This window comes from Clinocottus analis, unplaced genomic scaffold, assembly GCF_023055335.1.
Source record: "Clinocottus analis isolate CAN_PGR_092001 unplaced genomic scaffold, fCliAna1.0.p SCAF_20, whole genome shotgun sequence".
In the NCBI taxonomy this organism is placed as follows: Eukaryota; Metazoa; Chordata; class Actinopteri; order Perciformes; family Cottidae; genus Clinocottus; species Clinocottus analis.
Window position 1 is genome coordinate 4,499,048 of NW_027175932.1, and position 61,784 is coordinate 4,560,831.

At 45.1% G+C, this 61,784-nt stretch overlaps 1 protein-coding gene across 1 annotated transcript; it reads right to left on the reverse strand.

Moving 5' to 3' along the window:
• Positions 1-6,449: 6,449 nt before the first annotated feature.
• On the reverse strand, positions 6,450-58,286 carry pawr (PRKC, apoptosis, WT1, regulator). The gene is made up of 7 exons (XM_068586589.1): positions 58,161-58,286; positions 57,189-57,883; positions 20,919-21,044; positions 15,211-15,245; positions 12,130-12,247; positions 9,923-10,027; positions 6,450-7,839 (listed from the first exon to the last, which is right to left on the reverse strand). The coding sequence occupies exons 2-7, from the start codon at positions 57,759-57,761 to the stop codon at positions 7,753-7,755; spliced, it is 1,044 nt and encodes a 347-aa protein (XP_068442690.1). The 5' UTR covers positions 57,762-57,883; positions 58,161-58,286; the 3' UTR covers positions 6,450-7,752.
• Positions 58,287-61,784: the final 3,498 nt, after the last annotated feature.

The following is a 61,784-nucleotide window of genomic DNA, read 5'->3' on the forward strand; positions in this document are numbered from 1 at the left end:
GGAGATCCAGCACAGTGACCTTGAGTTCTTGCAGTCCAGCGATCTATCCGGTACAGTTGTCCACGCACGGCTGATTTTTATGGGCAAAAATACACAATCCCGGCACGCATGAACTGTTTTAAACTGTATTAAGATTCAAAATGTAAAAGATGCAACAGGTGCAGCGGCTTCACCCAATGTGAATGAACTAATTCACTACTTCATAATTCCATCCGACAACGTGGTTGACACAGAGAAATCAATAAGAACGTTGATTCACTCACTTTATTTAGAGAGCAAAAAGACGTAACTAAAGGGAGTGCGAGTTGTTAAAAGTGTGCAGGATACTTTCTTCCTCTCACGGTCACAGATTTTCATCTGCAGCGTTTGTTCATCCGACTTTCTGGTGTGCAAGAACCTTTCAGTTATTACCTGCAGGTGATGATCTAATCTTGGAATCCCGGGAGCACCAAAACATGATTTTTCAAAAACAGAAATGCCCCCCAAATAAAGTGATTTCCCATGTGAAGGTGACCACACACACACACACACACACACACACACACACACACAAAATAAAACCGAAGCAACAACCCGTTAATTGGATGGATCGTCTCCCTCGGGCAAGGTCAACGTCTCTGCCCGTTGATTTTTACGGCACAGATCATTTACATAAACCAATGACTTTTATAAAATGCAAAGCAGTGCGTAATAAAACAGAACGCCCCCAAAAACCACGAAGCCCTTCTACCTGTGAACATCCATTTGGTAACCTTTCTCTGAACAACACGTCCTGAGGGAAGGTTTCTAAACCCTGCGGCAGAGCGCACGCAGCTTTCTCTGGAGTCCGATGGAAGCCAGATAATTACCGTGTTAGGATTTCCTATGGCGTCAGCTCCCCGTGAGCTGCCATATATGGTCGCGCATACATGATGAAGCTCACGCTATATACTCCTCAGCTGGCAACCCACCTGTGAGCCGCCTGCCGAACCAACGGATTCTGCGCAATCTTTGGATTCTACAGAAGCTGTGGGCGACGGGCGGCCATGTTTTAGTGGTTGACGGACATTTTTTTGGAGTGTAGGTGACCGATGGATGATTCGTGTCTTTTCACACTTTGTTTCACACACATTCCAGGATGGCGGAGAGAGGTGAAACTCCACTTTTGGCTGCTACACAAAACCCCAAAAAGAGGATTTTATTTTGGACTTTCGAGCCGCCTGCTTGTGTGTGTTGGTGCGGCCTTCCTCGAGGGGGGAAAAGATCCCGATGGGACTCTGCTCGGGTCTGAACATGCACCTCTGCCTCCTGCCTGCTGATTCGGCAGTGCTGATGATGATTAGGAGGAAGAGGAAGAGGAGGAGGAGGGGGGGGGGGGGGATGCAGGGGATGCTCACGTTTGCCAGACAACACGAAAACCCAAACGGCAACGACTTCTTCGAGGGGAGGCCCCGGCGCTGTCATGGTAACAGCGTAGAGTGACCTTCAGAGGCTGCCGATGCTCCCCGGAGCCGCCGCCTCCTATTCTGCTTGGCACGGACTTTGTGAGTCATCAACAACGTTCAGATGCACATGCCCCCGTCTCTGGAGGGTTGGGCTTATTAAAATGGATGAGCAAAGGGGAAAAAAAAATAACAAACACGCACAAAAAAACGGTGGAAATAGCAACAACTGAAGTGGACGAACAGCATATTTCAGCTTGTGCATGCTGCCGGTGACGCATGGAGCATAAACAAGGCTGGTCATAAATGAGATTATGATAATAGCACATGCAGGTGTTGTGTTCCCACCATTCATTTGTTGCTATTTGCATGAGGACGCAGGCTGTTATGTAACAGTATATTCATGATTTTATAGAGGAAGTGCTTCCACGCTGATGGGGAAGAAGCTCCACAGGAGAAACCACAGCTGGAACATGGAGAATAACACGTTGCAGCAGGAGGATTAGGAGCTGGATGCCCATAGAAACCTCTACTTACTTATCATACTATGAGGGTGTTCCACCAGGAGAGCTTCTTACCTCTTGGTGTCACAATGACGGCTCCAGGCTGGGAACACTGCCCCCTACTGGAGGAGAGCAGGAAGTGGTGACTCCTCTGATGAGGCATGGCTGTTTGGGGGGGGGGGAAGGGGGAAAGTTCTCTGGAGCACAAATGCTTGTTTATCATGGAGCAGTTTGAATAAACGACGCCCGGCGCTTTTAAAAAGAGAAAGCATCGATAATGTTTCCAGCCGCCATTAAGAGTCCGTGGGTGGCAAATGTAGAGCGGCACTTTGTCACCACATTTATAGTAAGTCTGAGTCATCGTTCAGCCAGTCAATACCTTGACATTCTGTGCACAGTGTGACGGTTTTATATACATTCTGTGTGTGTGTGTGTGCCATCAGTGTGTGTGTGTGTGTGTGTGTTTGTGTGTGTGTGTAATGTAACAGGGGGTGGTCCTAACAAAGCATGTCTATTTAGATGGATGTGATTGGACAACGAGATGCACAGTTCTTCTTATTTTTTTAAAAGATTGATTGGGATATACACACAGACACACACACACGCATGCATGCACGCACCCACACATGTCGTATCCCGTTGCCATGGCAACCCCCAGAGAGTTGTGTGTGTGGGGGGTGGGGGGGTGGAGGAAAAAAAGATCTTCAGAACAGACGACTTTATTCCCAAAGGAGGAACAAGCCACTCAAGTCTGTCATCCTCCGCCGCTGCTGTATAAAAGTGTGTGTGTGTGTGTGTGTGTGTGTGTGTGTGTGTGTGTGTGTGTGTGAGCACACAACTAATCAAACAGGTCTCTTGTGGTTGGTTCTGCATGTGGATTTTGTCGTGGTCGTCCTTTAGAGGTGAGACATTAGAGACGATGGTGGGAAAAAATAATTACTACCTGCAGGCACTGAAGGAATCCACCTACCTCCAAAAGTACCAATAACAATAGTTTTCATGAAGGTCTAGTGGTATTCGGCTCATTCGAGGACTCAAAACCTCTCCACTTGAAGCCCAGGATAAATACATTTATGACCAAAAAAAGAGGGTGAATAGTTGGGCTATCTAAAACAATATCAACGCAGATCATTTTATACGTTTAACTAAGTTCCTAATCACATGCATGGAGGTATATTGTGTGGATTATCGATTCTACGAGGTGATTGCACTTGTTTATGCGTGAATATGAGTCTGATTATGAAGTGTTATCAGCGGTATTGATACTTCAGGCCTCAATGTGCCTACTTTTGGATAAATAACTTCTTTAACATGAACAAATAGCAAATCGAAACATGTACGATGACCAACCAGGCGACTGCTCAGAGGCCTCTGGGGCCCCGAAAGCCCCAAATTCATTGTATCAAAACTTTCAAGGTGCATTCTCCTTGATTCCTTTGTGTTAAACTAAAACTAACAGGGGTCCACAACAACATGTTTTTCCACAGGGTTCCCCGTGGTGACTATTAGCTGTGTGCTCGTGAGTAACACATACCAACCAGCATCAGTCATTCAATACAGAGCACATAGAGGGAAACAGACACGTCGCTGTGAAGCTATTCTGAAATGTTGTCATATTAAAGTGTGTTTCTGGCTAATTACGTTCAGATTACATTGAGGAAATGAAAAGCTTCTCAGTCATCGTGGGCCTGACGACCAAACGGCCAAAAGGACAGAGCAGAATATGGGTTTGTCGTGTAATCTCAAATAGATCTCTTTTTTTTTCCGGATAATGTTTGATGATGGCGGGTTGGAGGGGCAACACAGAAGCCATTTTGGCGCCAGAGTGATTTCAATGACATCTGCGGTGATGAAACGGGCCAGATGGAAAGTGTTCGGATGTGCTTTACAGCAGCTGATAACGTAATAGCTGCTGGATAAAGCAATAATCACTTGTCAAAAATGAAATAAAAAAACCTCTTTTAAATGGGTTGAAAATCAAATAAAGCCTTTTAATCTATTAATTCATAGTATGATCATTATAGCATTACCATTTTACATCCGTTGACATCATTTTTTTGTCACTTTAAAGGCGTACCTTACCACATTTTGACGAGCTGTTGCATCATCCAGCGCTGAGGCCTCCCGCGTCTCGTGTGGCGACTCCTCTGATGAGCTAAACTACGCCATTTGGTAAATGTCATGCATTCGGACTGGCATTGGTAGGATTCCTGTCCCTTTGTGAGCCGGGTGAGCGTCCCGTTGCCTTTCACAGAGCACTTTCAACAAAGGGCAGACTCCACATGTGGTCCAGGTGTTGCGGGAAGTGCAAGCGAGGCGTCTGAAGTCTTGTTATTGCGGCTCCGGCTCCGGCGGCGGCCGCTGTTTGTCTTCAGAGGACGGAGAAATCTCCCCGACTTGAAAGACGGCGAGGGATCGGGCCTGCTGCTGGAAGTACAGTGCGTGACATTACGAGTCTGAACGCAGTCATTTCCCCATCAGCGAGGACACTTCAAATTTGAATACCGGCTTTAAAATGTCACCTCAGATGTCACCGAGTTTTGAGATAATGACGCATAAAAAAAGAGCACGAGTGGGCACGGAGTCATTTTCAGGCTAGTGGTTTGCGAAAATGAGCCGCTGTGATAAAGTAGACCAGAAGGAGTAGGCAGAGGAAATTGCACAAATATGTCAAGTATCTTTTCCACCCATCCGCTCTCACTCTCTCTGGCATCCTGACCCCTGCCTTCCTCTGTGTGGATGAGTGCTTCCCTGCACCAGGGACCCGGCAGATTGAGGAGATTGGCCGGAGAACCAGCAGCACGAAAAAGCGCCCGATAATGAAATATGGCTGGGTTTTCTACAAGAACAAGATAAGGCTTGCCTCTCATCTCTGTCCCGGCTATCGGCCTCTCAGGATCTAACGCACTTTGTGGAGAAAGACGGACGTACAAACAAACCAGGCTGGATGTTTTTAGCAACAACGGAATTAAAATGTGGAGCATGCGGTGCAGATGATGTTCAATCTACAGCACGAATGGGTTCAGGAAGAACACAGGCACACGTTGTACAGGCTCAAAGGTAAAATAAGCAAATATTTCAATGCAGTTTGGCAGGAAAACAATGAATCCTGGTGTTAAAATGTGGATTGGTTGTTTCTTCTCAGGTATTATACGTTTGAAAGTAAAATCTTTTGACCTTTAAGCTGTTTTTTTTGTTACAAAAAGAGGTATATAAATGTGTCAGGAAATGATTCATTGTCAAATAGATGATTTTACATGTTGCAGCCAGAGGAGGCTTGTTTCGCCACGTAGTGGTGGACCAGGAGGGTTGTACCACGTCATAAACACTCATCAGGAGCCCAGATGTGCTGCTCGGACACTGGAAACACATCCAACATTCAGGGCACAAAGCCAGGATTTGTTTTAGGAATACTGAGGTCCTGAGTTAAAGGACTACTTCACCCAGAACATCACTGTTTGTGTAACAATCATTCACCAAATGGTGCCTTTCATTCTTGAAGAAAACCTGTTAAAACAGCCAACGGAGAATACAAAAACAACAAAAGCTTTATTTTTGTACACAACACAGTTCTAAAGTGATAAATTGTCTTCCAACAGCCACCCTTAAGAGAAGAATCTAATTTATTTTTTTCTATTTTTATTGAAGCTAATTCAATTTGCCTCATAATTTCTCTCCAATTAAAGTTTGTCTGATTTCAAATGAAGCAAAGAAAGTCTTCAGGAAATATAAAAAAAAAATACAGCCTAAATTAAAATAACTATTATAACTTAATTTCCCAGCATGGAGATATAACATGCTCTTTCAAAGCTACTAATTAATATATTTTGAAAGACCTCTAAGTAGTTTAATTGAACAGAACATAAACAAATATGACCTTGGTGTCCTCACTGGACCATCTCATGCTTTTCCCCGCCGACTACGAGACGACACGGACCGCCACTTATCCCGAAAGGTCGTGGACGTGATGGCATTTTCTTTCAAACCATCAAAACACAAAAGACCTGGATCCTCTCTTTACAAGGACGTGTGATGAAGACCTACGACCCCGCGCGGTGAAACCTATAATTCACAATTTGATCCGACCCTGTAAGAACTCCAGAAGTGCTCCGATGCCGCCGGTCAGAGCGACTGAGCGGCGACCTGACGAACAAGAGGCAGATATGAATCGTCGTTGTGCCACATTTCCAAATGACAGACCCCACAACTTTTCATAAAAATGCTAATGGGGATTATGGAGAGAGCCTGCAGCCCCTTGATCATCTGAAAGAGGCCATCATCTGGAGATTTAGGTGACATTAGTCCTGATACGGTGAGGGATTTAATGCGCTTCAATAGAGATTTTTTTTGTCCCAGGATGGTGGCTTTTTATGCAGTCAGGTTGCTGATTGGCATGAATCATCATCGTGTGTGTGTGTGTGTGTTGGAACTGAACCCCCCGCCACCGTCACATTGCATTACCGACTCAGTGGCATGGTATCATCACATCAAATTAGTCTTAATGAACACAAGCGAGTCGACTGAGGAGAGAGATAATCAAACTTTTATTAAATGACTTAATCTTCTGTACATGCATAATGTCATGGAAAGAGAGAGATGTGTGTGTGTGTGTGTGTGTGTGATGTCTGCCTGCGACGGGGATGCTCTTCACCCCCTGCAACGTGTGGATGTTTGTGGCAGCAGAGTCATCTATCGACCGACTACAACCTAGTGTGGAATAAAATGATCTAGATACAGAAAGTAGAGCGCCGTTACGAGCCAAGCCTGTTCCCTAGAGTCAACACAAGAGATGCATTTCAAAATAGTATGTTCCTTCAGTTCATTTGGTCATCATACAGAAAATAAAATGCACTGTAGCTCACTCCACACATCTTAGATGCCATAAACAGAGCAGCTGAACATCTATCAAATATTGCAAAGACATTAACTTGTAAACGAATTACAGGGAGATTAAAAAAAAAAAATCCACATCCAATATATATATATATATATACTAAGCAAGGATTTCACCCTAAGGACAAGTATAATACTCTGATGTTAACATTGAAATGCGCAAAGCCTATAATTCATAAAAAGTCTCATTTAAATTTGAAATATTTAAAATACAAGTTTGTAGATTTCCCACTGGAATTCAAATAAAACAAGAAATGATTAGAGGGAAGTAAATCTGGCACTAATAATTATCACCAAAGCACCAGGCTCTCACTAGTTTATTTTATTCAAAGAAGAAGAAGAATGCCTCACATGTTTTTGCGAGGCACTGAGCCCACTTTGGCTGGCGGTACTGTCGCGGTGTTCATGTTGAGTTTGGTCCAAGAGTTTGTCGACAGAAGCTTCAAGTTCTCCGATGAAACTGCACTCGGACGCGATTCAAACGTTGCGACGCTGGAGATCGCTTTTTTTGATTTTTACCTGGGTGACTGCTTTTTTTAAATTTATTTAAACCTCGAAACAAGTGTTGAAGTACTTAGTGTGCGCTTGTTTGTGCAGCACATACATTCATTTGACTTTTTAAAACCTTATCCAAAATCCCACCCAAAAAAATCGAAATGGCCTATATACAATACATTTACATTAAATATGTACGATGACGGACATGTCGGTCCCTATAGTTCGCTCGGCTTTCCCAACGAATGGAATAAATCCTCCTCGGTGGAATGTAATAAAGGCTGTGAGGCTCCGAACGACTAGTTTACAGTTTCACCTCTAACACGGAAAGAGACAGAATCAAAACGGATTAAAGGCCGAGATGCTGGACGTGAGCCGGGGCGGGATGTCGGCGGAAGCGTCGTGGGGGAGGAGGAAGAGGAGGAGGAGGCTGCGTTGTTCTACCTCGTCAGCTGACCCACCACCTTCAGCAGAGTCTTGTTCTCCTGTTTGAGTTGCTCGTTCTCATCCTCGATGTCATCCAGGTCCTGGGGCAAGAAAAAAAAAAAACCAGACCGCTGCGGGGGTTAGCACTGTCTGGACACATTAATACACGATAATACTCAAAACCCTGCTGCGATACCTTCGAGTAGCCAATCAGGTTGGAGTGTCTGAAAGACGGAGAGGTAAAGTGAACATTTCTTGCTCCCCTACCTCCTCTCGCCAGGCCGCCATGATAGCAACAAATTAAGACTTCAACGGCTCCAATTAGTTGCAAATGAGAAAGCCTCTCCGTCTCTATCTCTCAAAACACTTCTCATGTTCGCTTCCTGCCATCACCGGTCATGACCGCGTGGCAGTAGAGGACGAGCTCAACTGCACTGAGAGGTAAACTGAGGACGTCACAGGTTTCCACACAGCACATCGTCTCCCCTGCAGAACAAGAGTCCCAGACCGGCGTTTATGAGCCAGCCGGCGGGACTCCCATGCACTGACTAACCTGCATGTACAGTCAGACACACAGAGGGACAGAAACTCCATTCTTAGCTTTATTCCCTTCGTGTAAAATCCCACTGAACACGACCTCCCCAGCACCAGACAGCAGAAAAGACAGACGCAGCGTAGCATTTAGCAGCTGAAGAGCCAGGTATTGTCCTGGAAGAGAGCAGAAACACCACTTCAAATGAGTCGCAGCGTTGCTCCGTATCAGCTGGATGTGTAAACTTAGATCGTATATCTGATTAGCTTCGATGGCACGGATGCTTACATGTGCTGACAGGGCCCAGAGCTCTCAGGCAGGATTTCTCTCTTCAAAGCGTATATATATCAAGAGGGAGATAAAAGTTCAGCAGCTCAATCTTTTCGTTCTCTCCTAAATAAACTTTTACAGTCACCGAGGGTTAAATCTTGCTCTGCGCAGTCTGGTTCAGCGGTTATCTCCTGCTTTCCCATCAGGCTTTGCGGGAGCTTCTCTCTGAGGGACATTTCTGATGGCTATCACCACGTTGACCATGCTGGCATGAAGGGCCTTATGACCGGCTTCCTGTCCATGGGACGCTACCGGCCTGCTGCCTCCTGCTATATGACACCGAGGGGAGAATTCACCATGAAGCGCACATTGCTAACAACCACTATCTGCCCCGTCTCCTGGTCCGACTACCAGAAGAAATTGCTCTAAAGACTTTACAGCTCAAACATGCACAGAAAGTTTCAGTGCTGAGCACCAGCTGCAACGATTCCAGCGGCGAAGCATAAAGTGGCAAAGCTGAGATAAGATCTCTGAACATTTGAGACAGTAAAGTCTTTGAGGTCTATCCCCTCCCGCTACGCTTCCCTTCAGAGACTCCGAGATTCATTTTATCACCTGCATCTGTGACCCAGACAGCCGGCAGAAAGCCGCGAGTTGAGGAGAAATAGTTGACAGTCGAGGGAGACGAGGCTTCAGGGTGGTTTTCACTGTCAGGTGACATGATGAGGCGGGAGCTAGCAACTAGTCCTTTAGCCCCAAACCTGCACAAAGTGCGGGTTCAAGCTCATTCACAGTTAGCTGGACTACGACCAGAGGTCGTAATCTGGTGATCGTTTAGTTTGACTTGTGACTCTGCTGTGAAATGACACTTTGAAAGACTTCATTTTTTACTCGGTGCACTGTTACTTGTTGCCCGGGTGTAAATCAAAAGAAAGTAGAAAGAAACTGGCTGTTGAAAGCTGAAGACTGCGGCGTTTTCAGCAGCCCATTCACAACATGAATTGCCTATTTATCTCTTTTTGCATCATTCAACAAAATAGTCTGTTCAAACCGTGTTTGTCCAATGTGACTGGAAAAGAAAATCTGTGTTTGGTGGATAAATCAATAAGACATCAATGTCCCATGCAGGACCACCAGTTTTGAGGCTTTTTTAAAATGTTTAATCTGGCACACGACGTTTCTGAATAAAATATTTGCTGTCGTCTGTGTGTACATCAATACAATAAATAAGTAAAATCCTGAAGGACTGCAAGAAAATAGTTGGAAAAAACCCGTAGCCATGATGATTTACAACCCACACAAGCCGCCCACACACATGAAAGCACAAAGGAACGCTCAAAATATCAGACATCACAGTGGAAAATCACGTAGGCTGGACTCACTCTGTTCAGCAAGTCAATTTCCTCCCTCAGCTTCCCGAGGAGGTCGTCTTTGTCCTGGTTGGATTTCAGCAACCGATCGTTCTCCTGACGCTCTCTGGCCAGCTCCTGAAAAACACACATTTAGCCACATGATTACATGACTTAGGCATCTTCTCACCGGATGACAACAGGACGTTTAGATGTACACGTTTACACATTGCTATAGGACTAAAAACTAGAATTACTTACAGTTTTGATTGAAATCCTGAATGTCAAATCCCATACTGGATATTTTATTCTTCCTAGATGGATATTACAGTCGAGCATTGCAGAGGTCATCCTAATTAAATGACTAAAACACCGGTACCGCGTCCTCTTAATCTCACGACTGTCCACCATGAGAAGGCCGAATGTGCCGAAGCTACAACTGCAAACGGCTGTGTTCAAAATGTGAGAATATTCAGGCCTCTGTATAAATAAATCAGTTAGCAGGTTAAGCTTGCGTTAAACATTTTACGACCAAAAGCATTACGTTTTATAAGGCTTTAAAACATTTGTGGCCTGACTGTTCGAATCAAATACATAAATTTCCAATTTCAACACATTCTTCAAAAACAAGCGATCTGTCACATTCAACATCGCAGAGTGTCGGTGAACAATGCCTCGATAGTTCCTGCTTTATCGTGCTTTTGTGTTTCTTTCAAATGTTACTCGGTTAACAGGCAGCGTGTTGCTGTCCGCCTCCTGAAGCGACGGCAGTTAATAAATGGATAACGTTTCTCAGAGAGAGAGAGAGTTTGTACTCTATAAACAGAGGTTTTAAGTTGAAACTGCCGTTTGTTCTCACGACTGAAATGAAGATCACACCAGAACTTCCACTTTCCAGAAAAGCATGGAAATTGTTTCCATAGAAACTAATCAGGCAGGTACAGTAGAAGGCGCAAAAAAAAGCATTAGTGCAGCCGACATTAATATGCTCCCCGGTGAAGCTCTATCCATCCTGGCGTTCAAAAGAAACCATAGATAACCGCAGCTTTGATGTCTCGTACTCAATCTTTCACAGATATAGTAATGCAGGCCAGGTCTCTATTAGTGGAGAAACGTGTCATGTGACCTCTAGTTTAGACACAACATGCATTTCTGTGAGATATATATAGATTTATTCAGATCCAACACACTATACGGCTCTCTATGTGTGTGGCTTTTAAGTGAAATTGTTGCAGGCTGAGAGTCAGAGATTTTTATCTGCCAGGAATCTCATGTGAACAGACCTTCGACATACACACCTCCTCCGCCTTTAGAGACGGCGCACGAAAATAAGTGTGTGAAATGGGATTTTGTAAGTGCTACTAGTCACTCAACTGATAGAAGAACCTCACGTTGGAGTTCAGAGGTCGAAGCTGTACTTACTTTAAAAACCTTCCCCCCCCCCGAAAAGCTGCCCAAGTGACATTTGATTCAGAGTTTCTACAGCGGCGGCGTGGAAGGGTTGAGTGTCTGATACGGACGGAGTGGGAGGAAGAGACGGATCTGCACTGTGAAAGGTCATCGCTTCGACAACACCGAGGAGGCTTTCTGCCAGCGCCGAGCTGAAGTTTCCAGACATAATGTCAGAACTCGGGCGGCCGCTCAAAAAGGACTCACAAGTGCAAATTCATCTGACCGGAGTGCAGCTGGGAGACGCTTTCAGGTAAAGACTCGGACGCTTCCACCACTTAGGGAGCATTGAAAGTGCTGATAGGACTTGGTAATGACGGCGTGTCAATCATAAAGCTGATGTTACATTTCCAAACACACAGAAATCCACTGAAACATCCCCCAGATTTGCTCTCACTCAATAAAATTTCTTAAAAATTAGCTTGAAATTTCAAGTGAATGTCTTCTTTACCACATTTCGCTTCACTACTTTGCTGCTGATCAGTAAGATCTGTTCATGGCATGGATTTACCGGATACATTTGGTCTCTTTTCGGCATTTGAAGGTGATCTTAATTTATTATGGAGTAAGCTGTTTCTTACTGCTCCCAAGCGTCATGCTAAACTAATCCAATCTCAGCTCCATGGTGACACACGGTATCGATCTTCTCCTCCAACTCTCGGTGAGTAAATGTCAAACCTTTGTTGAACACTATTTAACCGGTTCGTGTTTCTATTGGCGGAGTATTGATTAGTATTAGTCGTGACTGTAACCCAGGCAGGAGTGTGATGACAGCGTCTGGAGACGTATACCTTTTCCAGCTCCTCCATCCTTTTCTCCAAACTCGGTGCTGCAGCGCCTCCATCTCTGCAGTGACGGTTGTGTCGTTGTCTGCTGTTCCCACCCACCTCTTCCTCAGATCCTGTAGAGCTGCAACAAACACACATAAACAGAAATATACGCAGAACACTCAGGTTTTCCTACACGTACCAAAAAAAATAAGGATTTTGTGTGACATTTCCACTGTTCAAAGTGTCCAATCCTGTCTTCACACTGGGGCTGCTTGAAGGTATGAATCACACCCACGTTATTAAACTTCAATGGGATGAAACAGCCACCATCAAAAGAACAGGTGGGAATATCTTCTGCGTTTGCCCTTTCAATTAGCCGTGCATTATTAACAACCCCTCCGCCTTTTTATTCCGTTAATGGAGAAAGAGGCCGTCAAGGTTTTGCAACTTTGGTGCAAAAAGGATTCTGATTAAGACATCATTTACATATTACAACTTCAAATAGGCTCAAGAATGGCAGTGGGAACGGGAACATGTGCGTCACTGTTCTCAAGCTGGTGAGAAAAAGAAGAAGAAAAAAAACAGGTTTTGCATGCAGCTCGAGCAGAACATTAACCTCATCTCCTCTTCACCTTCTCGCTACTTAGAAAATAAACTGCACATGAATATTCCTCCCTGAAAGCCCCAGAATCTGTCTCTAACTGACCTCGTTTCGATAATTATCGACGTGGAAACTTGGAATGAGTGGCCGGCTCTGCACCCACCCCCCCACCTCCCCCAACCCGACGACGACGACATATCCCGCTCCCCGGCAGGACCGGATTGTGCCAGGTTTTACAAAATCTCCCTGGGAATCAAATTATTCTTAGTACGACTGTAGGCTTCGCTGAATTGTCTGAAGGGGGCCGTCTGCATATTTCTGCAGCTGAAACGGACAGCAAGGCTGCTGGCAAGACAAAGGACAAATATAACTCCTTTTGTACCATCTGCACTGTTTTCAGGATCTGCCAAATATCATGTTTCCAGTACTTTACAAAAGTACTTTTAACTCAGAGTCAAATAGCTGTTGGCGGCTATGTGAACGCTCTGAATGTCCTCTGGGGAACCTTGAAAACAAAAAAACAACAACAACAAAACAACGCATGTGCTACGGGAATATTTTCAAAGAAGAAATGTTGTCTTTGCCCAGTGCAGAACACAGAGTTGTGGATTATTAGGAATGCTGCAGAGCTTTATTATTCATCTAAAGTTAATTCTTACAGAAAGCCAACCACCGCTTTTGATCAATAAGGAGTCCTTGAGAGACAAACACGAGACAATGACACGCCCTGCGTGTCCACATCCGAGCATGTCATCTTGTTTCAAGAGACATCTCCCTGGTTGCACACACAGACACACACACACACACACACACACACACACACACACACGCAATGCACACATACACGCACAAAGGTGCTCAGCGGGTGTTGAAGCTAAGCCTAAACATCCATGGCCTCGATACTAAATATCACACCTCGGCCCCATTAGCACCCTGCAGCTCGAGGTCTGGGGGAGAGAGAGGCTGAGCCAATCACGCGCTCTCGGCAGGGGGGAGGAGGCGGGAGCGCCTCAAACAGGTAGAACCACGTCTGTCACCAACTCAAGTGCCAAAGAAACAACACTGGAAACCACAACACGCAGTAATCAACCATCTGATTAAGGAGACGCCTCGCCCTGATTCATGCCTTTTATTCAAACAGCAAGAAATCATCAAGATATTCAGAGTCCTTTTGAGGTTAAAGTTTAATACAAGATAGGGAGCATGGTGATTGCCACCCAACGGCTCTCAACATGGCGATGCCTGCAGCGGCTGCTCGTAGCTAACCTCGCTCACAGCGCTAACAGTACTAAAGCTAATGTGCCGAAAGAGCCAACAGCCGTCATTTAAAACATATTTTTCAATGAAAATGAGAATAATGATGCAAAAATAATTGTTTATGACACCGCAATAGGAATATTAGTCAAAAATGATGGCAATTAAACACCTTTAACTGCCCAACATTTGTCTTTGAATATGAGAATAAATATACAGCGTGGTACATCGTGCGTCTGGGCTGCTCGAAAGCAGACTTTTGAGTAGTTGTGCAGAGCGGGAGCAAACTGTGCAGCAGATGAATGCCTTGAATCTAAAACAGAAAAGATGAAGCGACTGAGGGCGGAGAGGGGCCGACAGAAAGAGAGTAAATTAGGGGCAGACACGTATGTATGAAGTTGCTCCCCGGCCCACCTGGCGAGTCGTTCGTTGCAGAACTCCGGAGCGTCCAAGTGCGGCCGAGCCAGCTGATGAGAGCAGCAGCCGTGATTACACGGCCAGATTGAATGTCAGCTGGTGAACTTGGCTGTTGGGGTTTGGCCACAACGTCGCAATTTTGGTCGCAAATAAAGCGAAACACACCGGTGTTCCCAAAGGACTGTCGCCTGTGCGTTACAGGCCGCGCTTGTGTGGATTCATCTGGTCGATCAGAAACACCTTCCCTTCAAGAGACACGGCGTTTGACTATTATTTTATAGAAGGTAGTAAAATGGAAGCAGATGCAAGAACAGTTATTTTTAACACAATGTTATTGCTCCGCGCCAAAAAGAAACGGGGAAAATAAATCGACCGTAAATTGCATGAAACAAAAAAAAAAAAAAATCGGCCCAAACATCAATCTCTTTTTTGGAGGTTGTTTGAAAAAGAAAAAGAAAAAAGTTTGAAAGCCCCTCATCAAACGCAATCTCGCAAAAAAAGCAATCTCGAGCAAAATGAACCACGCATCTTCGAAACGTTTCAAAGCAAATTATTTACTTTCAGCGCGGCATGCCAGCAGCGGCAGCAAAGTGTCATCAACAGTCATCTTTCTTGAGCCAAAAAAAAGCAGCAAAAGAGCAGCAAGTGAAGGAGAAAAAAGAAGTTTAAAAAAAGGCCCTCGGATCATTTAGGAGGGAATCTGCTCTCGTATTTAATGACTCAAAGTGCCGTTTCTCCTCCCCGGCCGCCGTTCCTTCTCTTGACACGTCGCTAGTGATGCTGAAGCAGATAAACTCCACTCAGGACTCGGATAACAAAACCATTCTCACCTCTTGTGGCGGCCGCTCCCAGATTTCGGGGTTTCCTGAAACAAAACAAAAAAAACAGGGAAAAGATCACCTTCAGTCCACAAACAATAACGCAACAAACGCGACTGCTTTCAGAAAAGCAGTCGATATCGGAATGAGTTTTCGGGCACCATTTGTTGTGTTCAGCTTGCCCTGGGTGGTGTTGCTTCACCAAAAACAAACACAACACCATCTACAGGACTAGATAAATTCATCAGGGGGAACATTTATAAAAAGCCTTCAGGTTGTGTGTGAACGTTTGTGAATCGGCGCAGCTGAGCTGATGTATTGATGAGCTTTGTTCCATTTAATAGTTCAACAGGAGCTCTGTAGCCCCGAGACCGAGAAGGCAATCTTGTTTCGCAACATAGAGGTGCGTGCTCATCTTCTTTTCCCCCCATTATTGTATGATCTAAAAGGTTGTTTAGATCTCTACAGCAGTGATGCTCCAATAAAAACGCCTTCGGTAGAAAAAGAAAACGTTTCCACTCGAAAAATGAGGTGTGTCAGATGAATGCGCATCACCTCCCTCCTAAGGTCTTGTGCAGTGAAGGGTCCCGGGTTTGATTGAGGAGCCTCGGCTCTGCTGCAATCCATCAGGCACAACGTGGCTTTAGCGTGGCGAGGAGGTGGGGACGACGGCGTGCCCGACTCTCAGCCCCGCGCCAGCCTTCTCTCCGTCTCCGTGACATTTCATCCATTACCCGCGGATGAAACCCCCGACCCTCAATCCCTTCTCAGGCTCAAGCCGGGATAGATTTACTAAGATGGAGGACAGTGAGAGGGCAGTCTGCCGTAGCAGCGGGTCAGACACTAAATAATACATCATCTGCGCACAAGACCCGGTTCAAGAAACACCTGGATTTGAGAGCGCTTTGATGAAATTTGTTCTAGAAACTGACATTTTTTAGAGGATTTGGTGTAATCCAACAGCTGCCACAGCTGGACTTGAAAAGCCAGTTTTTAAACTTTTCTACAAAATGTTCATCAGGAATTCAGTCGGAGGCGGACAGATGGAGCTACTCTTCATGTTAGGAAAGAAGAGCCGGACAGTGCACACTCGGGTTCAGGATTAAGGATTTTTTTTAAATAAACTTTTTAAAATAAATTCTTCAAATTGCTTGTTTTGTCGGATTTGAGACGTTCAGGAGTTCACATTTTCTGTTGATCCAGTCAGACCACATCCCCCTTCCTGCTCCAGAGTAAATGATGAGATAAGGGGTACCTAATCAGTTATCTAAAAATGAGACAGAAAAGGAGGAAGAGTATATATATATATATATATATATATATGGGCCGATATGTGATGTATATAGCAGCTGTAAACCTCTAACGGACCCTCCAGTCAATACAAATCCCAGCGCAGTCACAGAAAATGCTGTCTATATGTAAATGTGTGTTTACGCTTCTGCCTCGACAGTCAAGTGTAACTTGAATATACCAACAGGATTATTTGAATATACAATTGACCTGAAAACCCGGTCTGCTGGTCAGGAACACCGTCAGCTTCCCGACTGTGTCGGAAACAATTGCTTGGTTTCACATTTCCCGAGAAATGTTAATACTTCTGTTTTTTTATAAGATTCAGCAATCGCAAGTTTTATGTGCGGAGTCCGTTTGTCTTCTGATGAGAGTCGGGAGGTGAAGAAGGGGTTGAAATAGGAGTCAAAACAACAATGTGGAGGGAGGTCAGGCGGTCTGCAGACATTGGGAGGCTTCGGCAATCCTCATCTGCACACAAAAGAGCAGGAATGATGAGTTCCTTAAGTTAGACTTTAGAGGTAAAGCAGAAGGGTTTCATCCCTCTGCATCTCTGCACGAGAACTTCTGGACCGTTGTAACTGAAATCCTCTCGTCATGTCTAACCGATACCGAGGTGGCTGCAGCATTTTAATTGCAGGCCATCATTCCTTCTATTAGTGAGGAACTACTCAAGGTTCAACACCCTCGTCGCTCTGTGCAGCAGACAAGCTGAGGATTAAATCACACCGCGTTGACAGAAAACCTCCCGGACTTCATTTGACACGTTAGCGCCGCAGCTTTTTCATGGCGTTTCCGAGTAGCCGGCGTCTCCTCCCCTCGTCCCCCGTCTAGGATACGAATCTGCGAGACAAGGTCAGCGTAATTCATGTGCTACTTCGTCGCTGCACACAACACGAGCCCGCGCAACTTTATTTATCACGCTTGAGCTGCGCTGACAGCTCCCATAAGCCCGACTGCAGAGCTACTGAGAACTGAACGAAGTACTTTATCACCTGAGCTCGGGCCGAATGCGACTTAATGTGCATTTCTTTGTGTTTGAGGGGATATAATGCACCCAGATGTCTTAAAACGGACATTTATGGCTTGACCTTAACTATGATTTAAGTCGACGACTCATTAAATGCAGAAATCTGTAAAGGAATGCGATTCAAGATGATATTTTTCCCTGACAGCGCGTGCAGCGCTCTGAGCATTGATGAAGACCCTTATTTTTACGCGAGGAATCCAGCAAAGGCGAAGGACATGCTCTTCAAATAAGCACGCATAATGATCATTTATAAAAAGCAGACCAGGAACACTCGGCTACTGGAAAGTACCTACCGTGCTGGCAAGCACCGTGTCATGTTGCTCTATTGTTATAGCGGCGATGCTTTGCAGTTCTCTCACACACACACACCTTCTTAAATTAGACGCTAACCTCACCTGGCTGTCTCCGTCTTTGATGCCGGCTAAAGGCATAGATGTCAACATCAATCGAAGGCGGGAGATGAAAACAGCACTAACCTGCGAACAGCACTGTAAACAGCTGCAGAAAGTCCTGTTTTTGACTGATACAGCTATTGCAGGTGTATTAGTCAAAAGGTATTTATCCCTATATTTCCTTGGGTCATATTACTTTTCTTGCACCCATGCAATGCCTGTAAAAAAAAACCAGGCTGGTTACTGTGCAGCAGCCTCTTCTTTTTATGTTTTAAATGGCATCAGAGTAAGTTTCATTAGATTTGGTTCGCTGTGAAAATGTTTTTCACTTCCTCACCAGCTACCTAAACTATTTTTGCAGCTCGAAGTCCCGTGGAGGATAAATATTGGTGCGGTTCAGTTGGCTTATATAACAGCAATCCTTCAAATCTTGAATCAACAGAAGTGTGAGTGTGATCAAATATTGTTTCGGGCAACGAGATGAAATTGGCTTTGCGGCGAGAGCGGCGGGTAGAGAACAGCTCCCATCCCGGTCGTGCATGACGCTCTGGTCTGAAAAGGTGCAAATTAAAAATGATAATTAGGCTCGTGGAAGAGCGCTGGATGCCGTGCGTGTTTCTCCACGTGAGAGACGGGAGGTAGAAAATCTCGCTTGTGGACCTGGCGCCACATTAAATGCAGATGATCCCGAGGAATGTTCCATATGGTTCTGACTGCTGGATCACTGGAACAGGTTTTCTTGTAGGACTTAGGACATACCAGAGGGAGGTAAAGCCCGATAACAAGGACCACATGGCTGCGGAGGGCCTCTCTCACCGGCACATATTGGAGACATGTGTGTCCTGTCACACGGCGGAGAGCCGTGTGTCCCACGCATCACACACACGCACTCAATCTCTCAAAAGCAGATCTAAATGGAGCCCCAGAAGATGGAAAAAGGAAAAATAATTAAAACAGCCAAACATCCTTGCAGGAGTTTCCATTAAGTCTTCAGCTGTTAACATCCCCCGAGACCTGCGGGAGGCCGTTAACAGCCATTCGGCTCTGAACAAAAAAAGTTTACGTTTTGTTCAGATATCTTCATAGCTGGCTCGACCTGACTGGACGCTGTATATCATAACGGGCCTGACATGGCAATTGCTTGTCTCCCGTTGATAAATGGGGCCCGAGGGGAGCGGCACTTTTTTTTCTTTTTTGGGCCGCTCCATCTTTACAGATGTCTTACTGACAAGCTGCGCAGTAAATCCACTGACCACACTGGACTCCTCCGGCTCTTCATTCCTCCCCGTCCGCCTCTTCATGAGCAGGCTGGCACGGCAGAATACGAATGTCAGATTCATGTGAGTAGCAGAGAGACATCTCATGGTTAGTTTCTGCATCGCCACATCTGGTCCGCGTTAGGCCTCGCGCCGCGAAACTTTATAGCAGGAGTAGATTCGGCAGGCATGAATGGACATGGTCGGTTCTTAAATGATGGGAATCGCTCGCTATAAATGAACTGACAGGAACCTGCAGCAAACGGATTCTCCTGAACGTCTTGTTGTTTGTTTACGTGTAGTCCACCTTAGGTAAATAGGTAAAATGCTCCTGCTTTTTCATCGCTACGGGGGCCACGTCTCAGCAGGTGCCGTCACAATCTTCCTGTTAGTGTGGTGTTTGTGTACATATTTCATACACAACTCCTCGCTCCGTGTAAACAGCCTCAGACAGGGTCCGGCCCCCAAAAAAACAAATAAGTCTGCTGATGCGTAACAGCCGATCCATCTGGAACGCGGCTCTTAGCTACATCCACAGGAGTTGTCACTCAGTGGTGGAGCCATTTGAAGGGTTTTTTTGTATTATTATTTCTTTCAAATAGCAATTTTCATGTAAATCAGATGATGTTTTACAGAAAGACAAACAGAGCTTGTATTTCCGTTGTTACACAGCTGGATGCTTTTCATATCCTGCATGTGCTCCGCTTCTCATCGAAAATCCCTCCGTGTATTCGAAGTAAACATTGCTGCACTACCTCACGTGAACTACCACTCTAGGCATAATAAAAGACTCAAATTACGAGCGTGTCATTTCTGATTTGGTTTTTCCGTTTTCTAACTGATTTATGTCGGCTACGCCTCCTGCAAGAGCAGACCGTCTGTGCACGGATTACCTTTTTTTTTTTTTATCAAATAAGCACAATGTTGCTCGCTGAGATTAAAAGACTGGTTTTTGAAGATGACAACAGTACCTGACTGGCATTGTTAAGAACCAGACACCTTGCACACAAAGCAGACGCAAACCCCCCGGCCCTCAGAGGAAGTTTGATGAACGTGGCTTTGAACCTCGTGCACTTGAGCTGCACAGAGACTGTGAGGTAAATGATGATGCGGCGTCTCTGCATCTAGACTTTAAACGATATTCTGCTTAATTCCTCCAAACGCTCATCTTGATATATGCAAAACACATCGCTCTATAAAGTCAAATGGACATTAGCTGCTTTGTATGTTCAACCAGCTTCATGTAAAAGAAAATGACACCTCCAAAAAAGCTAAAACCAAGGTCCCAGACTTGTGAGAAACTGTCTCTTCAAGTAGCTTCCACAGGATTTCAGGGCGATTCTTACTCCTTCTAACGGAGTTTGCCGTGATGATGAAATGCCGAAACACCTTTGGGTTTTTTCAGCAAACTCGGCTCTTGAGCTCTCTGGGTGTCTCCCTGAGCAACAGTGCCTCTGTTTGGCAGCTCCGCTGTATCAATCTGAACAATATTCTGCTCGAATAGAGCGTGGTGGAACAGCAGAACATCGGACGGGTCCATGAGAGACGACACAGATCGCTGCAGAGACATCAAGTCTTTTCTTGGACGTCGGTTTCTTTATGGGGCTATGAATGACCTCTATTTTAACACTTATGTGCACATTTAACCTTCACTGAATTGAAGTGGAGGCTAAAATATCAAGAGTTAGAGGCAGTAAATAAGGAAATGAGCCCGTCTGTCCTCCTTCCTCCTCCTGTCACGTTGCTTCTTACCATCAAGTGGCCGATGTCGGGGTCAGCTGTCATGGCCTCGTTCTGGAAAGTGTTGGCCTGCACCAGCTCCTCCTCCTCCTTCCTGTCCTTCTCCCCTGTGTCGTCATCTTCCAGCTCATCCAGGCTCTGCGAGAAAGAGGAAGACAATGATAGATCAGATCAGCCTCGGGGTAGAGCCACAGTGACCGCGATGACGCGCGCACTAGAAATCAGGTTACGGGACTGAGCGGTGTGAGGCGAAGCTTTTTGACACATTTCAATATTCAAAACAAATGCAATTGTTTGAGAAACGGGATGAAGGCAAGATCTGCTGGGCAAGAAAATGCCTCATATGACACACACATGGCTAAAGTAATCAAAACTCCCAACTAACTAGCGTATACTGGATTTAAGATCGCTTTTTGTCCTCACCTCGTATGTATTGCAAACTGTTTTTTTTTTATTCAAGGGTCTTTCTCAGTCTTAAAAAATGATGCCGCTGATAGCATTGCGTATCCCTTCTGATCAACAAATGCTAATAAAGATATTACAGATGAAAAGGTTCCATTAGCAGGGATCTTTGTGAATCCCCGCTCATTTGCAAAGAAAATTTGAAACAAAATATGCATATTGGGTCATTTCAATACACGCAAATAGCGCAGATGCACTGAGACGCTATCAGCTCCTCTTATTTGTGCAGGTTTTGGGGTCCCAAATGCTGTAAAATCCTTTTCAATATTTGCCCCTTCAGTTTTGGATTTTATCATTTTGGATACAAAGACGAACAGCTGTGTGTGTTGAAGGCCCCTTTAATCCCACGACAAAGCCTGCCTCGGCTATATGCTTTCAGTCTGAAGCACATGGGCTCTTTGTAGGAAGGCCGACACGAGTTCGTAACGCGCTCGTACAACATGGCGTAGAAATCCGCTTTCTGCAACCCGTAATCAGGTTTCTCTAATCCCCAACTCTGGTTTTGAGAAACCTCGGCGTTCATGAAGTTCAGGTCCCTGCAGAGTCCGCGGTAACTCGGTCGCTTCAGTGCACGTGGACACGCTGACAGGCGAGGTCATTCCCACCATAACAGCGATGTTGACCTCTGGATCAACACAGCCGGGGACTCTCCTCTTAATCCTCTTAAGACACAATCACAGTCACGTCCAGGAATTCCCAGAGGAGCCGCAGCTCAAACACTACCGAACGCTAGATGGACCAGTCAGGCAACAGGAAGGCCGGGTTGTCAGAAGGCCTTTCACCTCCCGGGGACAGTCAGAGGGGGATTTTTGACTGTTGGAATGTCCGTCGAAAGCCCAATAAGAGCCATGTACAAACACACAGAGCGCAAACATCCCTTCAACAGACGAGTGGGGAGTCGGCTTTCATTATCTCGGCAGATATTTTCTGCACATTGCCTGGCAGAACCTCCAACTCTCGCTCATTGTAATCCGAGCTTCATCATGAAATATGTGCACAGCCTCGGCTTCCTATTTGCGTTACTTTGCGGTCGACTGTGCGGCGGAGTTACGGGGGGGAGGTGGAGGGAGAGGGAGTTCCACCTCGTCGTGAGCGGTGAAGATTTATTGCGCAAACAGAGCTTCAACATTGGGATGGATGGCCGGTTCGTGACGAGGCCGGAGCCAAACTCCCAGAGGGTCACAATGCAAACCAGTCTTTCCCGTTTCGAGTTGCAGGCGAGAACAAAAGGAGCCGCTCAAAAGGCCCTATAGCGGTAAAAATAGCCTTACAAGGTCAACGAGGAATGCAGTCATTTAGGCCTTTCCTCTCAAATGGTTTATCAGTGTCCTTGGAGAGGGACGGGAGGGGGAGGAAGAGGAGAAGGAGGCGGCTTGCCCCTTTTATTTTCTCATTGTTGGTGCAACACTAGCACTCTCCTCTTCCTAATGCAACTCGGTGCTAACAAGCCATCTCTCCATCATTTACATGTGCATGTGCACACGGGGTGGACGCAATAACATGAACAAACCCCACCCCCTTACTCCCAATAACTAAAGCCAAACTTGTGTCAGAGAGATTTTTATTTCCGCAGTTTGTGCTGTTCTCGCATTGGATCGCACCAGTTTGCACTGGAACACGAAACTTTTCCTCGCAGCAGTTAATAGTTGTCGACTCGACAGGGCACCACTTTGAAGATTAGGACCCAACTCTATGTGGGGAATAGAGGGCAGAGGTTCTGGAGATTAAAAGCTGAAAGCAAACAGCAGTTTGTCTGTGTCAACACAAAAGGGAATCGTGCTGTGACTCACCGCTCCGCTATGCACAAACTTGCCTGAAATGTGGAATCTCAAAGTTTACTTTGGATGGAGATGCAGCCCGTTTTGCCCTCTACTATTCCAAATTGATGTGTTTCTTCTATTCTCCCCCCCCCCCCCCAAAAAAAAAGAGAAGCAGAATGGGAAAGCGGGGATCTGGGTGCAACCATATAAGGGATGTTTTTGCCCCTGGATTCATAAAAATGAGTCAGTGTAATTTCCCGGCCAATTTCTTACCTTGGACCCGGGAAACAAGCAGCGGAGGTGTGAAGGGATGAATGAGGGATGCTTTGACTTTGCTTTAACTGCTTTAGTTTGTGCATGAAAGCACACTTTGTACTGATATAACCGATTCTAAAAGAAGAGGGACCGAGATGGTGTTGCTCAGAGTGCCGCCTTGAAGAAAGTAAAACAGAAATGAAGTTTATTTGGAGTCTAACAGTGTGCAGACCTCTTTTGTGTCGTGCAACACCTGAAAAAAAAAATCTTTTTTTAAAAATGTTTTCTTGCAGTGCGATTTCATATTTATGGGAACATTTTTGCACCAGTGTGACGCAGAAAAAGATGTGCATAACACTTTCAGCAAAACTATAAATATCTACAGTCACACAGCTGGCTTTGTTTTTCTCTCCTCTCCAAAAAGGCTCAATTCCAGTTTCGGTTGCTTTTAGATTCATCAATCTGAAATACAAACAAAACTCTATGCAATATTGCTGAATAACATAATTACTAAAGTCAATATACATTCTCTCTGATGGACGGACCACAAAATGAGCCATAATTCAGTGTAATTAATACTGGAATGCAGCCCCAAGTCGACGCACATAACTGCAGCAACACGGATTCCTGTGATGATGATACGCTGCAAAAATCTAAGATTAGAAAGACGAGCGCGAGTCTGAAAAGCAGCAACCACATTGTCTCCGCTTCCTGTTTACAGCAGGATCAAAGAGTCAGGGCCTCGCGAGTGTGTTTACTTTAGGGTTAGGGTTTGTAAAGTAAAACACTCATCCTGGTCCACTCCAGCCCGGAGACCCCCCCGTCTGTCACTCCACACAGGAAGAATTAAAGGCGCTTCATCTGGAGTGGAGCTCCTCGGTCTACTGGAATGTGTGTTTTGGTTGGAAACTATTTCTTCGGGGAGGAAAAATAATCAGACATCCACTCCAGAGCTGGTTTAGATTCTTTGTCCGCGCGACAGAAGGCAGCGCACTTTACGCTCGTCTCCTCTGACGTTTGCCTTTGATGCAATCGCACGGTGAACTCAGGTGAGGCTGAGGACGATGTGACAGAGTGATGCGAAAAAGGAAGAACTCATCACCTTTAGAAACTTTAAAAAAGGTGGAATTTTGCACTCCAGGCGAACGAGACCGTTTGACGCTGACGTTTGAAATAAAGATGGAACGCTAAATTAGGCTTTAAAAGGACAGTGTGAAGGAATAAGTGGCATCTTGTGGTGAAGTTGCACATCAAGTCGGAGGGTCGACGGTGACCTTCAGGGATCTCAAAACCCAAAATAATTAGTGTGTGTGTTCTGGGCTCCTGTAGAAACACGGCGGTGCAACATGGCGGACTCCTTTAAGAGGACCCATCTGTCGCCCTCATATTTTCCATCTCTGCCAATAAATCCCTCTAAATCCAACAAGAAAGAGGTGACGGTCCATACGAGTTCATCATAGCAGTGAATTCATTTTGCAATATTCTTCCAAAACATTTTTCAAGCCGGGGTCTTACATAATGACATATTGACAGCGGAAGAATTTAGCACTTTGGTCAATAATAATGTCAATAAATGACCACATATTGTATTGAAAAAGCTTCACCTATAGCACTTACACACCCTCAGTAGAGGGCCTGGCCACTATGATCTAAAATGTAAATAATGATAAGTGTATCTTAATACCAGTGTATGCTACTTGTGCTATCTTAACTTGTTTTCTTCCTGGATTCATTATAGCTTGACAAGTTAAAAATAGACTGAACTTTAGTCTGACTGGCTGGTTGAAGGTAAACATCACTGGTTGAAGCTATTTAATAATTCACGCAATGCATTTCATAAGAACGCTGATTATAGTACATTAAAGGCTGGAAAGAGATTCACAATGTCGGTAGTTTCTTGCCCAGCTCAAACCCAAATCCTCTTCCCAGAGAATCACTTTGAGATCCAGTATGAACCGGCGGCGTGACACGGCGGCATAGTCGGGCCACTTAGTCCTCAGATTTATGTCTAAACAAGCAAAGGGCACCGCCGACGGAGGTGCACTCTTACACAGCAGGTTTAATGACCTGTGTGTATTAATCAGCTGCCACTCGCCACCGCACAGTGACTTCATTAAGATGATGTATTGGAGGCTGGCACACTGACGCCCACCGTCCTGCAGTCAGAGCTGCCAGTCAGCTCGGGCATCGGCGCAGCCGGGGCGCAGCGTCAGGTATGGCAGAGATCAAAGTGAGGACATCCACCTCGGAGCCGCCGGCTGATTAAAGTGACACTACAGCGCGCCAAGGTCAGCGATGGGTCCAGGAGGGGTACGCCAACTCAGAGTTGGAGTGAGACATCATCTGACAGCCTCAAAAAGGTGCGACTGGACCTGCGCTGATCAGTGGCAAAGATATACCTTCAAGCCTGTGAGGGGAAACATAATGTTCTGTCACCTGTTCTGTGACCTTCATCCCAAAAAATAACGTATTCTTTAATCAAGATATCGCGATGTGACTGGGTTGTCCGAGCGAATCATGTAGAAGTGGAAGGTACTCGATGCCTGCGCCCCCATTATGTTCTAGCACTCAAAAAAGGAGTTCTCAGCTTGTAGGGGTCACAATAGAGTTGAGGCCAAAATGGCAGGAGAACTATGTTTCACAGACAAAGACAGAAGAGTTGTGACAGGAAGGAAAATATAAAAGGCATTAAAGCAGATTAAAAACACGATTCGTCAGCTAAAAGTAAAGCTGCGCCTTGTCACGGTTTACCACCGCTCCGCTCAAGATGCATCACGATAGTCAGTCTGGTTTCATGCACACTTTCCAAAATCTGATGCCTTAAAATTGCAACGTCGGGTTGTTTGGGGACAGAGTCGAGTCAAACGCCGTCCAAGACATTCTCATGAATCAAAGTTTGCATTGGCCACAAAACCCATAATATGAAAGCCTTCCACTGTTTTTTTTTTTAAGCTTTGAACTTAAAGTTTGCGTGACCCTAATTTTCACTCCAAGTGAGACTTTAACATTTTAATCAGCACTCAGCCAGACCTCAGAATGAGTTGGCTTTACACCGGGGCTGTACTACAAAAAAAAGACGCTTTTGACAAACAAACAACAGGGCTCTGGCTGTGATTGTTGACCTAGAGATAGCAGCATCAGCATTCCTCTGGATGTGTCAGACGGAGCCGAGGCCCCGAGGGCCGGCCGGTCAGACGCAGCGGGGCTGGGCGGAGATCTTTAACTGTCTGAAAAAAAGCTTTAATACATTTGTGGGAAACAGCTCTTTGCACACTTCGAGTTTGCCAAACTTGTTCTCTGGTCTAAAAACCTCCAAAGTAGGTTTGGAACAAAGCAGCGGTTTTTCACCCCGGGCTTGTAAAGAGTCTGGATGCTGGAGGGAGGAGGAGGAGGGTAGTGTGTGTGTGGGGGGGAGGTCACTTGTTCAAATGAGACTTTACACTCCAACGCCGCAGACCTCCACAGAAAAACCACACAGCCCCGGCTCTGTCCTCAGCTCCGAGACGCCTGGCTTGGCAAGGAGGCGGAAACCCGAGCTGCCCGGTGCCTCAGCGGGCCGATATCGCGGAGCTATCGGTGTTCGCCAGCATGTTTGGCAGACGTGCAGAAAAGAAATCGCGAAGCAGCAAACGACAGTTTTAAATCGGCGGTATTTGTAGGACTTGTTTCAAAAAATATCAGGGTCAACGTCAAACAGAGCGGCCGGCTGTGTGGCCGAGAGAGCTCTGCAACACGGACTGCAACGCCGCAAAGTGTAAAAGAGGCCAATGGAAGACCCTAAATAAATCTCTTCACTGCTTTAAAGTGGCTTACTGCAGCCTCATGCGACGCCTCCGACCCTCGACAGACCATAATAGTCTGGTGACCGTGGCCCCTCCGCATGCTCACGCCGACTGATAGTTGACCGAGCGCTTGCCAACGCTGTGTGAGCTCCAAACGAGCAGAATGTTTATCCAATGAGTCATCAATCTGAAAAACAGCAGCGCGACAACCTCGGGGGCAAAAACAATGATTATCAATTCAAACCAGGATCCAGCTGCGGGTGAGCTCTCGAGTGCGTATCGAGGGCATCGAAATCAAAAAGGCAGGTGAAACGGCGAAACCAAGAGGTGACGTGACAGGAAGTGTGAAACACTGCGAGTGGATGACATTACCTGATTGTGTTTAATGCCGATGAAATTATTAAAGATCAAGGAAAATGGTGTAGTTACGCTTTTTTTTTTTCTTGGATTACCGTTAAATAGTTAGCGACGGGTTGAGTTTATGTAGCACAGAATCAGTTTGAATTACTTAAAATGCCATACTTGGGCCCTGAAGATGAAAATAAAAACAAAAACACATCAACTACCTTCCAGCTGGAAAGAGGGATTCCAGCTGGGAGGTAAAAAAAAAAATGTTTTAAAAACAGAAAAATAAAGATTTGAATAAGAACAATTTAAAAGTGGGCGAGTGAACGAGCGTCTTGGTTCATAAAACCTGAAGAATGTCTGTTTCTGTGTTTTGTATTCTGTTTCCCTTCAGGTATAAACATTGCCATCCCCGGAAATTGAGTTCAGGCTGAACTATTTTCTCCTGTTGCGCTGGAAGTTGTCTTTTTTTGTTGTGTGTATTTGCTCAAACCTCCTCACGAACATGTCTGGCTTCCCATTGGAGGAGATGAAGCAAGGAGAGTTTGACCATGTCACCGGGCAGCAGGTAGAGACTCAGCTATTCATGCTCGGGCAATTATATCTTAAACTGTGACTCGATGGTGGCTCCAGTTTGTCAAACTGTCGTATAAGATGTCGAGTCGTTCTGTGATGTTTTCCTCAGAGGGAATCGTGTAGATTTAATTAAGTGAAATCTGGATTCATCACTCCGCTCCTCCGGCGACACAAAAAGGCGTTGATTTCTTACTGTAAGTGCAGAATGAAAGTCTTTCAGCCGACAGCTGGAACTTGAGTTGTGTAATCCATTGCATCGAACGTGTCATAACTACATTAGCATTATTATTTTTTTTTATGATCTGCACTTCAGCTGCATTACCGAGCGACAATAATGTGACACGGCCCAAAGCGAATACAGACTTTATGATCATTGTGAAGGATTTTTGAAACTCAAGCAAGTGCTGATTTAATTTCATAGTGTGCTGACACTAATGGGTGTAAATCAATGGTAGCCTAGAATAATATGAATATTAAAAATGCAGTTTATGGAACGGATATTGAGCCAAAACTTGCACACACACAAAAAAAAACAGGTCCATTAAAACATCATTAATACTTAATACAAAATTAATGTGCATTGAGGAGGAAACTCAATAGCGTACGGTGTTTAAATAAATACAACCACTCGTGAATACAGCGCATACAAGTGAAATCTGACGACTATAGTTGCTTTTCCGTAGGGTAACACAAATGTTTAGCTGCCCTGACGAGCCCTTACTGACACTCATCCTCTTAATACTCGACACTGAGGAATAACCGCGTTCTCCCTCAAGTTTGGACACCGGCTTCGGTCTGCTTGGAGCGAGGGAGGATAGCTTTACCATCTGTGTGTAGCGGGCACAGACCGGGACGGCTGCAACTCCAGCCAGATCGAGACAGCGGGGGCAGGCTGGCGGTGACTGCTGCTGGAGCGTTTATCCCAGCGGCCTCTCCAGAGTCCTGCGTGCCCGTAATGAATCCTGTTCCTGCAAACCAGCGGTAATAACGGGGCGGCTGCAGCGTGCCGCACGAAGGCCGCCGGGGGGGGAAGCAGTCCTGTGTTGCGTCTACCCCCCTTAATCTCGTTTTTGCCTCGGCGCTGGCATGCACGCGCCTTCCTTCCTTCCTTCCTGTCCCGGTGTTTTCAGTCCGACCAAGCTGCTGCACAATGGTGGTCTGCCATACATGTACAGCTTTTCGTCTAAATACAGGTAGGATTCAGAAAAACACTGCTATAAATAATACGAAGAGGAGAAAGGCGGATGAAGGGAAGAAGTAAAAGGGCACAGAAGCAGCGTTTAGACGTCCCGCTGTTTTCATGTGTCACACTTCAGCCTCGATCGTCTTCTGCTCCTCCGCGTTCTGGCTATTTAGGTTTTTATCTTCGAAAATAGTGCAATATCACATCCTGGTGACCTTTGTGTTAATCAAGCACCTCGACACTCATCTCCTAGCGTCCTGTCTACTGCCTGAGGTCTAATAAAAAAGAAGAAAAAGCCAAAAAGAAAACAAGAACTTAGTTTTACCACACAAAAAAGACTGGATCTGTTTATTTGGAATATTAATAATCTTTCATTTCTCTTTGTGGGGATCAAGGAAAGTCCACTCAATTTTGAAATGTTGGAAACAAAAGAAGTATTCACTCAATGTCCAATTTTAAACCACATTTCATAATCTTTAAAACCGGCAGACGCAGTGAGCTCAGTCTGTATTTTGTGAAGCAAACTTCATTCGCTGATAAAGATGTTTTTTTGCCAATCATGCTGAAATAATAGAAAGAAAATGATTCATGAAGCAGCAGCTCATTTGATGAGTTGTTTTCATCGCTGGAGGACAGCGTGTTCAGTAAACTGAGGTGTCTTCTTGCACACACACCTTTTGAGAACACAGGCACATAAAAACTGGAATTATAATCGATTTAAAATAAGACCTGATGTTTTGGTTATAGTTTTTGGTTAACTGCTCCCCTCTGACTGCATGCATGGTTGCGCTCGTGACGGCGATGAAAAACGGAGGAAATCTCGTACCTCAGAGTTAATAACAGCTTATCTCGCGGGTATTTCATTTTTATCAGCAGACTAAAATGCGACCTCTGACCCCGGAGCTGTTGATGGGCAGCCACTTTAATCTCCAGCTTTGGAATGTCTGGTATCCCGTCACGTGTGCAGCCGGATCCTCGCCCCGGCCCGCTGTACAATGCCAAATGGGGTTGTTTAGCATCTGGTATTCCGGTGCTTTCTTCTATTTAACCACAAGACTGTGTTGGCTCTGGTCTACCTTGCAACCTGGCATGGACTGACCTGGCAAGAGGAGAAACAAGCTCGGCGCTTGGACAGAGAGCTATTGTGTAAGCGCCCCCCCCCCGCCCCCCCCTCTCCTCGCCACGGACACCTCACAAAAGAGAAGAGACGTCTTGGGCCATTGTGGAGCTCTGACACTTGAGCAGCAGACTTGTGCGCTGCCTCTCTGTTGATTGGGTTTATCTAATGAGAACGAGAGCTGAGTGCCATTCAGAGCACGCATGCCTTTTCTGCTCGGCCATCCTGTGTTTTGGCTGCAGAACGCTGGCTTTTTCTTGGCCGCGGGCCTTCGCTGCTTCATTCAGAGCTCCGACAACTCTGGGACTATTCAGGTTTCATAGACCCCTCTGGAAAAGAACCACAGACATGCTGGGCAGGGAGCAGAGCCAGGTCCACGGCATCCAGGAAGCTACGCAACCGCAGCGCAAACATCTCTCACACGTTGTCGGATCGCTCGATAATAAAAGTGCCCAACATCCAAAGCAAAATCGGTCTAAGTGTCTACAATCTGTTCTACAAATGTTACACCAGCCTGTTCATCTCTCAATAGAATTAAAATGCAACTGGACAAACATGAACTGACTGATGTGCGTGTCCTTCTCCTTGTTTGGCCGCACCGATGTTGTTTATGTCTGGCCCACTGTTTCAGTTTTCATCTTCAAGTGAATCCATTTATCAACTCTGACTGAAGTGGAATATTTGTGATGTAGACTTAAGAACACCAACGAGGACCCACATGGTTAACCACACTGAAGAGAAATGCTTTAAATGTGGCTGTCCTTGAAAACCAGGACATTTTTATATTCTAGATATGTTGGCTATCTTTGCCGTGTTGTTATATTGTGCGAGTTCTCAGTTGGGAGTCTGTTTCCAATTATGCAGAATTGAACGGAACTGTTCAGGATTTTTTTTTCCATTTTCTCTTAACATTTCCTGACATTGAGATTTGACTGATCTCACGTGTAGAAGGTTTAATGCACTCCAGAGTTTCTTATATATATATATATATATTTTTTTTTAAAGACCGTTTTTATTTGTAATCATATTGGTATTAACACCTCGAGTCTCTTGTATTGTTGCCTTCTCAACGTCAAAGACTATAATGGAAATAAGTGCTTAAACTGCACTAAAATCATGACGAGCATTTCCTGCAGCTGCGTTCATAATGCGGTGCTTTTAGATGTCCCCAATTATCACATTATGCACCAGAATGAGCAAACGCCAGCGAGTCCGAGTCAAGAGTGTAAAAAGCAACAAACAGCCAAAGTGCTGTGTGGAAAAGTAGAAAGTATATTCCTCATCTTTTGGTACCAAAAGATAACCCAAAGCCCCGTGACGCCTCCAACATGCCTGTGTGCAATAATAGACCCTTCTGCACAGCGCGCACGGCCAGAACCGAGACGGCCTGTACCTGCTGAGTGACTGATTATGAAGACAGCTGCTGAGAGAACAGAAGTGGGAAGTCAGCCTCGCCCTCAGCATGTGTGTGTGTGTGTGTGTGTGTGTGTGTGTGTTTGTGTGTGTGCGTGCGTGTGCAGTGTTGTAGAGCAGTAGCAGCCTGAGGGCACCTGATGGCAGTGCTTAACCATCCAGCACCTGAACAACACACCTGGCAATAAAAAGGTTTGTGTTTTTGTTTTTTTTCACATCTGCTGGTAAACACAGGTGCTGCGGTCATGGAGTCTCACAGGAAAGAGATCAAAAACCATCCTGGAAAAAACACAGCGTGGCTGAAGGGTCCACTCGGTATGTGCACGTCTGAGTTTTCTATTTTTCTATCTATGTATTGCTCTTTTATTCCTCAACAGTTGTTGTCTTCCCATCCCAGGGTGTACGGTCATGTGACCGGCTTTGATTTGAAGTTACTGTGACACAAACTGCCTTCAGCTGATGTCTCTTTGGACATCTCTTTGCTGAGAGTCCACTTAGACAATCAGTAAGATTGACAGAAGGTCTGTTGCATCACTAAAAAAAAGCCTCGCCTCTGCGACACTTCTGCACACTTTTGGTGCCACTGCCAAACAGGATCAAACCAGAATTAACCTCCAGAAGTGAATTTATTAGGCCGTTTAACGGACAATAAGATGAGCTGTGCCGGGGATAAGTAACTGTGACACTCTGCTTTTATTCTTACACCCATTCAACTGATTTTTCCCAAGCTTGTTTGTGATATTTTCATGTCCGAGCTTCGCATTAAAGCAGACTTTCAGATACAGGAAACGTCTGGCACCAATTTAAAACCAATTTTGCGGTAAAAAAAAAAAACATTCCTGTAGGAGGTACATACTTGAGAAGGATGGGAATGTTGTCTCTTTAGAAAATAGAGGGCCGGACAAATTTAGCATTCAATCAAATGCCATACAAAAACAGTGTGGTCTGCCACAGCGGTCGGGTTCATTCTGTCCAGTCATTAGTGGAGAATGGCTTGAAAAGCGACGATTTCCTGCAGAGATCGTTTCCTTTTTGTTGTGTTAAAAGGGTCCGGCCGGTTGGAGAGGAATTTCGGAGCCGAATTCACAGCCTAATTAAAGATACCGTGTCTCGTGGATACATAACAAATACCTCTGGCATGCAGCTTTGGAGCAGGTCACAATTCAATTATTTTGGACGATACATCTCGCTCGATAAGGGCTGTCTCTTAGAAATATAATTTAGAAATGGGATTAGACTGCTTTATGGGAAATAAATTGTCTTCTTTGTTGGCTCTTTTTTTTTCCCTACAAAGTTTCCATCTTTTTTTCCCTTGTTGTCAAAGAATGGACATTTTCAAAGCTGTAATAACTTTAACAGAAGAATGCTACGAGCATGAGATGCCGTTTGTAGACCGATGAAGAAACTGGTCTGTGAATTTACAATTTCCTCATAATGCATACCATCTGTGACCTCCGAACTAAAGTGAGGCCTCTTCTTACACAAAAGTGATGAATCCACCTGTTCTACGTTCATATTGTACCCTCCGTTATTTGTTCACACACCTATTTATTATTGGAGGATCAAGTTAGTCTAATTATCCACAAGACGTGCCATTTCCTTAAATCCCTGGAGGGATTCGCCACTACAGTGGTACAGTAAGGGTGAATACTTTGGCCAACGCATTGCATTGTAGTTGACATTCAGGATTTTTTTTGTTGCACAAACAAACTGACGCTTTCTGTGTTGCGACTCCCACTTTGTCAACCTTGGTTTTGGTTAACTGGATATTACTGTTTTAAAAATAATCTAATAGACTTTAATCTCTCTGTTCATAATGTGCATTGGCTACATTAAAGATTTAACAATTGTGGACGTTTTTGCACAACATGTGTGCAGCAGAAAGTCTCTTTGGTGTACGAGTTTGCGTACTACTTGTAAGTTATCATCTACAGACAACAGCAGGCTATTTGAGAGATAAACTTAAAAAGCAACCGCCAGCTGGTACTGGCAAACGGAAACAAAACTGCCATCAATACGTTGATTTCCTGTATTTTAATCTCAAGAAAATATAGACACTCTAGGACCTATTTCTGTATAAAAGAACTAAGCACACCTTGCTTGTATTTCTGGTGGGATACGTGCCGTTAGAAGTGCCGTGAACCCATGTGCACACGTCAAATCCAAGAACCCGAGCCAAACGCCAAATTTGCCCAAAAACAGAATCACATAAACATGTGGAATGAAATGCAATGCCACATTTGAAGTGCCTCTTAATATCAGGTATTTAGCTCCCATGTGTGCCTCATATTGCATGACAACCTGCGTGGCTGAACCCACATGTGGAATCCACAGTTGAGCCGCTTTAAAGCCCGAAGGAGAAGCTCTTTCAAACAAACACAGGACTGAGTGCCGTCTACCTACCGCACGGCGCGGCCTCTGGAGGCTACTGTAGCTATGATTGACACGGCGTCGGAAGAAAAACAAAAGGAGTGGAAAACACAGGGAATACTTCTATTTAAAGACCACGTCTGCCCGCCTGCTCTCCATGCAATCCCATTCTCCCTTTTTTTCATTTCTATTCATGATGGCTCCCGTTGAGAGAGAAAAAGGCCATTTCAGATGAAAGCGAGCGAAGTCGGATGATGGATACGGCGAAAAAGCATTCGCAATCTTATTAAAAAAGATAGTTACACCCTCAGAGTTCCTTCATCATTACGGGTAAGAGTGTTGAAATGAGATGTAGAACAAGGGATGCAACTTTCAGGGTCCGTGTCTGACAGCTGTACATATGTTGTGAGCCTGCAAGCAGCGCGATAACGTCACTGCAACAACACATTCTCAAACCATTTGGTACCATTTAGACGAGAGGTATGCACCGTTTACGGCGTCTTCTCTTTGTAAACCGGGACAATTACAGGGTGTTACGGGGCGTTTCACAGGGACTTGACTAATGGACCTGGGTTGTAAAAGTGATATGTCAACATGAGTCAGGTGGCATGCGGATAAGGTCTTGAGCCCATCAGGAGAATTACACACGACTCGACTGTTCAGCAGATGAGCTGCAGAAGAGAAAATAATGGTCTCTATAAAAGAATAAAATGGGAAGGATGTAAATAAGGAAAGAAACCTAGTGCCTGAAACAAGGTTTGGAATTAATCTGCAGATGCTTCGGTTCCAAATTAGAGCACACCTTTCCATGGATGTCAGCTGTTTAAGCCACGACAAAAGCCAAAATGGTTGCCAGCGACAGACTACGTCAAGCTTGTTCTTAGCCTCGCTGATTGGCCACAGGAAGTGCTTTTTTTCCCCCACACACTGATCCCTTGAGGAGTGAGGAGTCAGCAATGAGTGATGTTATAACATAAAGTAAATTTAAGAAGAGTAAATCTCTGTCACCACAACAGGTCCTTGCACATTCAGTCATGAATGAGGCCGGCGAGGTCCAGCAGTAGCTGAGATTAGCCGTGACCCCCGAATGAATGCCGGAGACAATGTGAACCTAAGAGATGCACAGAAGTTTTGCTTTTTCCTCCACGAAAATTGATGAAAGCCGCAGTAGCAATGGTGCGTGTGAGTGTCTACTTCTGGAGGAACGGATAATCAGACGGCGAGCGAGCGGCGAGCCAGCTTCCAATATCAGAGGAATTTCAATGAACTGCGAGTTGATCCCCAGAGCCGCGGCGGTGGGACACTCATCGAGTTTCTGCGGGTTTGCTTTGGCAGGTTGCAGCGCGTTCTCTCCGGAGTCGGCTCTCCTCGCCAGCAGAGATGAGTAGCAGACACTTAGGAAAATAAGATCTGTTTCTCCCCACCGTGTGCAGCTGCCGAACATGAAAATGGCATCTGGTGGAACCGTTAAACTTGTGTGGCCACTCGGGCCCAAAACCGGACCGGCTGCCCCCCTTTCTCGCAGATGTTCGTGTGATTCAAATATTTAAAAAAAAGAGATCTAAAACATAGACGGCCGCCGCGGTGTTGACTTTGACCCCCGAGAGCGAAGCTCGGCGTGAGAACAATATGCGACAAGACAGGCCGCCGGTGCCCCGAAACTGAACCGGTGTTCAATAAGCCGAGCGATATTATCTGCAGCTTCGCAAATATACAGACCCAGACAGCGGTGTCACTTCACCTGGCAGGTACAGTCTTATCTTGCTTCGGCAGGCACATATCAAAGCACGAGGCAATAAAGATACTGCGGGGATGAAAGTGAGTTGCTTGCCTCGTGCGCTAGAGGGCTCGCAGTGCGCGTCCTCGCCACAGGCGGAGGACAAACAAAACACGCTTTGTTCGATCATGCTCGGAGTTTTAAAGCTTAGTTAAGGATGATAAAAAAGGGCCGATAAAGTGGCTCTGCGGCGGCTCGTGTGGTGTGAAGTCCAAAAAACATCTGTGGCACGAATCCAAACTACATTAAACTTATCTTCAGGGCATGCTGGTTTCTTTTTGGGTGGGAGGTTTCAGGATCACGTTCCAAAAGGGATGGTTTCATTACTTTTTTCTTTCCATCATGTGTTTTCTGTTATCGGCTTTATCCTCTCCAGATATCTCTGGTATCTCATGTGTAGTTTATGCGGTATTTGTGCCCTTTTCCCAGGTCTCTGAGGTACCAGAGGTGGTTTTGTGGTCCAAGTCCTGCCTACTTTAGTTAGCCAATATTGTCTTTCTGTTTCTCAATGCTGTAATTTCATTATTTTGATTTCCGTCTCCTCCGTCTCACGTCCTCCTGAGGGTTCTTCCTTCTCTAATTCCGCTGACGGTTTCAATTTGTGAGGATTTTCTTTGATTCAATGGATGGACTAAAGAAAGTTGGAACCGATAAAGCGCCGCAAGGCACATTTGTTATTTGGGGCTATATCAATAAACTTGACAGTTCAACGTAATACTCAACTGATAAACTAGTCTGAATTATTAAACTCTCATTTTGTTTTTAGACAAAAGTGATGCGTAAAACACCCAGCGGGTCTTCATTTAATTAGATGCAGCATCATACGTAATCTTTGAGTTTGATGAATCTTTGAGTTTTATCTCTTAAACAGATGTATTACCTTCTCACTTAAAACTGTATTAATAGTCACATTCAGTGTGTGCCGGGTCGGCTATGGCTTCAGACACCTGCACCTTCTCAGTCATTGCTATTATCAGTTTATCACAGCGATTCATTTATTGATTTACTGCCGTTGTATACGCACATGGGTACATTTCTGTTTTCATTTTTGATTATTCATTTCATGCAATAACTTTGTAAAGCTGCTTTTAGTTTTGCTCTCCGAGACGTCCCTGGAACATGTCTCACCGCTGCCCACCACTTGTTTTTAAAGCTCGTCCAGCAGCAGCAGCTACTCCTCTTCCATAAAAAATAAAAAAATAAAGTGACTTTAATATATGCACACACAATTTAATTAACTTCAAACCTGCTCAGCATCCTGATGAAGTTTGGAGCTGAGAAACAGCCAACCCTTCCTTCCCAAAACAAACAAGTGGCACAGCATCACTTCAACAATGAGTGGGGGGATTTGATAACGGTAGAAGAAGCTGGATAGGGAAGCCTAGAAGTGTGTAGTTGTGTGTGTGTGTGTGTGTGTGTGTGTGGCTGCAGCCTGTGATTATGCTCTCTCTCTCTCGCCCTCCCTTCCCATTAATGCAGCCAAAAGGGGGCCGTTATCTTTTTGGGGCAGGGGTCTGGTTTTCCGCGCAGGCCGACTCTCTACACAAGCCCTTCTGTCTCGTCCCTCGAGGGGCGAGAACGCCGCTGAGAAAACTTCAAGCTACCATCTGCTCTCCTCAAGGCGAACTCTCTGGAGCAATCAACTCCGCAGTTCAAACCATAAAGCGGCGGTTTGGAACAAAGTGGACCGCGGAGGCCGTAACGAGCCTCGAGTTACGGTTTAAGCTGACTACATATCCCAACATGCTCGGTGCAAAAAACAATCAAATGAAGCAGTAAATGTGGAAAGAATAACTGGCCGCAGTTACGCAAATTACAGTCATTTCAAATGAAATTCCTCTGCGAGAGCCTGAAGAAAACGATTTGATAATGTGTGTCCGCATGCAGCAAAGCACGCAATCAAAGTCAACAATGACACGACTTTTCCAGGGTTGAATTGACGTCACTCGCTGCTCTGTAAGTACACGAACCAGTGCAGTAAAAAAAAAGGTGACTGGTCATTATGTTGTTGTGGTTTAAATAATTAGAATTGCAGGCGTCTTGAAGGCCTCGTCGTCACAGATCTTTTACACGTTGAACGTTTAGCCGGTGTTTAATCGTTGTGCGTAACGAGTGGTTTCAACTGAGTACAATGTACTTTGAGATGACAATAGAGGAAAGGTAGGAGCTTCTATTAGAACAGGCATGCGATGACAATTACGGTGTTACAGAAAACAAGGGCTGGGCGTTAAAACAATCTAAAAAATGTTTAACCATTAAATCGGCCAGGTAGAGGACACATTTGTTTTCGCAAACGTACAAAAAAAATATGCTTATCTATTTTCTTTAACCTACAAAAACACCAAATGAACTACATATCTTTTATTTAATGTCCATTTAATGCAGGAATGACTGCAGGTCGACCAAAACCAGCAGACGGATCCCTTTTGGATTTGGGCAACGCAACGTTTTTACAATTCCTCCTCTACTGCAGTTGTTTTTGGAGCTTCTTTCAATGCATTTGTGGTGTTGAATAGACAAGGAACGGTTTGCTTTTGTTTCACCAACACACTATTGTGTCTTGCACTTTGCTTCCCCACATTTCATGTGGTTGCATTTCACGTTACATAATTACACTCTGTGAATGGCTTAGTGTATTTATAGATGTTGTAAAAGCCAACAGATTAAATTGGTCCTGTAACAGGGGCCATAAAGGCAAACTCTGCAGGGAAGTGGAAAGACAAACAGTTGTATTAACTTATGAGTGTCATAAGTCCTCTTAAATAACCGTTAACCCTCCTACCCGGGAGACAACCCAAGGCTGTAAAACAGTCTATTCTCTGGGAAACATGAGATGAAAGTCGGCTTTAAAAAGGCACAGAAGACCGCGAATGCTTTAAGGTTTTGTGCACTGGACCTTATGTCTGTATTCAACTCATGTTGTATCTTGCATCTGTTTCTATATCCCGCGTGTTTTGATATGTTGTGCTTACACATTGTATTGTAAAAGAACTTCTGTTTGAAAAAAGTGCTTCATAAACAAATCCTAAGTCACTTATTTGTCGTCTCCAGACACAATGTCCCAGTGACTCCAACTTGTAACAATCTTTATCGGAGCTAAAAAACATACGTATGCGACACTGGTTGACCGTCTACCTCTCAATATGTTTAGGTGGCAATTAGTTTTAATGAGATACCATGATTATAATCCTGTCGGCTGTGCTCGAGCACCACCAACCTCTTAACTCACATTAACCCGAAATTAAAATAAGTACTTCAATTTGGAGCTTGAAATGAAGATGCTGGTTGAGTTTAGCGGTGGGCAATTTGAGAGCAAGAGTAGAGGCGAGCAGCTTAAATCAGAGAAGACTTGCGTGCTTTAAAACAGTTAAATACGTCTGTAGCGCCGGCCTTAAGTAGGCTATACTGCCAATCACTTCTTAAAGGTGCTTGCAGTTTAACAGATTCTGGGGTAATCTTTTAAAAACTGTACTGCTTAAGTACCAAGGTGGATCCTCAGATACTCGACTGCTGACGCGAGGAGAGCCGAGTGGACTCGATGCCGCATGGCGACGCGCGGGGCTTTGATCGTCTCGTGAGCGGCTCAGATGCTGTCAGTTTGCTTTGACATGTGGAACAATATCTGGTGTGTTGTGACTGGTATCCAGTCAACACACAGACTGTCTTATTTACAAACCATTAAAGGGGCAAACCCCAAATGAGGAGAAAGAGGAGCTGGTACTTTAATGACGGTGGTAACATGGTTGTTTGACCAAGATGGGCCTGCAGACAATAAATGTTAGAGAAGCGTTTCAATCAATTGTTTAAGTCTTGGCTAAAGGAAGTGCGAGCGACAAACTAGAAAGTGCCGACCCATATCATGAATGTATTGCAATGAATGTTCACAACTATAATATAGGCTCCTGCGGTGTTTTTAACAGTGGAGGAACCTGCGTCCCCTGAAACAAAAGAGCCCCGTCTCTGCTAACTCGGCCTCAGGGAAAACGAGCAGCGGCGCTGCATCACACGGCAAAGGACTGGCATTTCATGAGTGAGGCGAGTGTTAAACTGCCATTTAAGTACATCGATGATGAGATGAAATGCTTCAGGACTCGGCTCAGCGGGCGGCTGATTGATCGACCTCCTTGTGCACTCGCTTCAGAGGAACCAACCAGAGCAGCGCGTCATGCCGCCGGGGGGAAGTCTTCCGAGTCGTTACAAGTTGGGGGAAAAAGTAGAGCCAGACCGCCAAATCAGTCACAATCAGGTCCTGATTCACTGTTTCTTGTCCAATTACGCCTTTTTTTGGTTTCATACAATACAGAAACAGAATCAGAAATGGGAAATACATTCTTAGATTTAGTTGTTGTCCTCTTGTGATTGAGTGCATTCATCAGTAAATAAATACTGCCTTTAGATCTTATTTTACTCTCCATGAGCCACAAAACTCTTTAATACCTTCACAGTGTTGAAACATATGCAAAACTAAACCAATATCAAAAGAGCAACAGGTCCATTTGATGGCTGTGCCATGAGCAACAAACACAGAAACTTCACTGCATCTTAAATCTGTACTCTGCTAAAAAAAATTCCAGATGGAAAATAATCTGCAGAATACTACAGGGGGAAGTTCAAATAAGCCTAATGAAAAATGCACTGCGCCTCAGGCCAAACGATCAAACCATGTGCCATAGTCCAAGATTTATTTCCCGGTAGGAATGCAACTGGTTACAACCTCCCATCAAAATTTAGCAGAGCTGCAATATAGCTGTACAGCAGGAAAAGTAGAGCACAGCATGTTCTAGGAAACAATACGTCTTGTGCTTCAAGCTCCGAAGAAATCTCTCCGCTATGCGAAGCGCGCAGCTCCTGTGCAGACAGTTTTTTGGCTGCGTTTAACTGTGGGGTTTAATGTCTCATTAGCTACGTTTAGGTAAACATGAAGGATTTACAGGGCACGCTTCTGTCGCGGACTGCGGAGGGAAAACAACACATGATAAATGCTGAGCGCTGTGGATATTTCAGGATGTTCTACAACATGTGGGACAGGTGAGGCGTCGTGGAGGCTGTGAGAGAGGAGAGAGAAGACTCGGTGAATACCAGCGATTGTACTCTGTGGTACAGTTCGGCCTGGATTACTGATTGTGTCACAACATTCCCATCATAGCGAAAGAAGAGAGCAGGATTGGGATCTTAAAAGGGTGGGGGATGGAGAGGGGGGAGGGGGGGGCTTCATCTCTTCCTGGAAGACCGAGACAATAAACATGTCCGCTCTTATAGCTGCTTTTGTATCGTTATGTCTTGTATGGAGAGAGAGAGAGAGAGGGAGAGAGGGAAACGGTTGCCAAGTGCAGACAAAAGGCAATGTGGCTGGCAAGGGCAGGGCAGCACAGTTGCGTGATTAGTGCATTCCTCACCACTCCACCCCACCCGATGCAACAACAGACACACACACACACACACACACACACACGAGCAACAATAACATTTCCCTTCTCCATTCCCTTCTAGCTCTCTCTCCACAGGGCTGATTCAACGCATCGCTGCATCCCCCATATTTACATACAAATAAGAGGGGATGTGGATAGTTATATCCCCCTGTCTCCCCTCCACACACACACATTTTGACCCCTGCGTATAACACGTATTAGGAGCAGCGGGGAGCTCTTAAGTGTCTCTCGCAGGGACACTTTGACATGCAGACAGTAGGAGATGAGGACAGACACAGTAAGGATATGACGAATAGGACCGAGGACAGATATCAGCCTGCCTCCAAACATAAAAGTGTGAGCTGACAGCAGCTGGAGGACGACTGTCTTTTAAATAAGGGTTTGTGCACGCCTCATCGGCCTGTCAGCTTCCTTCTGCATGAACTCATCCGCGCCGCCCCTGAAGCCTGCGTCGCTGTTGTGTTTGCTGTTGTGTTGTGTGCAGGTGGGTCTGCCGCTGCTCCCGTCCCTGGAGTCGAGCCCGCAGAGAGGATCACCCCTAGAAATTGTGTAATAAACTCAGTGGGGCTTTTACAGAAGCAGCCCGAAGATCGAAAGGTGAGAAAGCGGAGAGGCAGAGAGTCGGTGTGAACTCACTCCCCCGAGCAAAAGCTCTGTTTGTTATTCATGAGACCGCTGGCTCTCCTCGTGAGACTCTGGGAAAATTATACCGCGGGGTCTGGACAAATGAACTGCTTTTCTTCGACGCTGGACAGAAATGGCTGCCGTCAATCCGCGGTCCGCCACGACCCTGCGCCCCGCTGTGGCTTATCTTGCTCGGCAGAGGAAAGAGAAGAACAGAAAGAAAAGAAAGAAAAGGCTTGGATTTGGTGAGTCTGTGAGAGGAGGAGGAGGAGGAGAGATATGGAGAAACGAGGGAAAGCAAGAGATTGAGTGGGGGAATTAGTTCAGTATTTCACTAATGGATATCCTTGGAAAAATCCCAACCGCTTATCAGGGCACGAGGGGGGGAGGGACTATGTCGGGAGGAAGAGAAAGGGATGAAGACAAAGAGTGCAAAGCAAAAGAATGTGCATTCAGGCACATCCTGAGGCCAAACCCAAGCTCGTTGAGCCTAAATTTGATTGATATGATGAATATATTTCTTCTATCTATTCTTAACCCGAGATACTCTGCAAAGAACTTTCTGTCTGGACGTCTGAAAAGTGAAGGCTTCTTTGCCTCTTTAGATACACGATACAAATACAAAGATCGCTGCCTGTCGGACACGTTCACTTCAGCCGTCGCTACACCTCCTCGGTCGCGATTACTCGGATAACATGACAAAATCCGCGGGACATCAACGAATTACGGCACATTATCTTTGGTAGGTTTTGCTACGAATGCTGGATGAGACCGGCCCGAACAGGAATATACAACCACACGCAGCTGATTGCACCCGCTTCATTTTTCAAGACTAAAGCTCTTTTATCTGGTCTTTGAAGCATCACTTGGAGAAAGAAGGGCAGTTCTGAGCTTGAAGTGAGAGAGAGAGAGAGAGCAGCAACAGGGCTTTGCATGCAAATGAGGAAGCCGACTGGAAATCACGGCCAGATTAATTGAAAGCACCTCGCTCACAGCAGGTCCTGAACCAACACTTGTCACAATGAGACATGTCACAACATCCCCGCTGGAAATGATAATCCTGACTATAAATAACACAGCTAGCGACTCGCGAATCTGTCGCGTCCGTCGAATCCCAACCCATCCTCCTGATCGGAGAGGAGGGGTATCAACATGGCTCCTGGGCTGGGTTTCACTTGCACTGGAACATTATGTAACCGATCTCGGGGGGGGGGGACGTCAATCCCCATTATATACAAATCAGTCTCCACAGAGGAAGATTCACTCGTATGTTTGAGGCAGCCACCGTAGACACACAACAGGGACGCCTACTGCGTTACGGCCCGCAGAGTTTCATCCTCCTCCCTCCTGTGCAGGAAGACGGGCTAAATCCTCCACTCAAAAAGGACTCAAAGTGGAGGGTGGACACTTTCTCAAGAAGCGACAGGCCTCCCATTAACTCTGAGCGAGTGGGAGGAGGGTGGACTGGCCGGGGAAGCGAGTGTGATGTGTGACAACGCAAAGGGGAGTTATTACCGCTCGCGGTATTTCAGAGCAGCTTGTTACTCGGCAGCGTTACTTAAGCAACAAAATGTTCTCGTTCCCCAAGAGAGAGAGAGATGGTGAGAACAGAAAGTCCGGGGCACATGAGGACAAGGCTGACAGTCAGCATAAGATTGTCTGCGTATTTTGGCCGCACCACCGCAGCAATCACGCTAATGTCCGTGAATGTGCCGCGGGTCCCGAAGGAGCTCGACTTCCAGTTAGAAGCACTTCCTGTTTAAAGAAAATTTCCTTTACAAAAACATGTAAAAAAATGTGAAAAAAGGAGCGACAGTCTAGTTTTATTTGTTCTTTTGACTGTGCTCTTCTCTCGTATTTTCTTTTTTTTATTTTTAATTAACCGTGGGATTGACGGGCCGCTTCCCACTGTGTTTTCCGATCTTGGAGATTTTGATAGTTTGTTTGGGTCGCCTGGAAATATCTTATTCAGCATTCGGTTGTTGCTCCACCCTCTCATGTCCCTTCTGGCTACAAAGAAGCAAGACGGCAACGGCCAAAATCCAAGATGGCTACGAAGACCTTTCGAAACTCAAAGCTTCAACACAGCAGCCTAATAACTGTTTGTAGTAATGACTAAAAAACTGATTTATGAAGCATTAGTGAATCTTTAATTAACCCTTAATAAAGTCAGACCCTAATAAACCCTTTATGAGTGGGCCTTCTTATAAAAACATTCCCATTTAATTCACAAACAACCAAACTCCTGAACTTTACCATCAACTGACTGATACCAAAGATTAGCATCATATTTAACATGTATGTAAAAAAAAAGTATGCCGTGTGTGTTTGTAGGTCAGGAGGTGTGCGTTGTGGAGGGCACCTTGCCTGTTTGCTCAGTAACACAATACTCTGATACACAGTATCGGAAACTGTTGAAAAATGGTTTGCATTCCAGCGGGAGGGAGGCCGGACTATTGTGTACAGAGGCCATTGTGTTTGTCCGCTGGCAGACACCAAACCGTGAGTCATGCTAAGCACCGTCTGAACTCTCCTACCAGCCGCTAACTAGCTGGGAAAGGTTGCTGCCTGTTCACCACGCAGACTCAATTCAGACCTATATCTACTTTAAAAAAAAAAAAGGTGGATCGTGACAGCCGACGAGCACACGATGGGACATGAGTACACGAGCTTGGAAATGAAAAACCGGTTTGCAGAGGAAGAGCAGGCAGTATGTAAATACTGTTTTCTGCCAAGATCCACGCAACTGTCAGACAGCGAGCACGGCAAACAAGAAATTCAATTTCACTTTGTCACTCCGCGATCGCACGGTTGCGCTCCTGTAAACTGGAGAAATTGATTTGTCTGATTTTGCGGCACTACCTTCTGTGCTGACGCAGTGAGCAAGTTACATCATAAAAGAAAACCAGCAATTGCGCGTTATTTAACAATCTGCTTTGACAATTAGCAATCGACGTGGAAGTGACAAGCAGCTGGAAACGCACACACGACTCCCATAATGAATTATAATGCTCTCTACATGAGGTAATAGAAGCAAAATATGTAGGTGTGTTTGTTTGGAAGGCCAGTGAAGTATTTGTTCACACGATTTAATGAAGGGCTATATATTCTAATGAGCCTGCATGAGAAACATGAAGGCGAGCCAAATATGAATGACTTGTTGAGTCACGTTTCCTGATCCAGGAGGCCATCAAACTGCTGACTTGTTGTTGCGTGTCCCTCCAGATAGCCAAATGTATATTCACGAGCAAGTTCTCTCCCTTTAATGAATACAATTGCAAACTGAAAATATGACGAATGCACTAATCACTTCCAGAACAATAAATCAGATTAAACTGCACTCGTGAATACAGCGATCAAGACTTAATCTCCGCAAACAAACTTGCTTGTAACTCGAGAGGTCGGGTGTTTCCTGGAACGGTTTTTCCTCAGGTAGCCGTTACCCCTCCAGGTGATATCGCTCCCACCAAACCAACCGATTTTCGGTGACCAGAAGGAAACCATTTCTAATCCAATACCTCAAACCAACCACTTTTGTTTATGGAGCTTTGTTGGCCAAAAACAGAGCTGTCTACATTCAGTGGAGTCCCGGGTGTGCACGCAGAACGCTACGCGATGGCGGGTCGACGACTGTTTGCACTCCATTGCGTGGCCTCTCATGACTGACACGAGGGAGATGAATCCAGCCCCGTGGACAGACGGAGCCGGTCACACCGGGCCGCTCATCCTGCTCTGGACAGCCTCACATTTGAACAGCGGATAGAGCGGAGGAGAAAGAGAGAGGAGAGGGTGCAGAGGACACACACACACACACACACATTGATGTATTAATGAGGAGGTATTTGTGATGAGAATCAAAAAAAGAGAGAACAAAAGGGAAAAAGGAAAATACACCATACGCATCCATCCAGAAGGTGGATGACATATGAAGGAAAGGGACCAGACAAAAATGCAAACGGAAAACAAGCATACAATCGACGAGGCCGTCTTGTGACGAGAATCCAATCTGTCACGCTGAACTGAGGAGTTTCATTGGCTATGAATCTTTTAGGAGGCCGCCATTGCCGCAGGCGAAGGTTAATGCCACAGAGAGAGGCCGCTCGGCTTTTCTTCCACGAAGGCATGACTGAAACGCCTCCACACCTGCCTGTTCAACTTTCACTTCAGGGTTTCGACACCGTTTCGTGGCCGGACAGCCGAAGAACAAAAGAGAGGAAAAAAACAGTTAAAAGCAGCATCAATCATGCAACAGTTTTCTATCACGTGAGGGGAGAAAGCAGAAAAAACAGCTGCTGTGATCATTGCATAGTCGACATATGGTGTGGACGACGCTTAATTTATCAAATAAATGTGATATTATGCTTTGATAGTAGTTAGCAAGTCCCGCCCACAGCATTACCTGATTGGTAACACGTCACAAGCTGTAGTTCTCTGTGCCAGAGCTACGTAAGGCAGCAGATATTGCCAACAATAACACATCACGGTCCTCTACACACTGAAGTTACAGTGTGTCCTGCTGGTATACAAGAAGCACAGCGGGGACACAAACATTTCACACATCAGACGTATATAAAACCTGGACCGTGCGATATTCAACCCACATTGGACACGTCTGCAGCGCGGTTCATCCACTTCACTGATGAAAGCAGAGGATTGTAAATGGACACTCCGCTTCAAGATCAGAGAGCGTTTGTGTATTCTCTCTCCATCTGTCCATCTGTCTCTCTTTCTCCCCGTTTCTTTTAAAGAAAAGTCTAAAGTGCAGTAAAATCTCCTTTGCAAGATTGAATTAAACATACGATTCAAAGGCAATCAAACTAAGTTTGTGTTATTCAAAACTTTGACACTAAGATTTTAATTTTTACTGCAAATATTTCTTCTCAGAAAATATGCTAATAATCGATATCGACCTTGAAAAATAAACGTTCTACCCATCGTCACTAGACCCCCCAGGAGGAAAACATGGCACGACATGCTCCGTCTGCAGTGCACAGAAAATCTTGTAAAATGTGTTCTCCTTCGATACATTGCAGATCTGACGAGCTGCTCCAGCTCTTCTCGCTTTCTGAGAAGGAACCGGAAAGCAAAAGCAGATTTGTCGGTAATCTGTAAAGTAGTTTAAATACAGCACCCAAAAAAAAAAAGTGTTGTTTTTCCAACCTTTGAACCTTCAAATCGTCACGGATAAAAATCAGCGTGATAAGAAAAGCACGAAAAAAAAGAAAGGGGGGCTGATTGGACCAATGTGTGAAGGTCAGAGATCAGAGTCAACACAAATTAAAGTGCCGAGTTCCTGCTCCATCCTGATCACGACAGGCATCTTCAATAAATTTGTGAATGTCAAACGCTATCAGCATAAGGGCAGAGAGCACGGTGTACAACAGAGAGCCGCTCCTGGAAGAAGAAAATCAAACAAACACGATGCATTATTTAGTATCAGTCCGTCTGCAGCCCGTCTAACCCGGACAGTTTGTTTGAAGGTGAGTTGTCAACGACATGCCGGGCATTCTGGAGCAATAACCACCGATGACCTGATTATCGAGGTGAGGTTCACGCCCACGAATCAGCAAAGTCATCACGAAAACATCCGCAGCAACAGGAGAGGAAAACACAGCAGAGGTTAATAGGAGTCAAACGAGAACCAAAAGCACGGGGAAAACGTTTGATGATCCGCGATGACATCATCTTGTGAGAAAGGCGGGAAGTGAAGGCGCTCTCGTCTGTTTATTGTCGGACAGGTCTGACACCAGCCAGGCTGACGCAGAGCACAGGATGTCACCAACTGAAGAGTCACTGAGACGAAAACAAGGACTGAGGAGAAATTATATGAAAGCGAGAAAATGACCTCAGAGAGTTAAAATGCTGACGTTCAGTTTAAATAATAATCTCATAATCTTTTTTTGTGACTTCTATGTAACTTGCTTGCTACTGTGAGAAACTAATTTCCCCTTGGGGATGAATAAAGTTTACATCTATCCATCTATCTTATACATTGCACCTCAATAGTACACACATTTGTCAAGTTAACACACAATTAAATACAATAGGTTAAGTGATTAAACAGATCAAACTTTAGTATTTGCTGCCCCGCAAACATCTCCGGAGACTTCTTCTCTTCCCCGCTGGTGCTGGAATGGAAACGGCCCATCGTTGCCCTGACTGTGTGTTTGCACTGGACTGTATCCGTGTCCACAAAGAGGGAGCGCCAACACGATTGACAACTTGGCGCTAGTTCGGGTTGTATTTGTCTCGGGGTTGTATTTGTCTCCATGTTTGCTCCGCATCTTCATATCTCAAATACGATTAGTTGCCGATTAGCCGGGACTGAACCCCCGCCTCCGTGTTCACCCACTCCATTAGCAAACGCTTAATTACGAACTCGGACATTTGTAAGCGATCAATCGGCATCATTGTTTAAAAAAAGGAGGAGATGGTGAGGAGTTGTGTGCTTTTAAGAGTTTTTTTTAACCTCTGGATGTTAGTTTGAAAATAGATGGACACAAAATATCACTTGCAAACCTGCACAATAAGTCAAATACTTCAATTTTTAACTGTGTTTGCCTATAGATATGTCAGAGAGACTCTTTAGAATCTTCTACATCTCATAGTATTTTTTAAAAAAAACATGACCTTCCAAAACTTTTTCCCATTTCTGGTATTTCAAATTTTTTATATAAAACACAAAACATTTTTGGACAGAAGCTTATTCTAGCACAGTCTGACAACTATTGGTGGTTTGTGCGACGTTACAAACGACATCTTCACATCCTCCTCACGGAGGTTGGTCATTTCATTTGGTTTTTCTACACGCAACAGGAGAGACGTGTTGGTCAAACAGGTTCTACGTCAGGTGTTTCTCACCACATGCTGGAACTAGAACCGCTTTGACAGGATATATCGCCTTCACACATCCCAGTAAATTGTCAGGTTTTCTCCATGTAAATGAGGTAATATCGTAAAGTGCAGGTGCTGCCTTGTGCTGGTATTTAATCCAACGATGTAAAAGTACATTTAAACTAAATGCAATGTCCAATGCTTTTATGTTTTTTAGTGATACTGTTCTACATGGTTTAAAAACTATCCATTGTATAAATGAAGGGTTTCCCCTCATCAATCGTTTAGCAGGGTTTTATGTGTTTTTTTCTGTTCTCCCGACATTATGACGCGCTTCTTTAATCAACTGCCACAAAGCAAAAGGTAAGACGTGATTAACGATTCATTTATCCAACCAGATGACGGTCTAAACAGGAGCCGCATTCATTAAAAATACAGTATCTCGTAATTCTCCCTCTACTCCATCAGGTGTATTACTTTACCTGCGATTAATAAAAAACCTTAAATCTTTTCATTACTCACTGGAACACCGTATACAGCTTTCCTAGTTCACAACAAACACCGCGAGCCGCCTCGTCCCTTTGCCCTTGTATATGGGATGGAGGGGCGATGAAGTACGAGTGTACATACATGTGTACAACACACATTATACAACAGAGCCTCAAAACCAAAGTGCCACGAGTAATTTGCCAGCAACGGAGAGAGCGCTGAACTGATCAAACGAGGCATTTTGTCGGCGCTGCGGTCGGTATGGGATCACTTCTCCCTCCCCCGGTGTTGTGTGTCAAGTGGCACACAACATGGGTAAACACAACACGTGCACAAACACAAAGACAGTGGAGCTTCAAGGCAAAAGCTCGGTAAGAGGTAGGCCCGAAGCGAGCTTCAGGCTCCTTTTGTCAGGAAGAAAGGCTGAGAGATGAAGGCCCGGTGCAGTTCAGGTCCACGTATTCATTCCAGCTGAATTCCTGGGCTGCTTTCAGCGAGCGGTGGTTTTGATATTGTGTCCTTTTTTGAAGAGGGACTTTCTGTGGTAAAATCCTGTCCATGTATCTAATATTCAGTCAAATCGAATCAATCCGCTGGTGTTGAAAATATTTTCACTCAAGGAGGAGGGGGGCCGGGGAATTACCACAGAAATCTACGTTGTCTGGCTCTAAAAAATCCTCGTTGTTTTCTTTCAAGGGCAACACGAGCGCCAAGAGCACCAGTGCAGTTTATTAGTGAAATATTTTGCTTGCAGCTCAGTTTGTGAACATTTAAGTTGTGTCCCCTGCAGGGTAAGAAGTACGAAGTGGAGCAAAAACACTGGTGAGACTCAAAAGCCCTCGACCCGTCCAGCCGTCAGTCCTACGCTTTCCCTCCTTAGCCGGCAGGAGGAGATGTTTTATTCATCCTTCCTCGGGAGCAGCTTTCGGTTACACGTGGATAAAAATCCGCTTGTCAGATTACAGCGACGCTCATCGGAAGAAAAGTGTTTGAGCGCGATCCAGGGTGACATAACACAGAGGCAGTGCGTGAAACCTGTTAACCGCAGACAGAATCAGTCTGTTGGTGTGCATTCACTCATACAAACACAACTGAGGCTGATTGTCCCTCATGCGATAAAACGGCAGAGTGAGCAGAGGACTGTTGTGAACGCTCAGACGCCGCTGGGTTCTGAATTATATACGATATAACTCAACATGTGCTGCACGTAAAGTGATAATTGATGCATAATTGGTCAGATTTCAACCAAAACTATCGGAGACGTATCTCAAGGACAAATTTAAAACGAGTGACCTGGTGGAGGTTTGACATCTTCACCACTTAAATGTTGAAAAAAATAAAGTAATGTATCCTCTTTTTTTTTTAAATATATGAGAATTTAATGATATATCGTCTGAACTGATAATAACAAATGCATACTAAGAAATTTAACCATTTCCTTACTTACTCTGTATTTGGGTGCATGCATGTGAACATAGTCAGTGTGCAGATGGTAATATGCTTTTTTCTCTCTTCACTTTTTGCAAGAATGTTATTAAGTCAATTAGAATTTTTTTTTTTTTTAAATCCCTTTTATTTAATATACAGAGGAGGATTAAAAAAACTTGACTAGACTTTATCATGTGGTTATTTAATATAGAATATGTATTTATTGACCTTGCAAGAAAACATGCTAGACTCGCAAGATGGCCGGCGGCAAAAGCGGAGAAAGTTCCGCCCCAAAAACAACCACACGTTTCCTGAAAACTGGAAGCGTGAAAGCGATTACCGCTCGTCTCGGGCACGCCGCCCGTAAACTGCCAAGATTAAAACCCCAAAACGGTACGTTTCGATAAGCTGCATGTCAGTCACCACAACACACCCCCGGGTTCGCGTTAATGATCCCAGCGTGAACGCTGGTAATGAGGGAGGGAAACGAGCGAGGAAGGGAATAACAGCAGGCGCTCTGGAAACTAAATGGGGAAATTAACTTAAACAAAAGGAGGAACATTTTTCGGAGTTTGACGTGACCTCGACGGGGCTATTCACTCTGACATAGTTTTGGGTTGGATTGGGTTAAACATTTGCACGGGCACTCTGGGTTCAACCAGTTTACTCAACGTGAGAATGATGGACATTCCAGAGGATCAATCATTTCTGCTCAAAGGGGGTTTAACTTTAGGATTTCAAGTTGACATCACTGCACGACAATAGTGAACGGAGGCCACGCTTGTATGAGCTGGATGTGTACGCACTCGGCAGTTAAAAGATTAGCCACAAAAGGCAGCAGTCGTTGTCACTCGGGCGGTAGCAGCGAGAGGTGAGTCACGCCTCACACAAACACAGAGTCCTGACGCTGCTCTGTTGGGAACACAGTCTCAGCGCTCGTCCATGCTGACGTTGACTGTTTTAATCTGAGTTGTGCTGATGGAGGACGGTGAAGTGAGTCCCAAACCGGCAGGCTCTCTCTCCCTCTTTCCCTCCCTCCCTCCATACCTCCCCCGCTCCCTCACTGTCTGTGCATGCGTCGTCACTGCTCCGAGGCAGTGCAGGTTTTGCATGACTGTGCATTCTTGCGCATGCCGTGCGGGGGGTAACATTGTTTCTTCGGGAATAATCTACAGGCTGGTCCACACAGCTCCTGAGCCGCCATAACTTCAGAGCAGTGACCTGGATGATTCTTTTTTTATTTTTTAAAAAGGGACTTTAAACTTTGTGTGCAAATACCGGACAAAACTCCAAAAGCAAATATCAAACAGAGAAGGAGGTTTGACCTTCTGTGGCTGACGAGCTGGTGGGCCGATATGTCATATTTCTTTCTCACAGCCCTCTTCCGCTCTAATCCAGTGATCTGATGCCATCTGACAGCATAATGGACCCCTCACCTAGTCAGGGGTCACTTTTAATGGGAGCTGAAGTTTACGAAACACTCTGACAAACTGAACAAAACCACGTGCCACGGCCCATTACGAGGGCGCTGCGTGTTTTACGAGGTGCTGAGAGGCCCCGAGGTACCTCCACGGGGAAAAAGGGCCCGAGCTGGAAACGACTTCATCTCGGAAGCAGACGACACTTCCTCCTTCTTTCCCGTCTTTGGAATTCCCTTAAATTCCACAAAGCAGCTCAGACGGGACTTTTATTTCCATCAGTCGCACCGCTCCCCCCCCCTTTGAAATATTTTCAGTGACAGTGGGCCCTCATAAACAATCCAGAGTTCACTCCAGGAAGTAGACCAAACTAAATTGTTCTGCTTGGGCGCTTCTGGCTTCGGGGGAAAATGAAACAGTTGGAGAAACATATGCTTTAATTAAAGAGTTGAGCTTTTTTCTGTTGTCCGACGAGTGAAAAGAGGGAAACACAACACCCTGCCTAAATAGCTCTTTGCTTACCTAAGTCCATGATAAAACCCCTGTGGTATTTACTGTGATGATGTGACCTTGTTTGGAGAGGCTTTTAACAGCAAGTGAAACAAGCTCCACCACATGAAAATTAACATTCTTGCCGTCTTTTGCACAGCTGTGAATAGAGGGCCTTTTTATATTCAATAAACAAACTGTGAGGATTTTAGGAGTATAGTGAGTCACAGGGTGCATTGTGCGGGATGTCGAAGGTGTCAAAGCTCATTTAATAAAACATTTTAGGGAGTATTAGGAATGCACACTGTGTGGAACGAGACGCGTAAAAGAAGCCGCTCAAGCAGAAAAGAGGAATCTACTTTAACATACGGACAAAAGAGCAAATATGGTGCAGATCTATTCAGACAGTATTTTTGTGGGAGCCTCAGCAGCAGTCAGTGGAACGACACCAGAATACAAATCTCACAAATCCGTGGGAGGCAAGAAAAACACCCACATTTTATTAAACCAGTGTCAAAACACACAGTCTGTGCAACTGCACAGAATCTACTGTTTCACCAACTCTGCTCCCAGCATGCCTCCTCCTCCTCCCTTCAAAACACACAACTTCACCCTCCACTGAACTTCATCACCGAATAAAATGGAGCAGAAACACATTTGTGCACAAACAAGGCACATTTGCCGATTCACGTCAGCGCCGCCGAGAGAGCGGATGAACGAGTTGACGCCAATATTCACCGACGCGTACGGCCTCATTTGATATGAGACACGTTGGCCGACACACACGTTTGCATACCCTGAAATAGGGAGACTTGAATGCAACATGTCCAAATTAAAATGTAACTTTCATTTGGCATAGAAGTATTCAAAGTATTTTTTTTCAATCACAATTTTAACAAGATTCAAAGTATTTTTTTTTTTTATTTTTATGAAAATGTTGGCTTTAAATGTCACTTTGAGTTAAACTGAACTATAAAGTTGGCAAAAACTATTTTTCTCCCTTTTTATTACTCCCTGGAGCAGCTTTAAGGTTGTTAAAGTCATAATTTTTCATGTTTTCTGACAGTAACACATCGTATATCGGCTTGTTTTTAATGGCTGCACACTATCATAAAATGTACTTTATCATATCCTTTACACATTTTGAAAACCAAAAAAAGTTGAGTGTCTGGCTTCTTTAGAAACGTTGGGGTCTCAGCTGGAACCTAAAAGAAAGGTCAGCGGGTTTGAGCAGAGTTTGACAGCGGGTCAGTGGCATTTGAGAGAGATATGTTTGTATAACATTAAACTTATTAACAAAGGGTCAGGTTGGACAAGGACCCCTCTTGTCTGCCATGTCCGCCTATCACAAGAGCGTTAGCTGCCTGAGCGCTCGGCACAGTATCGCATGTTAAACCTATTGACCTCTTCGGTGACGCAGCAGACAAATAGCTGCGAGGGGCTCAGCGCTCGCCAGCAGCAGCAGCACATCCAGCCACCACATGAAACACAACTTCACACTCTCCATTGTGTGTCCGACCGCGGCCTCATAACTCACTGAGCTCGTAAAAAAAAAAAAGAGAAAAGAGAGAAAAAAGCCGCACAATGAGCCATCGGACCGCGTACCGGCGTCCTGTGGGAAAACGTGCTGACATCACAACCTCAAACATTTTCAGACGAGTGTTGCGGCGATGCTTAACCTCTCCAACACACACACACACACACACACACTTAGTCGTTTCCACATTCCTCTGTTGCGTAAGCGCGTCGCGAGCGGGGTCAAAGGTCAGCGTCAACAACAATGGCCTCCGTTTGGAGGCGGCGGGCAGGGTGAGAGAAAGGAGACACCTTCCTGGAGCGCCGGGAGGCAGTATTGATTGATGCCGTGCAGAACTGTCCTTTCTCCAGGAAAGCAGGGAGCTTTTATCAGCCCATTATGGCCTGAACAGGCAGAAGATTGGGTTCCCCTGATGCTCTGAAACCCCCCGCTCAGCGGCTATTATGCTGCACAGAGCGAGCGGGGAGATAATCCCAGGCATCTCTTTTCACACCTGTCCGCTCATGTTCACATCACAAAGAGAGGGCTTGTGTGTGGGGAGGCCTCATTTGCATAGTTTGGTCCTCTTTTTATGCAACGGGAGGAGAAAGAGAAACGGCAGATGAAACGGAATAAATATCGGCCGTGAGTTCCAAAAGCTTTCAGATTGCCGTGCTGCCAAACTATAAGACGTTCATGGCTGACTAACACTGGCATGATGTTGGGGACTAGTTTGTTGATGAGTTGATCGACAGAGCTGGAAAATGTAGTTGCTCTACAAAGAGTTACTACTTTAAATGTTGGATTTACCAAAGATGTGCTCATATGTTTATTGGAAATAAGTCATTAAGCATGAAAAAAGCAGCAACAACGATTAGACTAAATAGATTTTAGTCAACTGAAACCAAAGCGACCGACGAGTCGACTGCTTTACTGAGAGAAGGCGCCCTTTCGACAATTAACATTATTAACACATCAATTAAATCATTTATTAGGTAGAAAGCAACAGATATCACGCAAATACTTCAGCACTGCAACTGATAAGTATTCTTATTTCTGATTAATCTGCAGATTATTGTCAAAAATAACCCAATGATACGCTTTCTGTTCCCCATATTCTTTATTTTACCGACTCGCACAACTCAACCTGATCAAACCTGCTCATGTGGCCGTTAATTAACAATCAGGCATGTTTATACTCATCCATCAGAGTATTCCAACAACTATCTCATTCGAGTTTCCCCATCAGAACTCGATGAATGTTACACATGACACTCCGACGTCACAGCCGGGTGGGATCCTCGTGGTTTGTTAAGAGTACTCGCTGATAAGGAGCACAACTCCGGGACATTTTTGCAAACTCAGACTGAGACCACGGGCCTCTGGTTGGGATCAGAGACTTCCAGTTCTTCCTCCCGGCTTCACTCGCACAAATCAGCCAACCACTTCATCAGATTACCTCCCCCCACAAATAACAGTCTGCTCGCCCACTTTACTACATAATCAGCTGCCCATGGGCTCGATCTAACATATCTGGCACGGCCCAGAGTGCTGAAGCCCAGCATTACGGGCTGGCTCGGGACCAGTTCTCAAACGGCTCTGCTCGGCACTGCTGAGCACCTAATAACAGGATGTGGAGCGCCAACTGCAAAAAACTGGTCAAACTCCAAGTTGTAAGAGAAGGCGATATGGGAAGCAGGGTGGTTATGGAGCAACACCACCATCACCTTAATGAAAAAACATTTATTCCAACTATTTTTTGACAGCGAGTGTACATAATCACGGGAATGGCCGGCGAGGGCTTGTTGGCGGCCAACGCTTCATATCAGAGTTCCTGCATGTGTCTGAACTACAGGAATTAGGCAAGAACGCCCTAACCCCTCCTTCCAATACACGCACACGCACACGCACACACACACACACACACACACACAACCCCTCCCTCAGTTTCGTCTCCCAACGTCTGAGAGCCGCTTACTTTTCTCTCGCCACAGAGGTTCAATTAAACCAGACACGAGCATGGGAGGAATTTGGAAACTTTTGGAAAGCTTTTCTTTTCTTTGAATTATTCCGAGGTATAAATATCTTAGATTTGAAAAAAAATTCAATCTGGTCCCGAGACGTGAAGTAGAAAGACAGCAAGGAAACGAAAAAAAAAACACAATCCAAATTAGCACGGCAGAACAAACTAAGCCCAGAATTGACATTGAAATTAAATTGCAATAATAACCTCTGACCTAATGCCTGGACGCCTTTCTGAAGGGAGACAACTTTATGTTTAACACTGTTTGGCTTCTTGCTATCTTATTTACTTTAATTTATATGAAATGGCATCCAGCCGCTATTTGAGCTACGATTGGCAAGTAATTGGACTATAATTTCCTTTTTGTTGGCCTGATCAATAAAGAAAAATGGGCCAATTTGATCAGCTGACATTATCACAAATGTATCGGCATCTTCGTGCACGTCACCGGGTAAAATCACAGGTCAGACATGCAAAGGGAGAACTGGTAAATTGAGAATAAATGAATGAATAAAGACATATTCATCATGAGTGGCATGCTAGTTCAGAATGTGTGTTGACAATATATGCACTAAACAACCTAAGTATTACTCAAAAATCAATTCATAGAAGATGAACATAGTTTCTTTTGTCTAACTGCATAAATGTTCACACTTCATAAACTCTCGACTCATTTTTTTTAATACCTACATTAAAGGAATTGCATCAAAACATATATCCCTAAATTGAATTTAAGTTGTGTTTGTGTTTTTAAATATTGATATTGCAGCAGTAAAACTCACAATCAGCCATCTCAATGCAACATGAGGTGTTCTGACGCTACATGCAGCAAAGACAGAAAACACACCTGATCACAACAAGGACCCACACATCATCCCACAGCAGACACAACTCTTTCCTTAAAATCTAATCAACTTCTCTGTGGAGAAAAGGTGCTTTCCCAGCAGGAGGGGATTCCCTAATATATTGGTTTTAAAGCAGGCCTGACTCACCTCATTGGATGGTATGCTGACAACACCTGTGGATCTCCTCTTTTCTCTCAGCTTCCTCTTCTCGATCTGCCCTTTCCCCTTCCTCGCGCTGGGACCAGTGCTGTTCTTCTCCTTGACCTTACTGGGCGACGGGCTCCCCTTGTCGCTGTCGTTGCACGCCATGGGGCCGGAGGAGTCCGGGGATTCACACTGAGCCTGCTCCGTCTGAGGCGTGGCCTTCTTCGGGTTGCTCCCCGGCGGGGTGGCGGCTGTGGGCGAAGCGGGGTGGGCAGGCTGGGCAGGGTGGTGCGTCTCCTCCTCGGGTCTCTTTAAAGCCGTGCCGGAGGAGGACCGAGCCACCGCGTAGGAGGGAGGGAGGCAGTTCCCAGCGGAGGCGCTCCGGTCCGGGCTCCTGTTATTGGTGAGCTCCGGGTGGCGGTTACTGTTGTTGTTGTTTGGGTTGCTGGCACTCAAAGGCGCGCCAGTGGCCGCGGCAATGTCCCCCAACATTTTGATTCGCATTTTCTCCCGTTTCGCCTTCCACTCCTCCAAGAAGTCCGTCGTGGCGTTTGGCTTAAATCCACCCGTTGCCATTATAACCCCCCCGTTTTTTGTTTGTTTTGATAGGTTGGGTGAAAATACAGTTCAAAGTTGCGGTTGAAGTTTCGGCTTTTGTCCTTAATGGCACCGCATTCCTCACGTGACTAACCAGAGGGCTGTTGACAGGTAGGAAGGGAAATAAAAGTCACGAAACACTTCAAAGTGCGTGTGCGTTGTTTCATTCATGGTGCTTTTGCAAAAACAATGAGACTTTTTAAATGGACACGTCGTTGACACTTCGCGTATCGAGCAGAACCTTAAAGCGTCAAAAAAAAGTTTGCTGCGAGCTTAAATGCAAAACCAGTTGCCACTTTAGTGATCTTTCATCGACTAAAAGTGCTTAGTAAAGTGTTTAAAAGTTGCCCAGAAGTTTAACACCGGATGGAAACTCACCTGTGGAGCTGTTTCAGGCGCTGAGCTGCTCTCCTCGTTCCGACCAGGTGTGCCCGCGGTCCTCTCAGATGAATGGCGCTGGTCTCGAGCGCTGTGAAACCGCTGCGCTCGGCGCTCTGCCCTCTGGCGCACCGGGCGAGTCCGACGACACCCGAACACTTCCGACTGAAGCCGAAGCGCCTGGACGCTCAGCCCGGAAGTACAGTCACTTTGACTAGTTCTTTAATATTCCCACGGAGGCTTGTGCTTTACTTTTTAAAGGCGTTTACTGTATTTTATAACATTCTTGTGTTATTTTCATTCAAAAAGTAGTATATATCATGCTTTATTGAATATTAACTTTATTGGTATTTATTGGTATAAGTTGCTATAAAGTTTCCCTATATTCATATTCTTGCAGCACTACTTAAGTAGTATTTTTTTATTATTTTATTAATCACAATGTAGTTTAATAACGTGTGCAAGAGATGTTGAAAATGAATAGTTGACTAAATAGAAAGCCAATGCAATATTTTTGTTTTTTTTAAAGAATGTATTAACTGTTATTATTTTTATAAATTTGATAAAGAGTGTGGGACGGCCAGATAAAGCCGTATCAGCACATCCTTTTTGTTGGCATTTTAAATAATATTTTGACTTACCTTAGAGTTAAGGTCACTCTTATTATTATCATTATTATGTACATGTATGTATTTATGGATGTATGTGTTTTCTTCAAAGTTGTATTACTGCTATTGGTTTTATGTTTGTTAATTAGCAATTTGCTCCATCCTAACATCTTTACTTTGTTCTTGGTTTCATGGTGGAAGAAGTATGCGGCTCTACTGCAGCACGAGACTACTGTACTAAGTCCAAGTAAGAGTATGTGTTACTTGCAAAATGTACTTAAAGTTTCAAAATTAAAAGTACACATATTCAGAATTATGTACCCCTTTGATCGCAGTACAATTTGTTTCACATTATTGGATTATTATTCCCGAGGCACCAATGTGTAAGCAGCGTTTCAACGTTGTAGTTTAATGCTCATCATACACTGCATGTAAATATTTTAATTGTAACAGCAAATAAAATGGCATTCAGAAATACTCAAGTAAAGTACCTCAAATTAGAATTCATACTGTACAAACGGGTTAGTTTTTAAATATGAAAAAATCAGTTTTTGTGTGCAGCACTTTGTAAACATCAACTATGAAACTTGCTACATATAACACACACACGATGACTGTTTTCATTGAATGTGTGGTGTTCAAAAAGATTTTCTCCGAGGACACGAGGGACCCCTCGCAGTGCAATTCAGAAATTGAAAAGAGAGCAAACTCCATCTGCTGAGGGGCACCGATTGAAAAGCTCCCAAACAGAATCGATCTCTGTTTCTAAAAGAAACCAGTCAGACCTCCAGCAGCTCTCGTGTATGATGACCCTTAGCTTGGAGGGAACATAATGAATCCACCAATCTGCAAGTCATCGCTGCGTGCAAAGCTGCATTGTGATAACTCTGCTCTGCATTCCAGTGATATTCAACCCCCCGAGCGTTTCTATTCATTACTTCGCCGAACCAGCAGGTTTTTAAAGTTTGCTTATACAGGTGCTTACTGTCAGAAACCTCATTTAATGTGACGGTAAGTGAACTGTGCTGAAGGGGACGAGCCTCTGGGTGCTGGGTTTGTGCGCTCCCGAGGGTGCACCGCTGACTTTCAGGCAGGGTCGTCGTCCACAGCGCCGATAACGGAGCCACGGCGTCCACATCCCCACGTCGGTGCGAGTGGGAGACGAGGCCTCCGGTCATTATCTCTGCATTTTTCTCTGCGAGTGCCAACCCTGTTGAGCAGATAATGAGGAAACACTTGGGTGGAGCAAAGGGAGGGAGCGAGGCGCCATTTTTCCTAAAAATAACCCCTGACTCGGGTCACGGTGCTGCGTGTTTAGCATATTTCTGTCTGCTCTTGAGGAGGAAGATGGAGAAGGTGGGGGCTCGGGCCGAACACAAGCGCAACCTTATCCTTATTCCAGGTTCGTCTTCCTTAATTAAGCGTGCTCAAACTCCACGTTAAGTGTTTTATTCAAACCGCTCCCCCAACCTCTGCTAATGGCCATGTCGTGCAACACAAAGAGGACGGCGAGTAATCTGAAATTCTTATTAAACATAACGGCGTGTAACGGCCACTGGTCGCGTTCACACGTTTTCATTTTATGCGACAGTAATGTTTCCGTCAAAAGCCATTAGGGGGGTCATTTTGTAGCGAGGAGCCCGAGCACACAAGGGCTCACTCCCCCGTGAAATTGTTTATCCAAGTATTCAAGAAATGTTTCTCCAGAGACTCCCGGGCAAAGCATGAATCCTGCAAACGGATGAACGAGGGAGGGAGAAAGGAGGGAGAGACATGGGAGTCGTGTTTTTAGCCACGTTGGTCGATCGGGCGGTGAAGGTCATGGAAGGTCAAGGACGTGACGATCCGTCAACGTCAGAGGGACAGACTGGATAAGAGTTCTGCAAGTTGCGCTTTCAATTGAACCCCTTTTTCAGTGTGAAGAAGTCACGTAACATGTTCATAGTGGGAGTGAGATGTGTTGCTGCCGGCTGTTTAGCTTCCTGTTTACAAGAAGGATGTCAAACCTTTTTTTCTCACCTTTCTTCAAAAGGTTTATAAGGATGCAGACTTTGAGAAATTGAATGGCAATCCATTGCATGCCCATAGATGTTTATTCTAGCATGGCCAAAAGCGTGGCTGTTTATTTTAGCCCTGCTAAGTGCGGGTGGGAATGCAATCGCATGGTTAGTAAAACACTTTAATAATAAAAATAATAACAATAATCACAAATACAAAGTTCTCAAAGACACTTTTCATACTGTAAAGGAAGAGAATTAGTAGAAAAACTCTTAAAAACATGCAAAAAAATAGGAATAAAATGAAAAATATGATGTAAAAATGTGATTCATTTTTTTAAAGAAAGGGCCTAAACATGCATTAACCCAGCAGGTGAACACACACTCGCTCTCATCTCTACCTAGCAGCTGTCTCGAGTAACCAAAGTGCATTTCTGTGTTCTCTAACTCCTCTAGAGAAGTGAAGAGAGTGAAGTTCCTGTAAAGACGGATCGTTTATTTCGCCGGCTGACGAGTGCAAAACTGGCCCCCCGGGGGCCACAGTTTGAGGCTCGGGGGCCACTGACTCGGCATCTGTATCTGAAGCGCTGGGACCGTGACTTCCATACAGATCACGGATTTTACACTCGAGACTTCACGACTCGCTGCGGCCCTCTGTGGGCCGACGAGCTCGGCTGAGTCGCTCCATGATAACGACCATAACTGTCACGAGTAACTCCCACAGCGCGCGGCGACGTTCTCCAGCTGATCGTTATGTTCAACCAACAACAACCAACAAAGACAAAATGCATTCATTCTTCAACAAGCGAACCGACTCAACACATTTACTTCCGCAGATATTTCAGACCCCGTGCAGCTGCTGACACGGAGACACTCGGTCAAAGAGAACGAGACGTCTCTAAATCCTCTCCTCTCAGCGCGTTTGTCTTTGTTTCAGCGACAGGCTCCAGCTGCCGCTTCATGAGGACGCCTCGATGTGTCAGCGGAGAGAGAGACAGACAGAGAGAGAGAGAGGTTGC

Coding starts and splice junctions, on each gene's coding strand:
- pawr (XM_068586589.1), bottom strand. CDS start 57,761: ATGGCAACGGGTGGATTTAAGCCAAACGCCACGACGGACTTCTTGGAG. Junction 15,246..20,918: donor CCGACATCGGCCACTTGATG/GTAAGAAGCAAC, acceptor GTTTTGTTTCAG/GAAACCCCGAAATCTGGGAG. Junction 7,840..9,922: donor AAATTGACTTGCTGAACAGA/GTGAGTCCAGCC, acceptor TTCTTGCCCCAG/GACCTGGATGACATCGAGGA.